The sequence below is a fragment of the Oncorhynchus mykiss genome, chromosome 3 (genome assembly GCF_013265735.2).
Source record: "Oncorhynchus mykiss isolate Arlee chromosome 3, USDA_OmykA_1.1, whole genome shotgun sequence".
In the NCBI taxonomy this organism is placed as follows: domain Eukaryota; kingdom Metazoa; phylum Chordata; class Actinopteri; order Salmoniformes; family Salmonidae; genus Oncorhynchus; species Oncorhynchus mykiss.
The window spans coordinates 77,660,673-77,732,761 of NC_048567.1; the positions used below are offsets into that span (position 1 = coordinate 77,660,673).

At 42.4% G+C, this 72,089-nt stretch overlaps 1 protein-coding gene across 1 annotated transcript; it reads left to right on the forward strand.

Annotated features, from left to right (window-relative positions):
- The first annotated feature begins 18,790 nt into the window (after positions 1–18,790).
- LOC110520623 (protocadherin-17) lies at positions 18,791–46,114 on the forward strand. Its single transcript, XM_021598026.2, has 4 exons — positions 18,791–22,459; positions 23,623–23,681; positions 23,852–24,024; positions 44,837–46,114. Exons 1-4 carry the CDS (start codon positions 19,979–19,981, stop codon positions 45,445–45,447), a joined length of 3,324 nt encoding a protein of 1,107 aa, XP_021453701.2. The 5' UTR covers positions 18,791–19,978; the 3' UTR covers positions 45,448–46,114.
- The last annotated feature ends 25,975 nt before the right edge of the window (positions 46,115–72,089 follow it).

Genomic DNA, 72,089 nt, shown 5'->3' on the forward strand with positions numbered 1-72,089 from the left:
ATACTGACCTAGCTAGTTAGTTGACTGTTGTGGCTAGCCAAAAAGGACTTGTTTTGAAAGTTGGATCATCTTATCCTTTGAGGCTTTAACAGTGATCTTACCACTATGCTTTCTTACATTCAAAGCCACTGGGAGATTTCCATGGCAGGCATTGTTGTCACCTTAGCTTGACACACAACAACTTGTGAGTGATAGGAACCCCGAGCACCATCACCAATCAGCCTACATTACACCACTGCACAACTAGCATAGCCATGTCAGCAAATGACTGCAGTCTGAATACACACAATTCCGATTTGATCGTTTGTTGCATGCTGTTTGGGACAGTCAGTATTCCAAAATGGAGTTGAAAACAAAACTGTTTTGAACATGAAGGCCTGCAGTGTGAATAAGATGTCAGTATGAAATATATTTATGACGTCTTATTCTGGTCGCAAACTGGTTGAAAACTGAAGTTTTTAAACTTATTTTTACTGACTTAGAATTACATATTTTTCTGACCACCATACAACCAGCTATATTATGCAGCCTACTGGTTATAGTTAAGACCTGGTAATGACCACCTGACTAAAGCTTATTACACACTGTAAAGTAAGTATTGCTGAGGAAAATGTTAGACATTAAATGAACAATGTCTAACATTAAAGTTTATATCTGCAATGTTGACATGATGACAATCTTTTCTATAAATTATTGTGATCACCATCATCTCTCTCTCACACAGAACAAGCAAACGCGAGCACACACACACACACACAGCTAACATGACAACTTTTACATGTTTTATAAAGTTGTGTTCATCCTCTCTCTGTCTCTCTCTCTCTCACACACTCACACAAAGAGAGACAGAGAAAGAAGACACGCATACACTCTCATCTAAACAGATATCAAAATGTCAAAAAGTTAGCTAGCTAGCTATAACAGGTAAAAATTCAAACTTGCCATGTCCATGGAGGATTAGCCAGAGCTAACGTTAGCTAGCTGAAATTAGCCAGCTAGCTAGTTAGCTAGCAAAACTTTCCCTGACGTTCTTCTCGCCAACAAACTTTACAAGAATTTAGGAGAACAGGGACTACCACATATCCGTTTTTTATGTCAGCTGTTTTCCATCTGTGTTGCTGTGTAGCTTACCGGGCACTTTGTCCCAACAGCACCTTATGGAATGTTGACACTCGAGCAATGCGCTGTGTAGCTTACCCGGCATTTTGTCCCAACAGCGCCTTATGGAATGTTGACACTCGAACAAGCAGTGCCTGCATGCATAGATCTATTGCTGCATGAGGCACTATTCCAATCCAGGTTTTAGCTGGAACTGTTATGCCTTCTTATTTAGCTACTGAAATGTAAATAAAATTATTGCACACATTATGTTAATTACTTTGAGAAAAAAAATCATATTCTCAGGGTCAAATTCAGGTGCAATAATTGTTTACTAATTATTGATGGAAATATATTGGGAGAAAAATAACGTTTTGTAAATCCTGGTGGATTGTAGGATATTGAAATAAAAATATATAGACGTACGTGTTATTTGTTAAAATCCTGAAAACAAATGGAGTTGGTTATGATAGAACATCAAAACAGCATTTAGTAGGAATGTGCAGCACAATGAACTGTTCAATTAACATTATCAAAGACAACCATTAGAAGCCAACACACACACACACACACACACACACACACACACACACACACACACACACACACACACACACACACACACACACACACACACACACAGCAAGCTACCAGATATAATTAATTAAACAACCATTATTTAATTGCACTTGATGCATTTTAACAGCAGTGCATTGTTGTAAAGGTGTCCTTGTATTATTGTGTATGTTCATCTTACATGCTGGTTGTCTAGAACAAATGTTATGGAAGTGAATGTGCACTTTTCAATTGGATGGTCTGCAACTACGGAAAACACTGCAATAGCCTGTAGTAAAAGCAAAAGCAATGATAGCATTGGAGATCCCCTAAATTAGGGACCATCTCTAATAGGACCGCAGAGACTGTCACAAATTTGAGCTATTAATGACCTATCAGTTCCGATGACTTGGAGGTGAAATATCACAATTCTTAGTGTTTTAAATGTGTATTTCATCACCTGCTGAATAAAAACCTCAAATGGCCCTACTCCAGAAAAAGTTAATCGGCCGGATAAGCTGAAGTGGACTCGGCTCGAGTACCATTAGCCGGAGCCCAGAGTAATATGATTCTGCCAGACTCGGAAAAAGCTCTGCCCGCATGAAGTCCCCCGAGTCTGAGTCCATGCCGAGTTCCCAGAGTCTCAAACGGAATAGGCCCGAGCCCAGCATGTTAACTGGGTACAGTATGCCACGAGACCCTAACCCGCTTGGTACGCTCTGCCAGCTGTTGTTTGCCAAGTGTGCTAGTTGAACCATGCCCTGCAGAAAAATATAATTTCTCCAATTGTTATAATTGTAATGGTTCTTGTGTCTTATATGCAATTGGTGCTTATATTATATTATATTATATACATATTGGCCCACAAACACTATGCACATTTTTATATAGATTGGAGTCTATTAATTGAGTAGCATTTAGATAACTGGTATGTAGTTAAATCAGATTTCAACAAAAAAACAGATATCTACCAAAATAAGACATATTTTTCATGACGTCAAAAAGATGTCATGACAAAGACGTCTTAATCTGGCTGTGATCTGGTTACAAGATGTCCAGACCAGTAACTCTTTATCATATTGTATCCCCAGTGGGTTAGTTACTCTGTCACTTCATACTAGCACACAATACTAATTTAACATTAGAAATTAACACATTGCTCTTTCAATCATTAGAAATGAATATATTGCTCTTCAACCATGAGAAATGAATATATTGCTCTTCAACCATGAGAAATGAATACTTTGATATTCTTGTGGTAAAAATTGGATACAAAAGACCCTGTGACACCACTTTTGAAAATGAAATTTCCTTGCCAACAGATCAATCAAATTCAAACAAATGTATTTATAAAGCCCTTTTACATCAGCTGATGTCAAAAAGTGCTATACAGAAACCCAGCCTAAAACCCCAAACAGCAAGCAATGCAGATGTAGAAGCATGGTGGCTAGGAAAAACTCCCTAGAAAGGCAGGAACCTAGAGAGGAACCAGTCTCTGAGGGGTGGCCAGTCCTCTTCTGGCTGTGCCGGGTTGAGATTATAACAGTACATGGCCAAGATGTTCAAACGTTCATAGATGACCAGCAGGGTCACATAATAATAATCACAGTGGTTGTATAGGGTGCAACAAGTCGGCACCTCAGGAGTAAAAGTCAGTTGGCTTTTCATAGCCGATCATTCAGAGTTAGAGACAGCAGGTGCGGTAGGGAGAGAGAGAGAGTCAAAGGTAGCACGTCCGGTGAACAGGTCAGGGTTCCATAGCCGCAGGAAGAACAGTAGAAACTGGAGCAGCAGCACGACCAGGTGGGGACAGCAAAGAGTCATCAGGCCAGGTAGTCCTGAGGCAAGGTCACAGGGCTCAGGTCCTCCGGGAGGGGAGAGAGAGAGAATTAGAGGCAGCATACATAAATTCACACAGGACATCGGATAAGAAGGAAAAATACTCTAGATATAACAGACTGACCCTAGCCCCCCGAAACATAAACTATTGCAACATAAATACTGGAGGCTGAGACAGGAGGGCTCGGGAGACACTGTGTCCCCGTCCGACGATACCCCTGGATAGGGCCAACCAGGCAGGATACAGTGCCTTGCGAAAGTATTCGGCCCCCTTGAACTTTGCGACCTTTTGCCACATTTCAGGCTTCAAACATAAAGATATAAAACTGTATTTTTTTGTGAAGAATCAACAACAAGTGGGACACAATCATGAAGTGGAACGACATTTATTGGATATTTCAACAAATCAAAAACTGAAAAATTGGGCGTGCAAAATTATTCAGCCCCTTTACTTTCAGTGCAGCAAACTCTCTCCAGAAGTTCAGTGAGGATCTCTGAATGATCCTATGTTGACCTAAATGACTAATGATGATAAATACAATCCACCTGTGTGTAATCAAGTCTCCGTATAAATGCACCTGCACTGTGATAGTCTCAGAGGTCCGTTAAAAGCGCAGAGCATCATGAAGAACAAGGAACACACCAGGCAGGTCCGAGATACTGTTGTGAAGAAGTTTAAAGCCGGATTTGGATACAAAAAGATTTCCCAAGCTTAAACATCCCAAGGAGCACTGTGCAAGCGATAATATTGAAATGGAAGGAGTATCAGACCACTGCAAATCTACCAAGACCTGGCCGTCCCTCTAAACTTTCAGCTCATACAAGGAGAAGACTGATCAGAGATGCAGCCAAGAGGCCCATGATCACTCTGGATGAACTGCAGAGATCTACAGCTGAGGTGGGAGACTCTGTCCATAGGACAACAATCAGTCGTATATTGCACAAATCTGGCCTTTATGGAAGAGTGGCAAGAAGAAAGCCTTTTCTTAAAGATATCTATAAAAAGTGTCGTTTAAAGTTTGCCACAAGCCACCTGGGAGACACACCAAACATGTGGAAGAAGGTGCTCTGGTCAGATGAAACCAAAATTGAACTTTTTGGCAACAATGCAAAACGTTATGTTTGGCGTAAAAGCAACACAGCTCATCACCCTGAGCATACCATACCCACTGTCAAACATGGTGGTGGCAGCATCATGGTTTGGGCCTGCTTTTCTTCAGCAGGGACAGGGAAGATGGTTAAAATTGATGGGAAGATGGATGGAGCCAAATACAGGACCATTCTGGAAGAAAACCTGATGGAGTCTGCAAAAGACCTGAGACTGGGACGGAGATTTGTCTTCCAACAAGACAATGATCCAAAACATAAAGCAAAATCTACAATGGAATGGTTCAAAAATAAACATATCCAGGTGTTAGAATGGCCAAGTCAAAGTCCAGACCTGAATCCAAATCGAGAATCTGTGGAAAGAACTGAAAACTGCTGTTCACAAATGCTCTCCATCCAACCTCACTGAGCTCGAGCTGTTTTGCAAGGAGGAATGGGAAAAAATGTCAGTCTCTCGATGTGCAAAACTGATAGAGACATACCCCAAGCGACTTACAGCTGTAATCGCAGCAAAAGGTGGCGCTACAAAGTATTAACTTAAGGGGGCTGAATCATTTTGCACGCCCAATTTTTCAGTTTTTGATTTGTTAAAAAAGTTTGAAATATCCAATAAATGTCGTTCCACTTCATGATTGTGTCCCACTTGTTGTTGATTCTTCACAAAAAAATACAGTTTTATATCTTTATGTTTGAAGCCTGAAATGTGGCAAAAGGTCGCAAAGTTCAAGGGGGCCGAATACTTTCGCAAGGCACTGTATAACCCCACAAACTTTGCCAAAGCACAGCCACCACACCACTAGATGGATATCTTCAACCACCAACTTACAATCCTGAGACAAGGCTGAGTATAGCCCACGAAGATCTCCCCCGCGGCACGAACCTGAGGGGGGGCGTCAACCCAGACAGGAAGATCACGTCAGTGACTCAACACATTTAAGTGACGCACCCCTCCTAGGGACGGCATGGAAGAGCACCAGTAAGCCAGTGACTCGGCCCTGTAATAGGGTTAGAGGCAGAGAATCCCGGTGGAGAGAGGGGAACCGGCCAGGCAGAGACAGCAAGGGCGGTTCGTCGCTCCAGTGCCTTTCCGTTCACCTTCACACCCCTGGGCCAGACTGTACTCAATCATAAGACCTACTGAAGAGACGAGTCTTCAATAAAGACTTAAAGGTCGAGACCAAGTCTGCATCTCTCACATGGTTCGGCAGACCATTCCATAAAAATGGAGCTCTATAGGAGAAAGCCCTGTCTCCAGCTGTTTGCATAGAAATCTAGGGACAATAAGGAGGCCTGCGTCTTGTAACCGTAGCGTACATGTATGTATGTACGGCAGGACCAAATCGGAGAGATAGGTAAGAGCAAGCCCATGTAATGGTTTGTGGGTTAGCAGTAAAACCTTGAAATCAGCCCGACCCTTAACAGGAAGCCAGTGTATAGAGGCTAGCACTGGAGTAATATGATCAAATGTTTTGGTTCTAGTCAAGATTCTAGCAGCTGTGTTTAGCACTGACTGAAGTTTATTCATCAAATCAAATTATATTGGTCACATACACATGGTTAGCAGATGTTATTGCGAGTGTAGCAAAATGTTTGTGCTTCTAATTCCGAAAGTGCAGCAATATCTAACAAGAAATATATAATATTTAGTGCTTTATCGGGGTAGCCAGAAAGTAGAGCATTGCAGTAGTCTAATCTAGAAGTGACAAAAGCATGGATGAACTTTTCTGCATCATTTTTGGACAGAAAGTTTCTGATTTTTGCAATGTTACATAGATGGAAAAAAGCTGTCTTTGAAATAGTCTGGATTTTTTCGTCAAAAGAGAGATCAGGGTTCAGAGTAAAGGGTATATTCTGTTCACCAGCGAGCCAGTTTTTTATGACAAATGTTTTTTGTTTTTAGGGGTGCGGCCTCGTCTAGGGTATTACGCAGGTTAAATTTAGTTCATCAGTTAGGTGGTTAACCGATTTTTGTACTCTGACGTCCTTGGGTAGGTGGAGGGAGTCTGGAAGGGCATCTAGGAATTGTTTCGGGTCTGTGCAGATTATTTGTTGCGATTCCAAACATAATAAGATGGTGGTCCGATAGTCCAGGATTATGAGGAAAAATATTAAGATCCACAATATTTATTCCACGGGACAAAACTAGGTCCAGACTATGACTGTGGCAGTGAGTAGGTCCAAGGACATGTTGGACAAAACCCACTGAGTCGATGATGGCTCCGAAAGCCTTTTGGAGTGGGTCTGTGGAATTTTCCATGTGAATATTAAAGTCACTTAAATGTGAATATAATCTGCCATGAGTATAAGGTCCAATAGGAATTCAGGGAACTCAGTGAGGAACGCTGTATACGGCCCAGGAGGCCTGTAAACCGTAAAAAGTGATTGAGTAGGCTGCATAGATTTCATGACTAGAAGCTCAAAGGACGTAAACGCAGAATTTATTTTTTTGTCAATTTTAATTTGCTAACGTAAAAGTTAGCAAAACCTCTTCCTTTGAGGGATGCGCGGGGGATACGGTCACTAGTGTAACCAGGAGGAGAGGCCTGATTTAACACATCAGACTTAAGCCATGTTTCAGTCAGGCCAATCACATCAAGATTATGATCAGTGTTTAGTTCATTGACTATAACTGCCTTGGAAGTGAGGGATCTAACATTAATTAGCCCTATTTTGAGGTGTGTGATATCACAACCTCTTTCAATAATAAACAGGAATTGAGGAGGTCATTATTCCAGTGAGATTGCTAAAGCAAACACCGCCATGTTTCGTTTTTCCCAACCTAGATCGAGGCACAGACACGGTCTCAATGGGGATAGCTGAGCTGACTACACTGACTGTGCTAGTGGCAGACTCTACTAAGCTGGCAGGCTGGCTAACAGCCTGCTGCCTGGCCTGCACCCTATCTCATTGTGGAGCAAGAGGAGTTAGAGCCCTGTCTATGTTCATAGATAAAATGAGAGCACCCCTCCAGCTAGGATGAGGTCCGTCACTCCTCAGCAGGCCAGGCTTGGTCCTGTTTGTGGATGAGTCCCAGAAAGAGGGCCAATTATCTACAAATTCTATCTTTTGGGAGGGGCAGAAAACAGTTTTCAACCAGCGATTGAGTTGTGAGACTCTGCTGTAGAGCTCATCACTCCCCCTAACTGGGAGGGTGCCAGGGACAATTACTCGATGCCGACACATCTTTCTAGCTGATTTACACGCTGAATCTATGTTGCGCTTGGTGACCTCTGACTGTTTCATCCTAACATCATTGGTGCCGACGTGGATAACAATATCCCTAAACACTCTACACTCGACAGTTGTAGCCTAACACGGAACCCAAACCGGCTGCGCGGGTACGTCATCGTGCATACATTTATTTTGTCCCCCTACACCAAACGCGATCACGACACGCAGGTTAAAATATCAAAACAAACTCTGAACCAATGACATTCATTTGGGGACAGGTCGAAAAGTATTAAACATTTATGGACTTGCACTTGCTAGCTAATTTGTCTTATTTAGCTAGCTTACTGTTGCTAGCTAATTTGTCCTGAGATATAAACATTGAGTTGTTATTTTACCTGAAATGCACAAGGTCCTCTACTCCGACAATTAGTCCACACATAAAATGGTCAACCGAATCATTTCTAGTCATCTCTCCTCCTTCAAAGCTTTGTCATCTTTGAACTTATACGGTGATTGGCATCTAAACTTTCATAGTATTACCATGACGACCGGCAACACAGTTCGTCTTTCAATCACCCACGTGGGTATAACCAATGAGGAGATGGGAGGGGCAGGACTTGCAGCGCGATCTGCCTCAGAAATAGAAAGGACTTCTATTTTAGCCCTTGGCAACGCAGACGCTCGTTGAAGCGCGTGAGCAGTGTGGGTGCAATATTTGAATAACATAGATTTCAATATTTATTTTAGTAGTCTGGGTATCAGCCAGCACCATCTTCAGATTAGCCTTCACGTCGGTAGCCCCGCCCCCTGGTAAACAGTGTATGATCGCTGGATGATTCTTTTTGAATACTGCGGGTAATGGAGTCGCCAATGACTAGCGTTTTCAATTTGTCTAATGGTGGGAGGCTTTGGAAGCTCAGAACCCGTAACGGGTGGAGGAGAGACCAACAAGTCTTAATGGGAGAACCGGTTGAATGTTTCTGTCGGCTAAATGAGCGAAACCGGCTGCGGGGACTGTGGAAACCGGCTGCGGGGACTGTGGAAACCGGCTGCGGGGACTGTGGAAACCGGCTGCGGGGACTGTGGAAACCGGCTGCGGGGACTGTGGAAACCGGCTGCGGGGACTGTGGAAACCGGCTGCGGGGACTGTGGAAACCGGCTGCGGGGACTGTGGAAACCGGCTGCGGGGACTGTGGAAACCGGCTGCGGGGACTGTGGAAACCGTCTGCGGGGACTGTGCGATGGGATTTATACTACTATCTGTACTTATTGGTGGCACAGACGCTGTTTCATCCTTTCCCACACTTAATTTATCCTTGCTTAACGATTGCGTCTGAAGCTGGGCGCGCAGCACGGCTATCCTCACCGTAAGGCGATCGTTCTGCTGTATATTATGAGTACAACGACTGCAATTAAATGGCATAATGTTAATGTTACTACTTAGTTTCGGCTGTAGAGCCATTTCCAGATAATGCGTCCAAGGTCAAAAAGTTGAAAAAGAGAAAACTAAAAATATTAAACAGTTATTAAAAAATAGAAAGTAAAAACCGTAAAGTCGGCAGGTGTAACAGGATAACTTTAGTCCGTCCCCTCGCCCCTACCCGGGCGTGAACCAGGGACCCTCATTATACATCAACAACTGACACCCACGAAGCATCGTTACCCATCGCTCCACAAAAGCCGCGGCCCTTGCAGAGCAAGGGGAACCATTACTTCAAGGTCTCAAAGCGAGTGACGTCACCGATTGAAATGCTATTAGCGCGCACCACCACTAACTAGCTAGCCGTTTCACATCCGTTACACTGACCCCCCTTTTGACCTCCTCCTTTTCCGCAGCAACCAGTGATCCGGGTCACGGCACCAGTGTAACGGATGTATATGTACTCTCCATGCGTTGTGTTTTGTAAAAATAAATCACTTCAGCCAGTGGTCCCAGTTGAGCATAATTTATTTCTGCTGTTGTTAAATGGGAAACAGCACGTTAGTTGTGCAGGGCTTAACGGTATTGATGGCTGTCGATGGTAAAATCTGTAGCATGAAGACAAATGTGTTAGCAGTGGGCTTATGTGACTATTACATCGGTGTATGCTAGCTAACACACTTATTTACAGCAATCCTATGCCAAAGCACATCCCAGAAAGCCTCTCAATCCCTAACAGGTACCATATACCCACACATGTATAAATCAGTAACGTACAGCAAACTTGTACACATTGTAAAATAGAAAATAGAAAACAGTATTCAGAACGTGACCAACCCCTTGCATCACATTTTCATACTGGGAAGATCTGACGTTCGCGATCTCCCCCTATCTGCAAGCGGGGCCAATCACAACATCACCTTATTGTCATCAGAGTTGAACTAACCGATAAGAATGCTTGAACATTAAATACACATTTTTTTAGAGGCAAGTGGAAACATAACCGACCCTGTTACAGGCGGGGTAGCCTAGTGGTTAGAGCGTTGGACTAGTAACCGGAAGGTTGTGAGTTCAAACCCCTGAGCTGACAAGGTACAAATCTGTCGTTCTGCCCCTGAACAGGCAGTTAACCCACTGTTCCCAGGCCGTCATTGAAAATAAGAATTTGTTCTTAACTGACTTGCCTGGTTAAATAAAGGTAAAATAAAATAAAAAATAAAACATTCTCACCTGCTGAATTACACGTGCATACTACAAAGAATCAAAACGAAGTATGCAATACCTTGCAATACATATGTCACCAAACATTCCAGTGCAAAGACTATTCTCTAAAGAGAATTAGGGGAATTCAAAGACCCCATAGGAAAACATGCCTGTTACATGTCCAGTACACTCAGTGACAATAAGAACCTTGGCCTACATGACCTCTGACCCATTACCTCCATGGGGTCACTTGAAAGTTAAAAGTTTTAAAAAATATAATAATAATTGGGCTACAGACTTGGATTCTAATCCTACACCCACACACGTACTCTAATGAATTATGTATGAAAAACCCTCTGTGTCTGCATAGTCTCAATGAGTCTCACTGGGCGTTTCCTAACCCGACCAGCCCCTGACCTGACAGGTCTAACAGAGTTATCATTATGTTTAACCTGTTCAACTACAACCAACATTGGTGGGTCACTGTCCACAGTCGGTGGATAGTCAAGGTCAAGGGGTCTGTGACTGTTGCTGGAACTTGTCCTACCAGCGGCATCTTCAGAATGCCTTTCTTCCTCAGAGGGTTCGGACATTTCTTCTCCAAAGGTTACCTCTGACATGCTTGTGCCACAAGTGGCACCCTCAGAATGTGGTGAGTTCTGAGGGTCCCTCGCCAGTGGCCCATCTTCCAACACATCTGGGGTCTCTTTTTCAGAGGGCTCCGACTGTGTTTCCTCCGTGGTCTGTTCTGATACCCACACACTAGTCTTCTCACCAACGTCCATTTCTGGTATATCGTTCATGGATGAGTCCTCCATCTCTTCACTCTGATCCTCACGGTCTCCCATATTAGGTGTCTCCAAGGCAGTGTCAGGGAGAGGCAATAAGTTTACAGGCATTATTAGATTACGGTGGACCGTTTTCTCCTGGCCAGTCGACATGGTCTGTATCTTGAAGATGTGGATGTCACTATTCTTCTCCGTAACAATATAGAGGTTGTTCTCCCTGCGATCCGCCAGCTTCCTCTTTCCACGTTCACCCTTATTCGCCAGCAGCACCCGATCACCGACCTCCACTGGAGCTACTCTGATCTTCCTGTTGTAGAGGCCTGCATGCCACTTCAGTTGTTTGGTTGCCCACACCTGTACCGTCTCCATGGCCTCCCTCAGGTCTCTCGTCAGGGACTTGGTGTACTCGTCATAGTCTACAACATCTGAGTCTTGTAGCATCGTACCAAACATCATGTCGACAGGCAGACGTGGGGTTCTCCCAAACATCAACTGGAAAGGGGCGTGGCCCATGGTTTCATGGACTGTACAGTTGTAGGCGAAGGTCAACGACTTCAGCTTCTGGGGCCACCTGTGCTTCGCTCTCGTAGGTAAAGCCCTGATCATGTTTCCCAGCGTTCTATTGAACCTTTCGACTCCCCCGTTCCCCATCGGATGGTAGGGAGTAGTGTGCGACTTCTGGACTCCTGCAGCACTCAACAACTCAGCAATCAATTTACTTTCAAAGTTGGCCCCTTGGTCAGAGTGGATACGACAAGGAAAACCATACACAGAAGATGTTGTTCCACAGCTGAAGGGCCACTGCTTTAGCTGATTGGTTCGGACACAAGAAGCCATGTGCCATCTTAGTAAAATGATCAGTGACGACCAGAACATCCAAGGACTTGTTGTTGGAGTCTTCAGCAGATCAGAAGTCCAAACACCAACTCGTGATGATGTTCTCCAGTGGAGCTCTGGCCTCTGGCTCGGGGTCCTTACTGAACACACACCTCTTGCAGGTCTTGACATACTTTCTCACATCTGACTTCAGACCCTGCCAGAAGAACCTCTGTCTTGTCAAGTACAACGTCCTCTGTTGCTCCTGATGACCGGCTTCATCGTGGACACCCTTCAAAACTGTCGCCCTCATTGAGGTGGGTACTACATACTGGTACGTCTTCCTCTTTGACAGCAAACTTTCCTGCGACCTCAGGACTGCTGACACCGCTTCCTTTGACAGAGAACCAGGAGAAGGATAGGAGGTAGTTTGGCAGTCCATGACAATTTCACAGGCATCTGCCTCAATTGACGGTGAGCAGCTTTCGAGGTTGAATGGGTGGTTTGACCAGCGGAACACATCTTGCACCTTCTCAGCACGTACTCCCGCAGCTTCTTCCAGCAAGGCCTTGTATGGAACATTTGTGATACGGTGGAGAGCGCTCGGCTGCACAAATGGCTGTCTACTGAGGGCATCAGCAATGACAGCAAAGTAACGTTAGCAACAAACCGCACAGAGGCACGTAAAACATACACATGTGAAGATAAGACATTTCTCCCCCTTACAACCCAGTAGACCTGGTCCTTTCTGTTGATTTGCTGCTACAACCCAATAGGCATGGTCTTTTCTGTTGATTTTTCTGCCTCGTCTCCAATTAGGCAGGCACTGAGTTGCCATTGACTTGCTGGAGGGGATATCCACTGTTCTCCTTTGAGGCACCCTTCGATTGACAAGGAGAGGCAGTCGACCCTATAGAATGGTTTTATTCTGAGTTAAAGTACAATCATTAACAGCCTTTTAGAAGGACTGGAGTGGGGGTACTTCCTGCCATGCTACACTCCTTATCAGACTTTAATTTGTCCTTATCCATAACAGAGGATGGCAGAGGACTGCAACATCATCCAAATATGCCCCTTTACTGTCACAGGAGAAGTTGTGCATTCTGAGCTTCTGGGAAATTGATATTATGGAGGGACAGAGCAACGTGATGAATGCACATTACTCCCCTGATTGGACTGGTAGGTGATATCAGAGGATATAACTCACTTTGACCTTGTGCTCACTCATCACACAAAACACAAGGAGCAGACAGCGCCAAATCACCCATCCATCACATAGCAAGTATTATTGCCTTCAGATTGCTGATATCACCATGGCACTGTTTCAGATAGCTGCACTTCATTTTGTCAAAGCAGAAAAATTACATCTGAACCTAGGGTCTAATTAAATATTGCATAACTAAATGTGTCTCCATTCATATTCCATCCTAGGGTGTAGTAATTGATTTCATCGTCCCCAAGTTTTTTCATGATCAGAACGGAGACATCAAAAAGCAGTGACCCTCATTATAATCCCTTTGAAATTAAAACTTTAATTCTCTGCTCAGGCTCTCCCAGTAGCTCCAACTAATTCTCTAGGGTGATTCCTTTCCTAACCTGATCCTTCAGTGCTGGTCCAAAGAGTATCCAGCCATCCATCCACCTACTGTATATCACTTCCCCATGCTGTATGTGGGCCCCTTGAGATAGGAGTTAGACTAGGCATCTGACACAACCCTCCCGAGGCTGAGGATCAGTGTGCTAGATTCTGTCTCAGTGGTACACAGGCAGGCACAGGCCCAGAAGTCAAGTAGCACATGTGTTATATTGTTGTTGATAACACACGGGTCTTGTGGACTGAATGACATCACTACGCCACTCCATTTACAAGCCAAGGGCTCTATTCCTAGTTCAACACAAACAGAACCTGTTATGCAGCATAATGCTTGTAGACCCACTGTTTTCTATTGTACTATTGTTATTTTCTACTGAAAGACACAAAAGTGGAGTTTGTGGGGTTTTTTGTTTTTTTTGGAGGGGATGGTTAGATCAGCTTTAATTAACAGTGCAGATAGACTGTGGTCTGCATCAATGTAATGGTCTGCATCATTTTCAATCCCCCATATTGTTTGTAAATATACAATATATATATATATATATATATATATATATAGAGAGAGAGAGATATTTTTTATATATTTTCCTTTATTATATTTCCCTAACCCTAAGGAACAATGTTGTTACTCTAATGTGACTACAGCGTCACTACACAGGGATAAGAGAATCTGTACCGAGCTGTTGTCTGGCTCATGGGGTGTACAGTAGGGTATATGCTCTCATACATTTTGAATTACTACATTTACACAATGTCTCAAGAGACATTATAATGTTGACGGTTCTACAACAAGTTCACTACTGTACTATCATACAGCACTAGTGGATGGGCTAACCAACACAAACACTTAGAATACCCAGGCTGAAAATGTGCAGGATTCTCCATTGGTGTTCCTTGAAAATAATTGTTTGATAAGCAGTTAATTTGCATTGTTCAGAGCATATAATTACATTAGGTAATCTTTTGAAGGTACATTTTCCATGGTAAACAGAGAGCTGATCCCCATAGGCTTACCTGACCAAAAAGCAGCTATCAGAATGGTTTAGCTAAACCTGAGCAGGGAGACTGGTGAGGGACATCTGTAGGGCATGGAGGCACGTATGTCCACCCACCTCAGGAGGGCACACAGCACACAGGGCTGAATATCACACACGGACCAACATTCTGTGTTCCTACACTGCACATTATTGTGGTTCAGGAGTGAAATGCTTTCTGTGATGTCTTGTATCACCTACTACACATTCATTAACTTGGTGTTTTGGAGGAATTTCTTGAAGGCGATGAGCTGAAATACAGGCAGGCTGTGACTCAGATATGAGGTGATAAACAGGCAGGCTGTGACTCAGATATGAGGTGATAAACAGGCAGGCTGTGACTCAGATATGAGGTGATAAACAGACAGGCTGTGACTCAGATATAAGGTGATAAACAGGCAGGCTGTGACTCAGATATGAGGTGATAAACAGACAGGCTGTGACTCAGATATGAGGTGATAAACAGACAGGCTGTGACTCAGATATGAGGTGATAAACAGACAGGCTGTGACTCAGATATGAGGTGATAAACAGGCAGGCTGTGACTCAGATATGAGGTGATAAACAGGCAGGCTGTGACTCAGATATGAGGTTATATACAGTACAGACAGGCTGTGACTCAAATATGAGGTTATATACAGTACAGACAGGCTGTGACTCAGATATGAGGTGATAAACAGGCAGGCTGTGACTCAGATATGAGGTGATAAACAGACAGGCTGTGACTCAGATATGAGACTAACATACCATATAGAAAGGCTGTGGCTCAGATATGAGGTGATAAACAGGCCGGGGATGTGACTCAGATATGAGGTGATATACTGTACAGGCAGGCTGTGACTCAGATATGAGACTAATATACAGTATAGAAAGGCTGTGACTCAGATATGAGGTGATAAACAGGCAGGCTGTGACTCAGATATGAGGTGATAAACAGGAAGTCTGTGACTCAGATATGAGGTGATAAACAGGCAAGATGTGACTCAGATATGAGGTGATAAACAGGCAGGGGATGTGACTCAGATATGAGGTGATAAACAGGCAGGCTGTGACTCAGATATGAGGTGATAAACAGGCAGGCTGTGACTCAGATATGAGGTGATAAACAGGCAGGCTGTGACTCAGATATGAGGTGATAAACAGACAGGCTGTGACTCAGATATGAGGTGATAAACAGGCAGGCTGTGACTCAGATATGAGGTGATAAACAGGCAGGCTGTGACTCAGATATGAGGTTATATACAGTACAGACAGGCTGTGACTCAAATATGAGGTTATATACAGTACAGACAGGCTGTGACTCAAATATGAGGTGATAAACAGGCAGGCTGTGACTCAGATATGAGGTGGTAAACAGGCAGGCTGTGACTCGGATATGAGGTTATATACAGTACAGACAGGCTGTGACTCAGATATGAGGTTATATACAGTACAGACAGGCTGTGACTCAAATATGAGGTGATAAACAGGCAGGCTGTGACTCAGATATGAGGTGGTAAACAGGCAGGCTGTGACTCGGATATGAGGTTATATACAGTACAGACAGGCTGTGACTCAGATATGAGGTTATATACAGTACAGACAGGCTGTGACTCAGATATGAGGTGATAAACAGTTTAATCTCACCCTTTAATCACGCCGTTACAAGGTGGAAAGTCAATTTCATAAATGAGATAGGCTAAGTATTGTATTCATGCTCGAAGCTGTGTAACTACTGTTTACTACTTGTCATTCCGGCTTCTCCAGTATTACAGCAGCTCAAAATGTGCATTGGCATTGTGATGCACATTTGACTGCGGATCAATTCACAGTGAGACAATCAACTCACCCATGTGTTCGTGCCACAAACAGATGCAGATGAAAGTTGATCACTCAAAGAAAAGCAATATGCTCGGGGGGGGGGGGGGGCTCCGTGTCACAGGCTCTTCAATCTCCACAAACAAAAAAAACTATTGGGAAATGGAGAGGCACACGTGTAGGATAGAGGCATGCATTATGGATCTGAATTTCACATTCATTCAAAGGGAGCTATGATAATAGTAAGAAAAATGGATGAGTGTGTCAATGCAAACAGTATTGTCAATGGCCGTCCTTTCCAGGGGGGGGGGGGGGGGGGGGGGGGGGGGGGGGGGTTAACAGACGGAATGATAATTACAGCTTGCCTTTGTTGCTCTTATCTCTCACCTGCAGAAATGTCCAATTTATGCAGGCTGCACCCTGGGCTGGCAAAGTTGATGCTCCCCAGAGAAAGATGGTAGCATGTTTCAGACAATATAAACTAACCTGGGGACAACTCAAGGTTGATTTAGAGCGAGGAGCAACAAGCAATTTAATGATGAACCTGCAACCACACTGATCTTGCCCTTACAACTGACATTATTCCCTCTAAGAAATAATATGTCGGTCCATACCTTTGTATTACCTAGGAGACCGGTATTGCACTGCTCTGGTCAGGTGAGAATTAAAATGCAAATGTCACCTGATTGGAAAGAAGAATGGATTAAATGTCAGTCGATCTTCCCAGGATCTGTCGGTGATAATAACTATGGCTAGTGCATAGAAAAGGTGGAACGATATGAAATAGGAAACATTCTCTGAATATAAAGCATATCCCCACGTAGACCAATAATCCCTTATAGGAACTGACGACTTTGTTATGTCACCACTGTGATAGGGCTTTTTCTTTAGTTTTGTCCTCTTGTGAGACTTCTATCTACAGCGACTCACTTACAGCCTGTATTCTTGAATCACGAACCACAGTCATTATCAGACCCTGCAGTGAAAGGAGACAAGACCAAATCAGAATGTGTCATTACAGTAATATGAAAAGTATAATTGGGTGGAATGGGAGTATTGGATACATGCTGTACAAAGTTATTTTGGGTGATCATGTCCGCAAGCATTTCCACAGTCAGAAAAAACAGGGCTGTTGTTTTGAATTTTTAAATCTTTATTTAAATAGGCAAGTCAGTTAAGAACAAATTCTTATTTACAATGACGGTCTACCGGGGAACAGTGCCTTGTTCAGGGGGAGAACGACAGATTTTTTACCTTGTCAGCTCTGGGATTCAATCTTTTGGTTACTGGCCCAACGCTCTAACCACTAGGCTACCTGCCACGCCAAGTAGCCTGGTACCAGCCCCTGGCATGACCCGCCTTTCTGGCACAACAGGACTGACCACCTTTAACAAACTCTTTCTGGTATGACCAGTGCTTGACTTGGGCAGGAGCTCTCCTGGGTACCAGTAACTCAAATGTTCTACTGCTTGAGCTCCTGTTCCTCCAGCTTGGTCTCATAGATTAGAAGTAACATATTAAAAGTAAATCCGGGACACTCAATTTAGTATGATATGTCATGTTACGTTTGGTATGGTTACAGAAGGTTTCTTGAGGCAAAAACGAAAAGATTGTGATTGGTTGGTTGGGGTGGGGGTGTATAATAACTCAAACGTCTACCAACCCAAAATTTGCGTGTTTGAATCTCATCATGGACAACTTTAGAATATTAGCTAATTAGCTCATTTTCAAATATTTACTAATTTTCAGCTACTTTGCAGCAATTACTTAGCATGTTATCTAACCCTTCCCCTAACCCCAACCTTAACCTTTTTAGCTAAACTTTCCGCTAACCCTAACCCCTAGCCTAGGTAACATTAGCAACAACAAATTGGAATTTGCAACATATCATACATTTAGCAAATTCCTAACATATCATACGAATTTTAATTCCTAACATCTCGTACGAATTGTAATTTGTAACTTATATCATACGAATTGTAATTTGTAACTTATATCATACGAAATGGATGATGGACATCCACAAATTAATGCATACCAAACGTAACATATCATATCATACTAAATGGAGTGTCCCAGATTTACATACAGTACTATACGAAATGCTCTGAGACCAGGTTGGTTCCTCTTCTAGAATATTAGTTTAAAAGTATTGTGGAGCTCCTGCATCTAAATATAACAATTTGCACCCCAAATTTCAGTCCAAGTTAAGCACTGGGTCACCACTCTACCCAAACCCTCACAGGTTTTATCAGTCTTTTTATATTTATACCTATTCCGACATTTTTCTATGATCCACACACACTATCTCTACTGCACATCCAGATGTATTCGGAACAACATCCACAAGCACGTTTTCATCTCCAGCTCCCTGCTCAGTGCGCTCACATCAGTAAGTGAGTCACGTACCAGCGGAACAGCCCTCCTTCAATGCGAACTTGCCAGACCTATTGGAGAAAACCCCCAAGGCAGGATCTGTCACTGTTTCACTCATTGGCTGGAAGACGATCAGAAACATGTTATATGCACCAAGATATAAACTGGAGTCGGTGTAGGGCGTATTGAGGAATCTTGTGGTAACCAGATCTCAATGCCAAGACGAGCTGTTTTCAACTGTTGACGTGACTGGAGAATTGAACACAGGAAGAAGAAAAACAAACACAATTTTGAGCATATCGGAAAATCTACAACGTTGTGCACCTTATTTTTTTGGATTTGTGTAACCTCTAAAGAGGCAGTGTTGATTCTCTTACCTCCGAATCAATGCAGGATGCAAGAGCACAAGGTCCAACTGGACTGGATTACCGGATTAATGGACTGATTATAGGACAATTATCGGGCAAAAGTCCTTATCGCTCTCCAGATGTTCGTGAATGAAAGGATGTAAAACGTGGTCCCGAAAAAGCATATTTATTGGTGCATCTGCTATAGGGATACTTTATGGGTTAGTTCATGTAGCCTACATGTTCATAACCAGTATGCAACAGTGTGTAGCCTAGCTCTCACAGAAAAAAAGTATACTGTGTACTGTAGATGGTAGCCGGCTACGCTGGAAAATGTGTAGTTAAATGAATGAATATCTCCGTATTTTTCTGTAAACTAGGTGTAGATGCCGCATGGGCTTTGCGCATTTGTACTGCCTAACCTTCAGCATAGAGTGTTGAACAAACGGATGTAACCTTGTAGCAACAAGGGAAATCATGAACGCTTTAAAATCACTAAATATATTTTATTCATCGCACAAGTGAATCACGTCTGCCACATGTTCAATTGTGTATTGCGTTAGGCTAATGCGTGATATGTCTTTGGGCGTTCATCTCTGTTTACAGAAATAGTTCATTATATCTGTATATGGCATGTGAAGGAGGTTAGAATAACCGAGTAAAAGAGAGGAAAGGCTGGCTCATACATCGATTAAATATCCTCTGTCGTCTTGGATACAAAACTACCTGTCTCGTGTGATTTTAGTCGTAGTGTGTGGCACCTGGACAAATCAACAGGTTGGAAGTTAAAAGGGACATTTTTTAAGCACGCGCATCCTACACAGTAAAGGGATATGCGTCTTCCTGTCATATGTTTCCTTCTCTTCTGGGCTAAAGCCCGGACACTGAAAAATCTAAATTATTCTGTTCCGGAGGAGCAGGGACCTGGAACTGTTATCGGAAACATTGCTAAGGATGCCGGATTTGGACCGGTGGAGAAAGGAACCAAATCGAACTTTCGAGTTCTGGAGAATTCTGCTCCACATCTCATTGATGTGGATTCGGAGAGTGGGCTGCTTTTTACCAAACAGCGGATTGACAGGGAGACATTGTGCAAACGCAACCCTAAGTGTCAGCTCTCTATGGAAGTGTTTGCCAACGACAAGGAAATATGCATGATCAAGATTGATGTAGTGGATATAAACGACAACTCCCCCAGTTTCCCCTCAGATCACATCAATATTGATATTTCAGAGAACGCAGCTGCTGGGACACGGTTCCCTTTAACAATTGCACACGACTCAGATTCTGGACAAAACGGAATAAAGACTTATCAGGTCACCAGAGATGATTACAATACATTTTCTTTGGACTTGAAATTGAGGGGTGATGGAACCATATATCCTGAATTGGTGGTTCAGCGCCCTCTAGATAGGGAAGATCAGTCTCATCACACCCTCCTTTTGACAGCCATTGATGGAGGGGAGTATCCAAGATCAGGGTCCATGCAAATCAATGTGAGAGTTACTGATTCAAACGATAATAGCCCAGTATTTGACAAACCCGGCTACATGCTGGAGCTTCCTGAAAACTCACCGCCTGGGAGAATGCTGATAGATGTGAATGCAACTGATCAAGATGAGGGCAGCAATGGACAGGTAGTCTATTCTTTCAGTGGATATGCATCCGATAGAGTCCAAGAGTTGTTTTCTATTGATCCCAAAACAGGAGTCATTAAGATTCAGGGAGAAATTGACTATGAGGATAATCCAACCATTGAATTTGACGTGCAGGCCATGGACCTGGGGCCTAACCCCATCCCTGGCCATTGTAAGATTTCAGTCAAAGTGCTTGACAAGAATGATAACTGGCCCGTTATAAGTTTTGTCTCCGTCCGCCAGGGAGCTATCAGTGAGGCAGCGCCTCCAGAATCTGTCATCGCCCTGGTGAGAGTCACTGATAAGGATTCTGGGAGGAATGGCCAGCTCCAGTGCAGGGTGCTTGGCAATGTACCATTCAGGCTGCAGGAAAACAATGATAATTTTTACACTCTGCTCACAGACAGACCTCTAGACAGGGAACTGAAAGACGAATATAACGTGACCATAGTGGCCAGAGACAACGGAATACCTTCGTTGAATTACACCAAATCGTTCACAGTGAAAATCTTGGATGAGAATGATAATGCACCGCGTTTCACCAAGACAGTGTACGTGCTCCAGGTGCCTGAGAACAACATCCCAGGGGAGTACTTAGGCTCAGTTCTGGCTCATGATCCAGATATAGGTCAGAATGGAACTGTGTCCTACTCCATTTCACCGTCGCACATCGGAGACGTGTCAGTTTACACCTACGTGTCTGTCAATCCTACCAACGGAGCCATATACGCCTCAAGGTCTTTCAACTACGAACAAACTAAGTTCTTTGAGTTCAAAGTTCAAGCTAAAGACGCAGGGTCTCCTCATATGGAGGGCAGTGCCACAGTCAGAGTCAGTGTGCTTGACGTCAATGACAATCTACCAGTTATTGTATTACCCCTCCTGATAAATGACACTGTGGAAATCATGGTCCCTAGAAATGTAGGTCTGGGGTACATAGTGACCACGGTGAGAGCGGTCGATCAGGACCACGGGGAGAGCGGTCGTCTGACCTACGAGATCTGGGAGGGTAACGAGGAGCACCTGTTTGAGATGGACCCTGTGGCCGGCGAGGTGAGGACTGCCCATGCTGTGTGGGAGGACGTGGCCCCAGCTGTAGAGCTGGTAGTGAAGGTAACCGATCACGGCAAGCCCCCACTGTCTGCCGTGGCTAAGCTGATCATTAAGGCCAACACAGGAGCCATGGCAGCAGGGGAGTCCAGCGCCAGCGGGGAGCAGCAGCACTGGGACATGTCCCTGCCCCTCATCATCACCCTCTGCATCATCTCCCTCATGCTCCTGGCTGTCATGACTACCATCGCCGTTAAGTCCAAGCATCAAGATAAGGAGGCTGGGAATTATAACTGCCGTATGGCCGAGTACTCCAACTCCAATCCCCCGGTTGGAAACGGCAAGAAGAAGAGGATCAACAAGAGCGACATCATGCTGGTGCAGAGCGAGGTGGAGGAGAGGGACTCTGTGAGCAGGATGAACGTGGTGAGCAGCCCGTCTCTCATCACCTCGCCTATCTGTTTCGACTACCAGGCGACTAGCCCCCTGCCTCTCACGCTGCCCAGGTCAGAGGTCATGTATCTGAAAACCACTTTCAACAGCCTGACGGTACCTCGGGCTGGCTGTCACTCGAGCTTCGCGGGGCTTACCACAGAGACTCCTACGAATAGAATGTCAGTGATACAGGTAAGAAACAGAATCATTGTCAGCCTTTTATTCTCCATTCATGGATTCTAATCTGCCACAAGAGAGGTAATTCTTCAAATCAATACTCTCAGGCACCATGCAATCACATATCCTTCTTATCATTTTTATTCCCTGCCTGGCGCCCTACAATATTGCCAATTGAAGGAGTCAAAAAATGCAGCCAATACAGGATAATACGCCATATTGAAGAAATATATTAAAATATATGTTGGCACCGGTTGTTAGCGTGCTTGAATAGACTGTTTGCAATCTACTTCTCCTCCACAGAGATCCTAACCATTTTGAAATTGGCCCATTATGATTCGCTTCTACCAGCACCTTACAGGTGGTCTGAATAATCAGAAACCCATTTCTGTTAGATATGCAAACCATGTGAGTCTTGGACTGCGCTGCTGTGCTGCCACTGCCAGATCTGTCTGTGAAAACAAAACCCTGCCCGAAATGTGGGATTGGACAACAGCTTGTCTGATCACATTAGTAAAATATTATGTGCCAGACAGCTAGATGCATACAGCATAACCTTACAATCCCATTTCTTGCCCTCCACAAACATGGACCAGTTCCACAAATCCAAATCCTATGTTGGCACGATAAGGCCTTTACCAGGGTCCAGCTCTACCTTGTACAAAATGACAGGGTTGCTTTATGCAAGCCAGCATATTCAATTGACAGGGAATGCATGTATTTGTATTTAGCACAGCAGTGTTTTTCAGTTGTTAATGATGTAAATATCTAGGACAGTCTCCGAGATGATAACACTGATGACAAGGTCTGTTGCTAGGGCACGTTGCTATGGCATGTGGGTGTGATCAACACAAACACAATAATTCTCATGATAAGTAGAAACGTGGATGCAGATGACAGTGGCTGCTACATTTACTGCTCAGCCTCGCCAAACAGGCACGTGTAGTATGGACGTGAAGGAGATTTGTTCTTTTCAGGGTGCCACTTTTGGAACATGGTGTATTACCATGTTTCATATATTCCTAAATGATTCAAATGTACAGATCAGAATGTAGGCCAAGCCACAGCTATGGGCATATCCTTTGAATATCTCATGTTGCACACATTAAAAAAATATTTTTACAAAAAATGTCTGGAGAAACAATAAACTAATAATTTCTCTCTGATTTTATTCTCAGACGGATAATTTTCCTTCGGAGCCGAATAACGTGGCCAACAGGCAACCATTTGCTCAAAGGTAAGGTCGCTGTATGACAACGACCTAACCGCCTCATTTTGCATCGTAGTCAATATCGAGGCATCAGGCTATAAAAATATGTCAAAATAGGGCGCAGAGGCGATCACAAGAGAGATAGACAGTGAGTTATTTTTTTATATTTATTTCATGTTTCTCTCCCCATCCTGCAGCAGCTCAACTTTTAAGGATGCAGAGCGAGCGAGCCTCCGAGACAGTGGCCATGGTGATAGTGACCAGGCTGATAGTGACCTGGATACTAATAAAGGCTGCGCCTGCAACACGTCTGCCAGGGGGGCCCTCAAGATGAAAGCCACAGCAGTTAATGGCCAGCCTCTTGACCAGGGTGAGTGGAAGCTCTCTCTCTCTCTGACATCGTGAAGATGCTTAACAGACCCTTGTATCAGACCCCCTGCACCAAGCCAACATGCACTACAAACACGTGTGTTGACAGTCTGTCTATCCCTATAATCCTACAGAACCGCCCTCAGTGTAAAGCTAAAGTAAATGATGATTACACAGTGTACACCTCAAAGAGATTACTGAAATCATAATACTTAAAAGAGATTGTAGCAGTATGAATTCTTTGCAGCAGTAATGAAATCTTAGCTCTGTGAGACAGCTTCGTATTGTAGCTCAGTGCTGGTGCAGAAATGTTGAACTACACTGCCAAGATGACATGAAGGCGCCATAGTGGAAAATAGACGATAGTTAAGGGGATAAAAGGGTCCATTGACAGAAGGAAATGATATTCAAACACCCTCTGCCAGCTTTGTAAAGTGTACCTCTATGGCTGTCTCATTTGAACATTTCATTATTTGATTATGAACTTTCTGCAAGCCTTTGCTTGCATCACAAGACAGGGACAAAAGAGCATGACAGACACTTTCAGTACAAACAGACATGTAGCGTTTGGTGACTGCTGACAGAATACTTTCTTTCTCAGGTGCCTTTAATGGACTGTTAGAATGGTAAAGATGTACGTACGATAGGGAATGATAAATAGGACTATTTCGTGCCAGTTATGTCAAAAGTCTTGTTGATGTTCTCAATACGTATAAGCGTTGATGAGTTTGAAACACTTTCCGCCAGTCAAGTGCTTTTCACCACTTGTCGGATTCTGATTGGTTTATGTAGCTCTTTTTCTGTGCGATACAATGAGGCACATCTCCCATATACACCTTTCAAACCAAGATGTTTTTCTGTCAACTTTAGCATCTCGTCAGCTTTAGCATCCCGCCAACTTTAGCATCTCGCTAAATTTAGCATCGTGCCAAGTTTAGCATCGTGCCAAGTTTAGCATCGTGCCAAGTTTAGCATCTCACCAACATTAGCATCCTGCCAACTTTAGCATCCCGTCAACTTTTTGCCTACTTTTTGTTATAAATGAAATGTATAACCAACCTAGTCATTATTACGACTTGATCACAACAACATTGCATTTTGGTACACCAGAAGTACATTAATTTCTCTATTTTATTTCACCCATTTTTCTCCCCAATTTCATAATGTGCAATTGGTAGTTACAGTCTTGTCCCATCAGTGCCTTAGACTGCTGTGCCACTCAGGAAGCCCAGTAGTTCAACATTCCTTCCCCATCAGAACCCAAAATATAAGCTTGTTTTACTCCAATGTTTGTAAACAAAGAAAATGTAAACACATTCCTCAATACATGTTTATAACTATACTTCTGATATTATGGATGGTCAGTTCTAGCATCCATAGCTCTGTCTTTGAATTTGAGAGTGGTTACATTTCTCCAGCCCCCCCCCCCCCCCCCCGCTTTTTTACCCAAACAGTGATGGGGAGTACACTTTGTTATTGTTTTAGCTCCTTTAACAAGTGGATTGTTTTGTTTTTCTCTTCACTTGCGGTCACTTAGTAGCCAAGGCCTACTCCAGACTAAAAGCCTGTTTCTTGTCTTAATAACCCTCTGGAGTCCAAGCTCTGGGTGGGGGGGGGGGGGGGGGGGGGGGGGTCATACCAAGGATCATTTTGCGATTTGATTTAGAATTTTAAGACCCCTTCAGGTATTACAAAAATATATGAAAATATTATTGGATGAAACATTGGCATTACTGCTATAAGCCAATAGAAGGGCATTGAATAAAATATTCCCTACATGGAGCAACAGATAGTCTCAAAATGAAGTTTGTTCTGAAGTGTGTTTGTCTTTTATCTGAGAGTTATAAGAATGATCAGTAAACTATATATATATATATACATATATTTTTTACATGTACCGTGTATTCGTTGAATATTCCGACCCCTTGATTATTTGTTGGGTTTTTTTCCCCTCATCAATCTACACACAATAAACAAAGCAAAAAAATGGTTTTTAGAAATTGTTTCAAATTGCAAATTTAACATAAAAAAACTAAAATATCATTTATATAAGTATTCAGATCCTTTGCCTTTTGGCAAACTCCAAGTGGGATGTCATGTGCTTTTTTACTGAGGAGTGGCTTCCGTCTGGCCACTCTACCATAAAGGCCTGATTGGTGGTGTGCTGCACCATTTCTGTATGGACTTCACTTTGTGCACAGGGGCATTGTCATGCTGAAACAGGAAAGGGCCTTCCCTAAAAATGTTGCCACAAGGTTGGAAGCACAGAATAGTCTAGAATGACATTGTATGCAGTACCGTTAAGATGGACCTTTTCTGGAACTAAGGGGCCCAAACCATGAAAAACAGCCCCAGACCATTATTCCTCCTCCACCAAACTTTACAGTTGGCACGATGCATTGGGCGTTCTCCTGCCAAACCCGGATTCATCCGTTGGATTGCCAGATGGCGAAGCGTGATTCATCACTCCAGAGAATGTGTTTCCACTGCTTTAGAGTCCAATGGTGGCAAGCTTTTCAGCACTCCAGCCGACGCTTGGCATTGCACATGGTGATCTTAGGTTTGTGTATGGCTGCTCGGCAATGGAAACACATTTCATGAAGCCCCCAACAAACAATTATTGTGCTGACATTGCTTCCAGAGGTAGTTTGGAACACGGTAGTCATTGTTGCAATTGAGGACAGATGATTTTTATGCGCTACGCGCTTCAGCACTCGGGGGTCCTGTTCTGTGAGTTTGTGTGGCCTACCACTTCGCGCCTGAGTCTATGTTGCTCCTTGACGTTTCCACAGCACTTACAGTTGACCGGGACAGCTCTATCAGGGCAGAAATTTGATAAACTGATTTGTCGGAAAGGTGGCATCCTATGACAGTGCCACGTTGAAAGTCACTGAGCTCTTCAGTAAGGCCATTCCAATGCTAATGCTTGTCTATGGAGATTGCATGGCTGTGTGCTCAATTTTATACACATGTCAGCAAAGGGGCTGAAATAGCCAAGTCCACTAATTTGAAGTGGTGTCCAAATACTTTAGTATACAGTTGAAGTCGTACGTTTACATACACTTAGGTTGGAGTGATTAAAATTTGTTTTTCAACCACTCCACAATTTCTTGTTAACAAACTATAGTTTTGGCATGTCAGTTAGGACATCTACTTTGTGCATGACACAAGTCATTTTTCCAACAATTGTTTACAGACAGATTATTTCACTTATAATTCACTGTATCACAATTCCAGTGGGTCAGAAGTTTACATACTCTAAGTTGACTGTGTCTTTAAACAGCTTGGAAAATTCCAGAAAATTATGTCATGGCTTTAGAAGATTCTGTTAGGCTATTTGACATCATTTGAGTCAATTGGAGGTGTACCTGTGGATGTATTTCAAGGCCTACCTTCAAACTCAGTGTCTCTTTGCTTGACATCATGGAAAAATCTGAATAAATCAGCCAAGACCTCAGAAAAACAATTGTAGATCTCCACAAGTCTGGTTCATCCTTGGGAGCAATTTCCAAACGGCTGAAGGTACCACTTTCATTTGTACAAACAATAGTACGCAAGTATGAACACCATGGGACCACGCAGCCATCATACCGCTCAGGAAGGAGACGTGTTCTGTCTCCTAGAGATGAACGTTCTTTGGTGCGAAAAGTGCAAATCAATCCCAGAACAACAGCAAAGGACCTTGTGAAGATCCTGGAGGAAACAGGTACAAAAGTATCTATATCCACAGTAAAACAAGTCCTATATATAAGGCCGCTCAGCAAGGAGAAGCCACTGCTCCAAAACCGACATAAAAAAGCCAGACTGGGGTGGCAGCATCATGTTGTCGGAGTACTTTGCTCAGGAGGGACTGGTGCACTTCACAAAATAGATGGAATCATGAGGGAGGAAAATGATGTGGATATATTGAAGCAACATCTCAAGACATTAGTCAGGAAGTTAAAGCTTGGTCGCAAATGGGTCTTCCAAATGGACAATGAACCCAAGCATACAGTACTTCCAAAGTTGTGGAAAAATGTCTTAAGGACAACAAAGTCAAGTTATTGGAGTGGCCATCACAAAGACCTGACCTCAATCATATAGAACATTTGTGGGCAGAACTGAAAAAGCTTGTGTGAGCAAGGAGGCCTTCAAACCTGACTCAGTTACCACAGCTCTATCAGGAGGAACGGGCCAAAATTCACCCAACTTATTGTGGGAAGCTTGTGGAAGGCTACACAAAACGTTTGACCCAAGTTAAACAATTTAAAGGCAATGCTACCAAATACTAATTGAGTGCATGGAAACTTCTGACCCACTGGGAATGTGATGAAAGAAATGAAAGCTGAAATAAATTATTCTCTCCACTATTATTCTGACAGTTCACATTTTTAAAATGATGTGTTGATCCTTACTGACCTAAAACAGGATTAATTTACTACGATTAAATGTCGGGAATTGTGAAAAACAGAGTTTAAATGTACTTGGCTAAGGTGTATGTAAACTTCTGACTTCAACTGCACATTGGGGCGGCAGAGTAGCCTAGTGGTTAGAGTGTTGAACTAGAAACCGAAAGGTTCCAAGTTCAAATCCCCGAGCTGACAATGTACAAATGTGTCATTCTGCTCTTGAACAGGCAGTCATTGAAAATAAGAATTTGTTCCTAACTGACTTGCCTGGTTAAATAAAGGTAAAAAAAATTGTTTATCTCCATATATACTGTACTTTACTTCCAGGAGCTGCCTAAAACAAAGGTGTAAATTCGATGGATGTATTAAAATAGACCATCCATATCTACTCCCACTCTTGAACCAGCCGCCATGTGCACGGGAGATATAATAGGTCCTGGCAAAAATGGGACTGTATTAATTAGGCTCTAAAGACTTTTGCCAGAATTGTTTTACAAGCACTGTCTGTGAAGGAGGTAATAGTCACAGTTTGTCTGCAGTTGGAAACATAGACTTGACTGAAGTGGGGCCGGCTCTCATTTCCCTTAGTCAGAGACAGAAGTGTCTAGGAATGGAATGACTGTTGTCATCAGGGGGACGCACTGTACCACTTTCATCAGTTCCCTGGACAGTACTGTTGTCATCATTTCCCTGGACAGTACTGTGGTCATCAGGTCCCTGGACAGTACTGTTGTCATCAAGTGGACAGTACTGTTGTCATCAGGTCCCTGGACAGTACTGTGGTCATAATTTCCCTGGACAGTACTGTGGTCATCAGTTCCCTGGACAGTACTGTGGTCATCAGTTCCCTGGACAGTACTGTGGTCATTAGGTACCAGGACAGTTATTTTGTCATCAGGTGCACAGTACTGTGGTCATCAGGTGGACAGTACTGTTGTCATCAGGTGGACAGTACTGTGTTCATCAGGTCCCTGGACAGTACTGTGGTCATCAGGTGGACAGTACTGTTGTCATCAGGTGGACAGTACTGTGTTCATCAGGTCCCTGGACAGTACTGATGTCATCAGGTGGACAGTACTGTGTTCATCAGGTCCCTGGACAGTACTGATGTCATCAGGTTGACAGTACTGATGTCATCAGGTGGACAGTACTGTGATCATCATTTCCCTGGACAGTACTGTTGTCATCAGGTGGACAGTACTGTGTTCATCAGGTCCCTGGACAGTACTGATGTCATCAGGTGGACAGTACTGTGTTCATCAGGTCCCTGGACAGTACTGATGTCATCAGGTGGACAGTACTGTTGTCATCAGGTGGACAGTACTGTTGCCATAAGGTGGACAGTATTGAGGTCATCAAGTCCCTGGAGAGTACTGTGTTCATCAGGTCCCTGGACAGTACTGATGTCATCAGGTGGACAGTACTGTTGCCATAAGGTGGACAGTATTGAGGTCATCAGGTCCCTGGACAGTACTGTGGTCATCAGATCCCTGGACAGTACTGTTGTCATCAGGTGGACAGTACTGTGGTCATCAGATCCCTGGACAGTACTGTGGTCATCAGGTCCCTGGACAGTACTGTGGTCATCAGGTGGACAGTACTGTTGTGATAAGTTCCCTTGACAGTACTGTTGTCTTCAGTTGCCTGGACAGTACTGAGGTCATTAGGTGGACAGTCCTGTGGTCATCAGGTGGACAGTACTGTTGTCATCATGTGGACAGTACTGTGGTCATCAGGTGGACACTACTGTGGTCATCAGGTCCCTGGACAGTACTGTGGTCATCAGGTCCCTGGACAGTACTGTGGTCATCAGGTGGACAGTACTGTGGTCATCATGTGGACAGTACTGAGGTCATCAGGTAGACAGTACTGTGGTCATCAGGTCCCTGGACAGTACTGTGGTCATCAGGTGGACAGTACTGTGGTCATCATGTGGACAGTACTGTTGTCATCAGGTGGACAGTACTGAGGTCATCAGGTGGACAGTACTGACGTCATAAGGTGGACAGTACTGAGGTCATCAGGTGGACATTACTGAGGTCATCAGGTGGACAGTACTGAGGTCATCAGGTTGACAGTACTGAGGTCATCAGGTGGACAGTACTGAGGTCATCAGGTGGACAGTACTGTGGTCATCGTGTGGACATTACTGTTGTCATCAGGTGGACAGTACTGTTGTCATCATGTGGACATTACTGTTGTCATCAGGTGGACAGTACTGTGGTCATCATGTGGACAGTACTGTTGTCATCAGGTGGACAGTACTGTTGTCATCAGGTGGACTGTACTGTGGTCATCGTGTGGACATTACTGTTGTCATCAGGTGGACAGTACTGTTGTCATCATGTGGACATTACTGTTGTCATCAGGTGGACAGTACTGTGGTCATCGTGTGGACATTACTGTTGTCATCAGGTGGACAGTACTGTGGTCATCATGTGGACAGTACTGTGGTCATCATGTGGACAGTACTGAGGTCATCAGGTGGACAGTACTGTGGTCATCATGTGGACAGTACTGTTGTCATCAGGTGGACAGTACTGTGGTCATCATGTGGACAGTACTGTTGTCATCAGGTGGACAGTACTGAGGTCATCAGGTGGACTGTACTGTTGTCATCAGGTGGACAGTACTGAGGTCATCAGGTGGACAGTACTGTGGTCATCATGTGGACAGTACTGTGGTCATCATGTGGACAGTACTGTTGTCATCAGGTGGACAGTACTGAGGTCATCAGGTGGACAATACTGTTATCATCATGTGGACAGTACTGTGGTCATCATGTGGACAGTACTGTTGTCATCATGTGGACAGTACTGTGGTCATCATGTGGACAGTACTGTGGTCATCAGGTCACTGGACAGTACTGTTGTCATCAGGTGGACAGTATTGAGGTCATCAGGTCCCTGGACAGTACTGTGGTCATCGTGTGGACATTACTGTTGTCATCAGGTGGACAGTATTGAGGTCATCAGGTCCCTGGACAGTACTGTTGTCATCAGGTGGACAGTATTGAGGTCATCAGGTCCCTGGACAGTACTGTGGTCATCGTGTGGACATTACTGTTGTCATCAGGTGGACAGTACTGTGGTCATCATGTGGACAGTACTGTTGTCATCATGTGGACAGTACTGTTGTCATCAGGTCACTGGACAGTACTGTTGTCATCAGGTGGACAGTACTGTTGTCATCAGGTCCCTGGACAGTACTGTGGTCATCAGGTGGACAGTACTGTTGTCATCAGGTCCCTGGACAGTACTGTAGTCATCAGGGCCCTGGACAGTACTGTTGTCATCAGGGCCCTGGACAGTCCTGTGGTCATCGTGTGGACAGTACTGTTGTCATCAGTTCCCTGGATAGTACTGTTGTCATCAGGTCCCTGGACAGTACTGTGGTCATCAGGTCCCTGGACAGTACTGTGGTCATCAGGTCCCTGGACAGTACTGATGTCATCAGGTGGACAGTACTGTTGTCATCAGGTGGACATCACTGTGGTCATCAGGTGGACAGTACTGTTGTCATCAGGTCCCTGGACAGTACTGTAGTCATCAGGTCCCTGGACAGTACTGTGGTCATCAGGTGAACAGTACTGTTGTTATCAGGTGGACAGTACTGTGGTCATCAGGTCACTGGACAGTACTGGGGTCATCATGTGGACAGTACTGTTGTTATCAGGTGGACAGTACTGTGGTCATCAGGTCCCTGGACAGTACTGTGGTCATCAGGTCCCTGGACAATACTGATGTCATCAGGTCCCTGGACAGTACTGTGGTCATCAGGTGGACAGTACTGAGGTCATTAGGTGGACAGTACTGTTGTCATCAGGTCCCTGGACAGTCCTGTGGTCATCAGGTGGACAGTATTGAGGTCATCAGGTCCCTGGACAGTCCTGTGGTCATCAGGTGGACAGTATTGAGGTCATCAGGTCCCTGGACAGTCCTGTGGTCATCACGTCCCTGGACAGTACTGTGGTCATCTGGTCCCTGGACTGTACTGTTGTCATCAGGTGGACAGTACTGTTGTCATCATGTGGACAGTACTGTTGTCATCAGGTGGACAGTCCTGTTGTCATCAGGTCCCTGGACAGTACTGTGGTCATCAGGTCCCTGGAAAGTACTGTGGTCATCAGGTGGACAGTACTGAGGTCATCAGGTGGACAGTACTGTGGTCATCAGGTGGACAGTACTGAGGTCATCAGGTCCCTGGACAGTACTGTGGTCATCAGGTGGACAGTACTGTGGTCATCAGGTCCCTGGACAGTACTGTGGTCATCAGGTGGACAGTACTGTGGTCATCAGGTGGACAGTACTGAGGTCATCATGTGGACAGTATTGAGGTCATCAGGTCCCTGGACAGTACTGTGGTCATCAGGTCCCTGGACAGTACTGTTGTCATCAGGTGGACAGTACTGTTGTCATCAGGTCCCTGGACAGTACTGTGGTCATCAGGTCCCTGGACAATACTGATGTCATCAGGTCCCTGGACAGTACTGTGGTCATCAGGTGGACAGTACTGAGGTCATTAGGTGGACAGTACTGTTGTCATCAGGTCCCTGGACAGTCCTGTGGTCATCAGGTGGACAGTATTGAGGTCATCAGGTCCCTGGACAGTCCTGTGGTCATCACGTCCCTGGACAGTACTGTGGTCATCAGGTCCCTGGACTGTACTGTTGTCATCAGGTGGACAGTACTGTCGTCATCATGTGGACAGTACTGTGGTCATCAGGTGGACAGTACTGTTGTCATCAGGTGGACTGTACTGTTGTCATCAGGTGGACTGTACTGTTGTCATCAGGTGGACAGTACTGTTGTCATCATGTGGACAGTACTGTTGTCATCATGTGGACAGTACTGTTGTCATCATGTGGACTGTACTGTTGTCATCAGGTGGACAGTACTGTTGTCATCATGTGGACAGTACTGTGGTCATCAGGTGGACACTACTGTGGTCATCAGGTGGACAGTACTGAGGTCATCAGGTCCCTGGACAGTACTGTTGTCATCAGGTCCCTGGACAGTACTGTTGTCATCAGGTCCCTGGACAGTACTGTGGTCATTAGGTGAACAGTACTGTTGTCATCAGGTGGACAGTATTGTTGTCATCATGTGGACAGTACTGTTGTCATCAGGGCCCTGGACAGTACTGTTGTCATCAGATGGACAGTACTGTTGTCATCAGGTTGACAGTACTGATATCATCAGGTTGACAGTACTGATATCATCAGGTTGACAGTACTGTGGTCATCAGGTGGACAGTACTGTTGTCAACAGGTTGACAGTACTGTTGTCATCAGGGCCCTGGAAAGTACTGTTGTCATCAGGTTGACAGTACTGATATCATTAGGTGGACAGTACTGTTGTCATCAGGTCCCTGGACAGTCCTGTGGTCATCAGGTGGACAGTATTGAGGTCATCAGGTCCCTGGACAGTCCTGTGGTCATCACGTCCCTGGACAGTACTGTGGTCATCAGGTCCCTGGACTGTACTGTTGTCATCAGGTGGACAGTACTGTTGTCATCATGTGGACAGTACTGTGGTCATCAGGTGGACAGTACTGTTGTCATCAGGTGGACTGTACTGTTGTCATCAGGTGGACTGTACTGTTGTCATCAGGTGGACAGTACTGTTGTCATCATGTGGACAGTACTGTTGTCATCATGTGGACTGTACTGTTGTCATCAGGTGGACTGTACTGTTGTCATCAGGTGGACAGTACTGTTGTCATCATGTGGACAGTACTGTTGTCATCAGGTGGACTGTACTGTTGTCATCAGGTGGACTGTACTGTTGTCATCAGGTGGACTGTACTGTTGTCATCAGGTGGACAGTACTGTTGTCATCATGTGGACAGTACTGTGGTCATCAGGTGGACACTACTGTGGTCATCAGGTGGACAGTACTGAGGTCATCAGGTCCCTGGACAGTACTGTTGTCATCAGGTCCCTGGACAGTACTGTTGTCATCATGTGGACAGTACTGTGGTCATCAGGTGGACAGTCCTGTGGTCATCAGGTGGACAGTACTGAGGTCATCAGGTCCCTGGACAGTACTGTTGTCATCAGGTCCCTGGACAGTACTGTTGTCATCAGGTCCCTGGACAGTACTGTGCTCATTAGGTGAACAGTACTGTTGTCATCAGGTGGACAGTATTGTTGTCATCATGTGGACAGTACTGTTGTCATCAGGGCCCTGGACAGTACTGTTGTCATCAGATGGACAGTACTGTTGTCATCAGGTTGACAGTACTGATATCATCAGGTTGACAGTACTGTGGTCATCAGGTTGACAGTACTGTTGTCATCAGGGCCCTGGAAAGTACTGTTGTCATCAGGTTGACAGTACTGATATCATCAGGTTGACAGTACTGATGTCATCAGGTTGACAGTACTGTGGTCATCAGGTGGACAGTACTGTTGTCAACAGGTTGACAGTACTGTGGTCATCAGGTGGACAGTACTGTTGTCAACAGGTCGACAGTACTGTGGTCATCAGGTGGACAGTACTGTGGTCATCAGGTGGACAATACTGTTGTCATCAGGTAGACAGTACTGTAGTCATCATGTCCCTGGACAGTACTGTGGTCATCAGGTGGACAATACTGTTGTCATCAGGTGGACAGTACTGTAGTCATCATGTCCCTGGACAGTACTGTGGTTATCAGGTCCCTGGACAGTACTGTGGTCATCAGGTGGACAGTACTGTTATCATCAGGTGGACAGTACTGTTGTCATCATGTGGACAGTACTGTTGTCATTAATTGAACAGTACTGTTGTCATCAGGTGGACAGTACTGTTGTCATCATGTGGACAGTACTGTGGTCATCAGGGCCCTGGACAGTACTGTTGTCATCAGGTTGACAGTGCTGTTGTCATCAGTTCCCTGGACATTGCTGTTGTCATCACTTCCCTGGACAGTACTGTGGTCATCAGGGCCCTGGACAGTACTGTTGTCATCAGGTTGACAGTCCTGTTGTCATCATGTGGACAGTACTGTTGTCATCATGTGGACAGTACAGTGGTCATCAGGGCCCTGGACATTACTGTTGTCATCAGGTTGACAGTGCTGTTGTCATCATGTGGACAGTACTGTGGTCATTAGGGCCCTGGACAGTACTGTTGTCATCAGGTTGACAGTGCTGTTGTCATCAGTTCCCTGGACATTGCTGTTGTCATCACTTCCCTGGACAGTACTGTGGTCATCAGGGCCCTGGACAGTACTGTTGTCATCATGTTGACAGTACTGTGGTCATCAGTTCCCTGGACAGTACTGTGGTCATCAGGTGGACAGTACTGTTGTCATCAGGTTGACAGTACTGTTGTCATCATGTGGACAGTACAGTGGTCATCAGGTTGACAGTACTGTTGTCATCAGGTTGACAGTACTGTTGTCATCAGGTTGACAGTACTGTTGTCATCATGTGGACAGTACAGTGGTCATCAGGTTGACAGTACTGTTGTCATCAGGTTGACAGTACTGTTGTCATCAGGTGGACAGTACATTGGTCATCAGGTTGACAGTACTGTTGTCATCAGGTTGACAGTCCTGTTGTCATCAGGTGGACAGTACAGTGGTCATCAGGTTGACAGTACTGTTGTCATCAGGTTGACAGTACTGTTGTCATCAGGTCCCTGAAAAGTACTGTTGTCATCATGTGGACAGTACTGTTGTTATCATGTGGACAGTACTGTTGTCATCAGGTCCCTGGACAGTACTGTTGTCATCATGTGGACAGTACTGTTGTCATCATGTGGACAGTACTGTTGTGATCAGGGCCCTGGACAGTACTGTTGTCATCAGGTGGACAGTACTGTTGTCATCATGTGGACAGTACTGTTGTCATCATGTGGACAGTACTGAGGTCATCAGGTGAACAGTACTGTTGTCATCTGGTCCCTGGACAGTACTGTGGTCATCATGTGGACAGTACTGTTGTCATCAGGTGGACAGTACTGTTGTGATCATGTGAACAGTACTGTGGTCATCAGGTTGACAGTACTGTTGTCATCATGTGAACAGTACTGTGGTCATCAGGTCCCTGGACAGTACTGTGGTCATTAGGTTGACAGTACTATTGTCATCATGTTGACAGTACTGTTGTCATCAGGTGGACAGTACTGTGGTCATCAGGGCCCTGGACAGTACTGATGTCATCAGGTTGACAGTGCTGTTGTCATCATGTGGACAGTACTGTTGTCATCATGTGGACAGTACTGTTGTCATAAGGTTGACAGTACTGATGTCATCAGGTTGACAATACTGTGGTCATTAGGTGAACAGTACTGTTGTCATCAGGTGGACAATACTGTGGTCATCAGGTTGACAGTACTGTGGTCATCAGGTTGACAGTACTGATGTCATCATGTTGACAGTACTGTTGTCGTCATGTGGACAGTACTGTGGTCATCAGGGTCCAGGACAGTACTGTGGTCATCAGTTCGTGAGACAGTACTGTTGTCATCAGGTCACTGGACAGTACTGTTGTCATCAGGTCACTGGACAGTACTGTGGTCATCAGGTCCCTGGACAGTACTGGGGTCATCAGGTCCCTGGACAGTACTATGGTCATCATGTGGACAGTACTGTGGTCATCATGTCCCAGGACAGTACTGGGCTCATCAGGTCCCTGGACACTATTGTTGTCATCAGGTGGACAGTACTGTTGTCATCAGGTCCCTGGAGAGTACTGTGGTCATCAGGTAGACAGTACTGTGTTCATCAGGTAGACAGTGCTGTCGTCATCAGGTAGACAGTACTGTGTTCATCAGGTAGACAGTACTGTGTTCATCAGGTAGACAGTACTGTGTTCATCAGGTAGACAGTACTGTGGTCATCAGGTAGACAGTACTGTGGTCATCAGGTAGACAGTACTGTTTTCATCAGGTAGACAGTGCTGTCGTCATAAGCTAGACAGTACTGTGTTCATCAGGTAGACAGTACTGTGTTCATCAGGTAGACAGTACTGTGGTCATCAGGTAGACAGTACTGTGGTCATCAGGTAGACAGTACTGTGGTCATCAGGTAGACAGTACTGTGGTCATCAGGTAGACAGTACTGTGGTCATCAGGTTGACAGTACTGTGTTCATCAGGTAGACAGTACTGTGGTCATCAGGTTGACAGTACTGTGGTCATCAGGTAGACAGTACTGTGTTCATCAGGTAGACAGTACTGTGTTCATCAGGTTGACGGTACTGTGGTCATCAGGTAGACAGTACTGTGGTCATCAGGTAGACAGTACTGTGTTCATCAGGTTGACAGTACTGTGGTCATCAGGTAGACAGTACTGTGGTCATCAGGTAGACAGTACTGTGGTCATCAGGTAGACAGTACTGTGGTCATCAGGTAGACAGTACTGTGGTCATCAGGTTGACAGTACTGTGGTCATCAGGTAGACAGTACTGTGGTCATCAGGTTGACAGTACTGTGTTCATCAGGTAGACAGTACTGTGGTCATCAGGTTGACAGTACTGTGGTCATCAGGTAGACAGTACTGTGGTCATCAGGTAGACAGTACTGTGTTCATCAGGTGGACAGTACTGTGTTCATCAGGTGGACAGTACTGTGTTCATCATGTTGACAGTACTGATGTCATCAGGTAGACAGTACTGTGGTCATCAGGTTGACAGTACTGATGTCATCAGGTAGACCGTACTGTGGTCATCAGGTTGACAGTACTGTGTTCATCAGGTAGACAGTACTGTGGTCATCATGTGGACAGTACTGTGTTCATCAGGTAGACAGTACTGTGGTCATCAGGTAGACAGTACTGTGGTCATCAGGTAGACAGTACTGTGGTCATCAGGTTGACAGTACTGTGGTCATCAGGTCGCTGGACAGTATCAAATCAAATCAAATGTGTATAGCCCTTCTTATTGCTGGACAGACACCCAGCCTAAAACCCCAATCAGCAAGCAATGCAGGTGTAGAAGCACGGTGGCTTGGAAAAACTCCCTAGAATGACCAGTACCTAGGAAGAAACCTAGAGAGGAACCAGGCTATGAGGGATGTCCAGTCCTCTTCTGGCTGTGCCGGGTGGAGATTATAACCGAACATGGCCAAGATGTCCAAATGTTCATAACTGACCTGCATGGTCAAATAATAATAATCACAGTAGTTGTCGAGGCTGCAGCAAGTCAGCACCTCAGGAGTATATTTCAGTTGGCTTTTCATTGCCGGTCATTGAGAGTGTCTCTACCGCTCCTGCTGTCTCTAGAGAGTTGAAAACAGCAGGTCTGGGACAGGTAGCACGTCCGGTGAACAGGTCAGGGTTCCATAGCCGCAGGCAGAACAGTTGAAACTGGAGCAGCATCACGGCTAGGTGGACTGGGGACAGCGAGCAGTCATCATGTCAGGTAGTCCTTAGGCATGGTCCTAGGGCTCAGGTCCTCCGAGAGAGAGAAAGAAAGTAAGAGAGAATTAAAGAGCGCATACTTAAATTCACACAGGACACCGGATAAGACAGGAGAAGTACTCCAGATATAACAGACTGACCCTAGCCCCCCGACACATAAACTACTGCAGCATAAATACTGGAGGCTGAGACAGGAGGGGTCAGGAGACACTGTGGCCCCATCCGATGATACCCCCGGACAGGGCCAAACAGGAAGGATATAACTCCACCCACTTTGCCAAAGCACAGCCCCCACACCACTAGAGGGATATCTTCAACCACCAACTTACCATCCTGAGACAAGTCTGAGTATAGCCCACAAAATACTGTTGTCATCGGTTCCCTGAACAGTACTGTGGTCATCAGGTCCCTGGATAGTACTGTTGTCATCAGGTAGACAGTACTGTTGTCATCAGGTCCCTGGACAGTACTGTGGTCATCAGTTGGACAGTACATTGGTCATCAGGTACCTGGACAGTACTGTGGTCATCAGGTCCCTGGACAGTACTAAGGTCATCAGGTGGACTACTTTCCACTCCATTGCTATGAGCTGTGTGTTTGTGGTATGCCCAGGAGGACAGAAATGGTTGCCAGGGGGATGTGTGTGTGTGTGTGTGTGTGTGTGTGTGTGTGTGTGTGTGTGTGTGTGTGTGTGTGTGTGTGTGTGTGTGTGTGTGTGTGTGTGTGTGTGTGTGTGTGTGTGTGTGTGTGTGTGTGTGTGTGTGTGTTGTCAGGGGAAACGGCAGGGCCAGTCTCTCTGTGGGATGTGTAAATTCAATCCTACCTTTCTGGAGCACATATTTCTGAATGTAATTCTCCAGACCCTGTCCAAAGACCAATCAAATGGAACGATACTGAAAGAGATGTTTCATATGTTCAGAAACGGAATTGACACGCAGCACAGACGCTTACTTGACTGTAATGTCAATTAATTTATAGACCTGCATTTAGTGAGATAAGATCATTGCAAAGAACAGGTACTAAAATGAATAGCTTGTGTTATGGATTTTTTTCTGTTGTACTCAGAGTTGTGTCTTTGGTTGTACAATATGTTGTTTAAAGCTAAACTGATTGTTACACTGAATGGTTACTGTTGGTCCGTTTTATATTGAATTGACAGGCAGTTTGCAGACAGTTTTCTCCTCTGGGGCAATCGGTTTCTGGTATGATGTATTTGCTCTATAGGCCCAAATTGCCCTCGTAGTGAGGTGTAGGTTGATGTGTCCTTTACCTGGACAGGAGGATCATATGGCCTGGAATAATAGTTTCAACTTAGCACAAAGTCACCACAAGCCCTAACAACAGGGTGGATTGAATATTGCTTTTTTTTTTTGTGTATTTTCACCTTTATCGTAGACTCCTCTCGGATTTGATACAGGCGATGAATGCACCAATAGCTGTCCTCCCTTCGAAGTATGTCCTGTCACCAGGAGCCTCTAGCTGCGTGTGTACCGGGCGTCTCTGTTGCTAGGCTTTTTCTATTTACCACGACCAGGCAGGTTCTTTGTCTTTGAAAACATTTCCCACCCCCCCCCCCCCCCCCCCCCTTTCAGCTTAGACGTAATACCACCACCCTTGTGATCTCTTTAAATGGCTTCTCTGTGTCTCTGGCTTTTAACAAGCATCCACAAGGCACACGCCTGCAATTGTAGACCCATTAAAGATGATTAGTCTTGGAACTCTATGGTGCTTTCAGAGATTTTAATTTTACTGACTCGGGCACGTACATGGCAAAACACAGCCAGATGTCTACTCTGGCTATGTTTTGTAAGATCCCCCACATTGTCTTTAGGAATAGTTACAGGACAGCTGTTCTCTCTTAATTTGACCACTCTGTTGTCGCTAAAACAAATCCTGCGTCACAGGAAATGCTAACGTGTATTTGAGTTATAAATATGCTTCTAAAGTTTCGAATTTCCACAATTTCAGACTTAATTTGCACTAACGAAAAATGGATCAACCCATCAAAAAAATGTCCATTAACTATAATCCACATAATAATGAACATTTCCTGTTACTGCAGGATTATTTTCCTGCTGTGAGAAACTGGTCAAATTAAGATCCTACATCTGTATGTAAGAAGGGAAGTTCCTAACGTGTGATTGGTCTGTGTTGTGTGAGACATGGCAAATCCGCATACCATCCACCACTGAAAGGTGTATCTTGGCAAAGGGTGTGCAACTCGTTTGACACAAACACACTAACTTTGATAACAAATAGCTATTGTTTCGGGCAAAGTGAGAGTCTTCGCCTGTAAGCTGTGAAAATAAACTATCCCTGTGAGTCAAGGTATGATAGTTTCCTATATTTAACCACTTTCCATATGCATTGCAAAATAAACATAAAATGCCTTGTTGGCACCTCTCTCAACAGGTGCTCAACCCATATATCAATTCTTAATTGTCTGAACTCATTTGAATTCAACGCACATAGTGAGAAGGCAATGTAACACTGGATTTTTAGTCACCACAGTCATAAAAACTGTAGTCCAAAATATCAACTGTGCAAATGCTTCCATGAACCTTTTCAATACACAGACCTCTCTCTCTACATCATTGTCAAAGGCTAGTTTCTTTACAGTGGGGATAGCTACCTTTAAAACTACATTTAAATGAGTCTCTTTCCTGGTCGTACTGCCTATGTTGTGGTTGTTATACAGTGCCTTCGGAAGGTATTCAGACCCCTTTACTTTTTCCACATTTTGTTACGTTACAGCCTTATTAAAAAATGTATTAAATAATTGTTTTCCCTCATCAATCTTCACACAATACCCCCATAATGACAAAGCAAAAACAGTTTTTTAGAATGTTTTGCTAATTTGTATATATATATTTTTTTACATAAGTATTCAGACCCTTTACTCAGGACTTTGTTGAAGCTTTACAGCCTCGAGTCTTTATGGGTATGACACTACAAGCTTGGCACTTGTATTTGGGCAGTTTCTCCCATTCTTCTCTGCAGATTCTCTCAAGCTCTGACAGGTTTTTTTTTCAGGTCTCTCCAGCGATGTTCGATTGGGTTCAAGTCCGGGCTCTGGCTGGGCCACTCAAGGACATTCAGAGACTTGTCCTGAAGCCATTCCTGCGTTGTCTTGGATGTGTGCTTAGGGTCATTGTCCTGTTGGAAGGTGAACCTTCGCCCAAGTCTGAGGTCCTGAGCGCTCTGGAGCAGGTTTTCATCAAGGATCTCTCTGTACTTTGCTCTATTCATCTTTTCCTCAATCCTGACTAGTCTCCCAGTCCCTGCCGCTGGCTTCCGTCTGGTCACTCTACCATAAAGGCCTGATTGGTGGAGTGCTGCAGAGATGGATGTCCTTCTGGAAGGTTCTCCCATCTCCACAGAGGAACTCTTGAGCTCTGTCAGAGTGACCATCGGGTTCTTGGTCACCTGACCCTTCTTCCCCATTTGCTCAGTTTGGCCGGGCGGCCAGCAAAACTTCTTCCAACAAACTTCTTCCATTTAAGAATGATGGAGGCCACTGTGTTCTTGGGGACCTTCAATGCTGCAGAAACATGCACTGTCAACTGGGGGACCTCATATAACAGGTGTGTGCCTTTCCAAATCACGTCCAATCAGTTCAATTGACCACAGGTGGACTCCAATCAAGTTGTAGAAACATTTCAAGGATGATTTCACGGAAACAGGATGCACCTGAGCTCAATTTCGAGTCTCATAGCAAAGGTTCTGAATACTTATATAAATAGGGTATTTCTGTTTTTTTTTATTTTATAAATTTGCCAACATTTCTAAAAACCTGTTTTTTCTTTGTCATTATGGGGTATTGTGTGTAGATTGATGAGGATTTTTATTTATTTCATTCATTTTAGAATAAGGCTATAGCGTTACAAAAATGTGAAAAAAGTCCAGGGGTCTGAATACTTTCCGAATGCACTGTATGCATATATATGTAAAACTGGTGTGGTTCTCCCTCTGACTGGAGATGAAAAGCAGACAAAAACAATTGCACTTCCCAGGCAGCATATTTGGTACCTTAGAAGTTTGTAGTTTCCTATTGGTTCTGGTAACAAAGCCATACATTTCCTGACCAGTAAAACTGTACATTGTTTTTTAAACACCCTGCGAACGGAAGTGAAAACATGGCCTCTTCTGGGAACGTTTATTTTAGTTTGCAGGGAGGTTCTGAGAATGTTTTACTCCGTTGAAAGTTTTATTAAAACTCTTGAGATCAGAAATATTGGTTGTTTGAGGTTTTACCCCCCCCCCCCCTTTTTTTGGTGGTTGTGATCTTGTCTCATCACTGCAACTCCCCAATGGACTTGAGAGAAGCGAAGGTTGAGAGTCATGCGTCCCCCGAAACATGACATGCCAAGCCGCACTGTTTCTTAACACACTGCTCGCTGTACTCAGAAGCCAGCCGCACTAATGTGTTGGAGGAAACACCATCCAACTGACAACCGAAGTCAGCTTGCTGCCTCCGGCCTGCCACAAGGAGTCACTAGAGCACAATGAGCCAAGGAAATCCCCCCCAGCCAAACCCTCCCCTAACCCGGACAATGCTGGGCCAATTGTGCGTCGCCCCATGGGCGTCCTGGTCACGGCCAGCTGTGACACAGCCTGGGATCAATCCCAAGGCTGTAGACCGCTGCACCACTCAGGAGGCCATTTTGAAGATTATTTGTTGTAACTTTCTTAAGACATTCACAGAATGAAGAATTTTAATAACAATGCTAGATTATTTTTTTGAGCTCCAAGCGCAGATGGAAATTAATTTCCTTAGGCATAAATCATCCGAAAACATGTATGAGATTCAAACCTATAATCTTGTGTTCTCTGTCCATGGAATTAGTCCACTGCACCACCAGGATGGAGTTAGGATGACATGTTTTTTAAGCTTACAAAGCTGTTCATTTTAGTCTATTCAAACAGACCTCATTTCAAAGAAAAAAACACTCCTTAAGATCCGGTGTGGCCAATTAGTGGGCGAGGCCAATAAACCTGAACACACAAGATAGGGAGAGTTAGAGAGAGTTTTGTTGATGCTGAGAATGGAATGTATTTGTTTTTAAATAACCATGATAACCATGAATAGAACCATGAGGAAACCTGAAGGAAACGTTATGTTGAAGTACTGAAATTCCTGTAGAAGAAAGTTGCTTCTTAACGTTCTCTGAACTATTTGAGAACATTCCCAATGTCAAACCAGTTGGAGAGCCTTCCTAGAACATTTCCACCATTTACATTAAATCTAACCATGTTGGAAGTTTTAGGAAATGTTCTGTTAAAGAAATGAAATGTGCTGAGATTATTCCAAAGCCAAGCAACTATCCTGCAACATTCCCAGAAAGTTGTGGGAAGGTTGTTTGCTAAATAACCACAGGACAACCACGCTCTCACCAAGCTCTAAGAAACATATGGTTCTCAGAACGTGATGCGCTAGCTGGGATGGTTCTCAGAACGTGATGCGTTAGCTGGGATGGTTCTCAGAACGTGATGCGCTAGCTGGGATGGTTCTCAGAACGTGATGCGCTAGCTGGGATGGTTCTCAGAACGTGATGCGCTAGCTGGGATGGTTCTCAGAACGTGATGCATTAGCTGGGATGGTTCTCAGAACGTGATGCGCTAGCTGGGATGGTTCTCAGAACGTAATGCGCTAGCTGGGATGGTTCTCAGAATTGTATGTGCTAGCTAGATTGACTGTAATCTGTTGTTAGTCTGCCTTGCTGGATATGCCTTCAAAAGCACAGGGATTGTAATGTGTGGGATCCATGTTGCAGTTTTGCCAAATCGAACAGTCTCTTTTGATTTAATATGCATTTTGAATTCACATTTTCTCTTGATCGTAGTCCTGACAGACTGGAAATTTGAGTGGTTGTACTAATTCCCTAGAAATGATTTATTCATTCTTCTATAGTTTTTATTTGAGTAGGTTTGGGAGGACATATGGGTCTCTAGTGCTGAAATTGAGCTCTGAATTACATTTTATTATTTATCTTCAATATTTGATAATACCTCAAATGCACCCATCCCTTTGTAAAGTGGTTGTCATTTAATAGCAACTTTTTAACTCTTTCCATAGGACAAGGCAGATCTGTTCACTGCACAGATGAATGTCGTGCGCTGGGCCATTCTGACAGATGCTGGATGCCAAAGCTACGTGTAGGAAGCCAAGCAGACAGTGGCGATAATCGCACCGACCTTTTCATCCCAGTGGGAATGGAGGCCACGGCTGAGACAGAGATTTATGGCAGCCTCAACCGCAGCGCAGCCAGAAAAACCCTCAGCACGTTCGGCAAGGAGCAGCGGGACAGCACCATCCTAGTGGCCAACATCAAACCCTACTTCAAGTCTCAGCGTGCCCGCAGTCCCCTGCTGCAGGAGTGCTCTTCCGGGTCCAGCAGCCCCACCAAAGGGAACACACCCCTGGACTCCCACACCAAAGGGCCTAGGGAGGAGGTGGGGAGGGACGGGGAGGGGGGCTCAGACAGCAGTGCCTATGGACCCCCAGACGGCCAATGTTCACCGCCCCATACGGAATTGGAGGAGCCGTCATACATGGCTTGCGGCCTCACGCCCAAGTCCCTGTCAAACAGCCTTATCCACAGCTCTGAGATCAGATCTGGGATCATCAGCCAGGAGTGTGTGGGGATGGAGTGTGTCAGTCCAAACCAGCGGGACTCTGGGGACTGAAAGGTCAGGGTCTGGGCCTCATCTGGGTGCCGTGTGATGCGGTCACAGATGAATGACGGAAGGGTAATTTATGTTCACCCAGGAAGGTTCCAGACATTGTACTGTATAACCAAAAACCATCAGACATTAGCTCTGTCTTTTTTTTTATTCTGTGGTTTGTTGTTAAACGTAAAGGAAAACATGTATGTCCATGGTTCTGACTGCTGTGAGCAAGAAGGGGAAGAAAATCATTGCTTTCATGCTATTATGTGTTTTCATGCTATACTGTTCAATTTAGATGTCCATGTTTTACACAATTCAAGCTCCAATTTTGTGAGGCTGTTGAACGAATTGCTGCTGTTAAGGTATTAAGTCCTGTCTGCTTTTGTTAAGTGATATGCTTTTGTCTTCACTTACTGTAGTGTATGAAAAACATCCGCTTGGATTTATAATTTAAGTGAAATACAACGTGAAGTGTCTTATAAACGTTTAAATTCGACTCTGCTCTGGTAAACCAGGGAATGTCCCTTTTCATAAAACCATTTGAGGTTGCTGAAAAATCAAGCCGTTTTTTACAAATGTATTTGTAATTTTATCGTCGGTTTATGTGCAAAAAAAAGCTGAGCTTTCAAGTGAATATGAGCTACTGTACTTGTGTATTGTATTAAATTTGTATACACACGTGCTACAGCGGAACACAGAATGTAATTATTTTTTGACAAATGGTGCCTCTAAAGCTATCAAGCTTTATTCTGCCTGAGGATCATAATTATCTCTCCAAGGTGTGGTTCAAGGACCGACATGATTTATCTTGCTTAATCAACTGTCAGAAAAGGCTGCAACCCCACAAACACACCAAAACGAGCCGTGACTATTTACAATAGCGGTCGAGACCCCACTCTAGTTAACTTGATATTATCATACTCATTATGCAATCATGACTCTTACCACAGTCACCTTTCTTTTTAACACCAACTAATTATCTTTAACAGCAACTAATTATCTTTAACACCAACTAATTATCTTTAACACCAACTAATTATCTTTAATTAAATCAGACCATATGAAGTGGTTTAGTTTATTCAAGGTGTCGACCTCAGCTAGTGTACCTCATTACACAGCAAATCAGCCAAGCCTATGCTGCTTCTATGCTGCTCAAGCATTAAAGTAACTGCCAAATGAAAATCTCACTTTAAAAAGTTCATATTCTGTTAACTCCAAATAATGTTGTTGACTCCTCCTATACTCATATTTGTGGCAAAAGCATCAATTTGGAGATAAAACACTTAAATCCCCCCCCCCCCCCCCCAGCTTAAAGTTGTATTTCAAACAGACCGTTTAAAAAATGCTTGCTATTTTCTCATAGAACACGATGTCATCTCCCTGAGGAGGATAAGCAGGCCAATCAGCAGTCTACTTGCGTGAATATTTTTAATGAGTATACACCCACACCTTTCCAACACAGAAAAGCTGCATTTTAGCATACCTAATTACCTTGTTTTTTTTAAGGAAAACTATTTCACTCATATTGTACTGTAAGTAATTATAGGTCATATTCCATAGAAATCTTGAAACAGTGGTCAGTTACTTTAAACAAGTCTCCAATGTATGTATGGTACAAGGACATTTGTTGATGTAGTAGCACTAGCATACCTGAATTTAAGGCCAGCTGAATCAATGTTCCTCTACCTCTGCACCACCCTGAGGAGAACCACCCTGAGAATAACCCACCCCGAGGAGAATCACCCTGAGGAGAAACCCTTCTGAGGAGAATCACCCTGAGAAGAACCACCCTGAGGAGAAATCACCCTGAGGAGAAATCACCCTGAGGAGAACCACCCTGAGGAGAATCACCCCGAGGAGAACCACCCTGAGATGAACCACCCTGAGGAGAATCACCCTGAGGAGAAACCACCCTGAGAAAAAAAACCCCAGAGAAGAAATCACCCTGATGAGAATCACCCTGAGAAGAAACCCTTCTGAGGAGAATCACCCTGAGAAGAACCACCCTGAGGAGAAATCACCCTGAGGAGAACCACCCTGAGGAGAATCCACCCTGAGAAGAACCACCGCGAGGAGAATCACCCCGAGGAGAACCACCCTGAGATGAACCACCCTGAGGAGAATCACCCTGAGGAGAAACCACCCTGAGAAAAAAAAACCCAGAGAAGAAATCACCCTGAGGAAAATCACCCTGAGAAGAAACCCTTCTGAGGAGAATCACCCTGAGAAGAACCACCCTGAGGAGAAATCACCCTGAGGAGAAATCACCCTGAGGAGAAATCACCCTGAGGAGAACCACCCTGAGGTGAACCACCCTGAGGAGAACCACCCTGAGGAGAATCACCCTGAGGAGAATCACCCTGAGGAGAACCACCCTGAGGTGAACCACCCTGAGAGGTATAGAAATAGTTTGTCAAGAGAATCTCAAGAGGCGTAAGAAAAAACCCTCAGTGTACTAAAATCTGCAGCAGAGGTAAGTACTTCAGGTAAAATTGATGGACAACAGCAATGATATGACAGCCCAAAACATTTGGAACGTCTTCCTAATATTGAGTTGCACTCCCCACTTTTGCCCTCAGAACAGCCTCAATTTGCCTGCACTAACCATGGAACTGCATGATGACACGGCCAAGTATTGCGCCATGCATTGGGTTCAAACTGTTATGACTTGGTATGCGCTCCGCTCCATAATGATTTAATTAGCCTATGTGTCTTTTTTATATATATATATATATATATATATTATCAACTGTAAATAATGATCCTCAGCAACAACCACACGGCCGTGACAGCGTTTTACAGAGGAAGCAAATGAGGTTCACTGGACCTTATTCATGGTTTCTTCTCATGTAAAGGTGGTGGAATTATTAGGGAATTAAGTCAAAGTCAGAATACTGCGCATCTGTAGACACACCTCTGCTACACCTTAATTTATTCGATCCGTAGACACACCTCCTCCACCTTAATTTTTTCGATCTGTAGACACACCCCCTCCACCTTAATTTATTAGATCTGTAGACACACTTCCTCCACCTTAATTTATTCAATCTGTAGACACACCTCCGCTACACCTTAATTTATTCGATCCGTAGACACACCTCCTCCACCTTAATTTATTCGATCCGTAGACACACCCCCTCCTCCTTAATTTATTCAATCTGTAGACACACCTCCTCCACCTTAATTTATTCAATCTGTAGACACACCTCCGCTACACCTTAATTTATTCGATCCGTAGACACACCTCCTCCACCTTAATTTTTTCGATCTGTAGACACACCCCCTCCACCTTAATTTATTAGATCTGTAGACACACTTCCTCCACCTTAATTTATTCAATCTGTAGACACACCTCCGCTTACACCTTAATTTATTCGATCTGTAGACACACCTCCTCCACCTTAATTTCTTCGATCTCAAACAAATAGCGAGTGAATAGCAAGCTATTTTCATGCTGAAGTTCAAGGTCAGAATACTCATAGAAAAACTTGAATCACTTGCAGCTCATCTGGCTCTATACGGTAGGCTACTCTACTGCTCCTCTACTGGCTATTCACTCAATGATTTTTTTTATTATGACGCATTGATTTCTAGTTAGACCACCGCACGCGTCAGCAGCCTCTAAAAAAGGCTGTGTTTCGCAAATAGCCAAATGATCCCCACGAATTGGTGTTTCTATTTTCCGCTGTCTCTTATCTGCAGACGTGTGACTTCTGTGTGTCATCTCACCGGGAACGCCACAGTGCTGGTTTCCTGGTTAACGGGATCCTGTCATGTTACCTCCTCCAGGGGAAAACATATTCATTTATATTTCTATTGGTATTTGTTTCCGTTGCAATTCCAGACCGAGATGTTGAGCTCATCTGCATAAATTGAAATATTCTTTGAGGGGGGTAAATTGCGTGGGTCACCGCAACAAATTCCCATTGAAATGCCAGGAACTAACATCACATCTCTCACCCTCTACTTTATTCCCCAGAATTTTAAACCACTTGAAAGCAAAAACAGGGGACAACAGAATGTCAATCTGAAAGTACTCAGGCAATTTCATCACATTTACCCCTGAGATCCTTTAAGATATCCCTTCAAGAAATGGCCACAGGTTAAACTCCCAAGTCAGCGGCAAATTATGCAAAATATGTTCTTTGAAGAAAACACTCCTTTAATTAACACGGTGTGACAATGACTTGACATATTTAAAAAAAAATAAGTGGTGTTGAGGACAGCTGAATGCAGATTATGGACAGGCATAGCACACACTGTGGGACGGATGAACATGACTTGTCTCTCACACAATGATTACAGTCAGAATTAATAGGAATTACAGACAATGACAGCGATCAATGTACTACCACCCCCCCCCCCCCCATTCTTCACCATTTTACACCAATTATTTATTCCAATGAAATAGGACCATTCAGTTGACATGCCCACCCTGAGCACATACGCTTTATATTCAATAACACATAGGCAATAAGAGTTTGTCTTTACCTCCACCAAATACTGTGGGAAATGCTTCCACTTGGTTGAAAGCTGTTGGTGGGGATAAACCCTGAGAGCATGTCATAAACAATATTGAGAGAGTACCTTCCCTTCAAGTTAAAAACACCAGTCAACATTAGTCACCCTAAAGAGCCTTTATTTTTCAAGTTAAAAACACCAGTCAACATTAGTCACCCCAAAGAGCCTTTCTTTTTCAAGTTAAAAACACCAGTCAACATCAGTCACCCCAAAGAGCCTTTCTTTTTCAAGTTAAAAACACCAGTCAACATCAGTCACCCCAAAGAGCATTTATTTTTCAAGTTAAAAACACCAGTCAACATCAGTCACCCCAAAGAGCATTTATTTTTCAAGTTAAAAACACCAGTCCCCATTAGTCAGCCCCAAGAGGATTTATGTTTCTCGTTAAAAACACCAGTCAACATCAGTCACCCCAAAGAGCCTTTATTTTTCAAGTTAAAAACACCAGTCCCCATTAGTCAGCCCCAAGAGGATTTATGTTTCTCGTTAAAAACACCAGTCAACATCAGTCACCCCAAGAGGATTTATTTTTCTCATTAAAAACACCAGTCCCCATTAGTCAGCCCAAAGGGCTTTTTATTTCTACTTCTTTTGCTGACGAAGAAATGAGGTGCGTAAATGGAAGAACTTTGTAATAAGAATGATCAAAGTGTTGAAGTAAGAACACTTTCAGCTGATTTGACAGGACAAGAAAAACTACATTATTGTAAAGACTCAGTGTCTTCTTTCAACTATTTTTTTACAGTGTTTCCAAGACTTTTTGCAAACCCTCAGAATTTCACTAGTATTTATTCACGCTGTGTTTAATGCACTGAAAGTCAAGAGAAAAAGACCTAGCAGTGCTGCAGTCTTTTTTTCTCTTAGAAGATCATGACACTGTTGACTGCATGTAGTTTTCAGTCTCACCCCTGGGAATTCACACCCATTTTATAGACCTTGTCGAACGCAAGAGAGAGATGGAGAGAAAAAAAACACTGGAGTCCACAGTCATCCTTTCTTAAGCGCTCGTTAGAATTGTGTTACTGATGGCTTTTCTCTCTGGGAAGAGTTGTCATAGAGCTCCAAACTGTCAATCAACAGTGAAGAGTTGTAATGCAGCTCCAACCTGTCAATCAACAGTGAAGCTTTGTAATGCAGCTCCAGCCTGTCAATCAACAGTGAAGCTTTGTAATGCAGCTCCAACCTGTCAATCAACAGTGAAGCTTTGTAATGCAGCTCCAACCTGTCAATAACAGTGAAGCTTTGTAATGCAGCTCCAGCCTGTCAATCAACAGTGAAGAGTTGTAATGCAGCTCCAGCCTGTCAATAACAGTGAAGCTTTGTAATGCAGCTCCAGCCTGTCAATCAACAGTGAAGCTTTGTAATGCAGCTCCAGCCTGTCAATCAACAGTGAGTGTTACAGATCAAGACAGGATAGAGAATAAGAAGGAAGTTTCAGCGGAACTTCTGATGGGCTCCTTTATTGGTCAAAACATCAATGTCTCTCTTACTACTGTCCTCTGTAGAGAATTGTAGTGTAGAGTAGTAGGGACACTCAAAGTCAATATTAAATGAATAATTGTTTATTGTCAGCAAGCTGGAGAGGTCACAGTCAAACTTAGATGTATAAAGTACCGGTCTGAAGGGAGCTCTGACGGGGCAGTCCCGTTAGTTCTCTTATATACTGGTTACAGAAACGTCAGATGGGTATAGTTCATAGGGTTGGTTCTGGCATGCATCTGGCAACGTCTCCTCTGCCAAACAGTCTAAGGAGGTCATGACCCCTCATATCTTCACCAGGCACAGGCATGAACCAAGGATTGTCTATGACACCAAAGTCAAGTAACTACAATGAAGTAAACATGTCCTTCCCATTCCATCCTTTTATAATAATAATTACATTTTAAGGTAAGCATTGTTTAACTTCTATATCAATCTGTCTATTGAAGTAAGGGAAATCGACACAAACCAGACACTTCATCATTTCAAGCCCTTCCTTCTGAGTTGTACAATCCAATTGGTATGGTGTACTATCATCTTAATTACGGTTGTACTTCTATTAATGAGAGCGTACTTATCAAAAATACACACACACACACACAGCATATTAAATAACACACGCTGCATCCCATTTGGCAACTTGGGATCTTCCAAACAGGGATTCCAACCAAGTTGCAGGCGTCCACTCTGATTGTGGGGAATTATTCTTAGCAACGGTGCTAATGTATTCGGCGAGATCAGTCATATTAGAAGAGCGATCTGGGACAAAAGTACAACATTCATTGCCAATGATCGCACCCTTGACCTGCCAAAAGATAGTCAAGAGCCTCTCTGTTTTGCAGAGCCAATTTACACAATAATTTTACCATTGCCAATTTTCTCTACGTCTCTAGAGATCTCCCGAATTTGATCTAGGGCACATGCATATTGACTTTCACAGGGAAGAGCGAGAACACATGATGTAAAAGTTTCACACAAACCTTGATAAGAGTGAGATTGGGGAAAATAAAAGAAAAAGACCCCACACAATAAAACAACCGCTAACAACAATTCATTAAAAGTTCGGTTGTGTGTGGGTGCTGGCATGTACAGTGCCTTGCGAAAGTATTCGGCCCCCTTGAACTTTGCGACCTTTTGCCACATTTCAGGCTTCAAACATAAAGATATAAAACTGTATTTTTTTGTGAAGAATCAACAACAAGTGGGACACAATCATGAAGTGGAACAACATTTATTGGATATTTCAAACTTTTTTAACAAATCAAAAACTGAAAAATTGGGCGTGCAAAATGATTCAGCCCCCTTAAGTTAATACTTTGTAGCGCCACCTTTTGCTGCGATTACAGCTGTAAGTCGCTTGGGGTATGTCTCTATCAGTTTTGCACATCGAGAGACTGAAATTTTTTCCCATTCCTCCTTGCAAAACAGCTCGAGCTCAGTGAGGTTGGATGGAGAGCATTTGTGAACAGCAGTTTTCAGTTCTTTCCACAGATTCTCGATTGGATTCAGGTCTGGACTTTGACTTGGCCATTCTAACACCTGGATATGTTTATTTTTGAACCATTCCATTGTAGATTTTGCTTTATGTTTTGGATCATTGTCTTGTTGGAAGACAAATCTCCGTCCCAGTCTCAGGTTTTTTGCAGACTCCATCAGGTTTTCTTCCAGAATGGTCCTGTATTTGGCTCCATCCATCTTCCCATCAATTTTAACAATCTTCCCTGTCCCTGCTGAAGAAAAGCAGGCCCAAACCATGATGCTGCCGCCACCATGTTTGACAGTGGGGATGGTGTGTTCAGCTGTGTTGCTTTTACGCCAAACATAACGTTTTGCATTGTTGCCAAAAAGTTCAATTTTGGTTTCATCTGACCAGAGCACCTTCTTCCACATGTTTGGTGTGTCTCCCAGGTGGCTTGTGGCAAACTTTAAACAACACTTTTTATGGATATCTTTAAGAAATGGCTTTCTTCTTGCCACTCTTCCATAAAGGCCAGATTTGTGCAATATACAACTGATTGTTGTCCTATGGACAGAGTCTCCCACCTCAGCTGTAGATCTCTGCAGTTCATCCAGAGTGATCATGGGCCTCTTGGCTGCATCTCTGATCAGTCTTCTCCTTGTATGAGCTGAAAGTTTAGAGGGACGGCCAGGTCTTGGTAGATTTGCAGTGGTCTGATACTCCTTCCATTTCAATATTATCGCTTGCACAGTGCTCCTTGGGATGTTTAAAGCTTGGGAAATATTTTTGTATCCAAATCCGGCTTTAAACTTCTTCACAACAGTATCTCGGACCTGCCTGGTGTGTTCCTTGTCCTTCATGATGCTCTCTGCGCTTTTAACGGACCTCTGAGACTATCACAGTGCAAGTGCATTTATACAGAGACTTGATTACACACAGGTGGATTGTATTTATCATCATTAGTCATTTAGGTCAACATTGGATCATTCAGAGATCCTCACTGAACTTCTGGAGAAAGTTTGCTGCATTGAAAGTAAAGGGGCTGAATAATTTTGCACGCCCAATTTTTCAGTTTTTGATTTGTTAAAAAAGTTTGAAATATCCAATAAATGTCGTTCCACTTCATGATTGTGTCCCACTTGTTGTTGATTCTTCACACAAAAACACAGTTTTATATCTTTATGTTTGAAGCCTTAAATGTGGCAAAAGGTCGCAAAGTTCAAGGGGGCCGAATACTTTCGCAAGGCACTGTATATAGTAAAATCGTAAGGTAAAAACAAACTAAATGGCCAGGTCTTACTAAATTTGGGAGTTCCCTTAACAGCTGGATCCGGGTACCTTTAAGATGATACAGTGTCCCGTAAAGCTGAATTTAGGCACTTTCTAAATCTAGCCACTTTCTACAATCTCAGAGCCCCTCTCTTGACATACAGTTCTGTACAACCTGTCCCTGGGACATGAGCTTAGTTGAAATATAAAACCTGTTATTTAACAACTTTTCTAGGACCTTCAAAAAGTTGGTGATGTGTTATCAGCTCAATATTCTGTACTAAAAAACGTTTACCTGTGATCTACTTCAATTCTGGACACAGTTCCACATCATGGAAAGAGATTTTTGTTTTAGATGACATTTACCTTCTTATTTAAATCTCTGGTGCTACCCAAACTATAGAATTTTGTAATACATTGTCAAAAACGTGTCTTACTCAATTATTCATACCTCTGTCACAAATTTCCCCACTGTGTCTCTTGCAGCCTTTTTGAGTTCAGTGTGTACTGAAGGCTATCTATTGTTCCACAGGAAGCTTATCTATCACAAACAGCAGATGACTTAAACACAAGAGTAGTGGACCAGGCCTTGAAGAGTGAGTGGCTTCTAATTTAATATCAGTCCCAATGCTCAGTCTTCAAATTACTAAAATATTGCATTATGAGCATCACTCTCAAACAACATTTTGCTCCCCCCCCCCTATTGCAAGGTTTAAAAAAATAATTAAAAAAACATGATACATTTCTCCACATTGGAATGCATTGTTTTCATTTCAGTATACCTTCAAAAAGTTACTCTATATTTTTTATTACCAATCTCTGTTGGATATTCAATTTCTGCTTCAATATTTATTAAATGTCTGTATATTAAGATTCATGTGTAATGCTTTGTAGGGATTATGTATTCACTGTGATGGCACTGTCTATCAGTCCCCTGTAGGTGGTATGCTCTGTCCATGAAAAGTCTCTACCTAGCAAGTTAAACGGTTGAGTAGGTGAATATAGAAAACCATTGGTTCTATTTAGCAGGGTATGGGGTTTATTTCAAAATCTATTACCAGGGTGGAAGGCGTCTCATGAGTGTTTACAGTTTTATTGGTTAGGGGTAAGTCAAGTCCCATACAATGCCTTAACCTTCTCAAATGATCTATAAAGGAACCACTCTGAACATTCCTCTGAATAGTTTTTACACATCTTTCGTACATCTACGTGTGTGTGTGCAAGTTTGATATTATTATAGTTTTCTATTGTTACCTTATCAGATCATCATAAGAACCCATTATACTCAATATTATGTTTATACAAAATTCCTCCTTTAGACTAGTGTTCCATTCGTACAAGGATTTACACTATTTCTATTTAACAGCATATTTGGGAATAATACTCTGTCCTTTCATATCTCCATACAGGACCCCTATATAACGTTATAAATAGTTATTCATGTCCACATGGCAGCGACGACCACAGTGCAGAGAGAGGTACACATATCGGGTTCTCAAGGAAATCTCAGTGTCCGGGGGCATCGATAAACTATTGATACATTGATACAGCCGTTACCCATCTCAACTGGTACCCTCTGAAACTTTTCAATGGCTTCTCCTGTCCGTTGGGCGGTGGTTAGAGCGTTGGACTAGTAACCAAAAGCTTGCAAGTTCAAATCCCTGAGCTGACAAGGTAAAAAATCTGTAGTTCTGCCCCTGAACAGGCAGTTAACCCACTGTTCCTAGGCTGTCATTGAAAATAAGAATTTGTTCTTAACTGAGCCTAGTTAAATAAAGGTAAAATAAAAAGTGCTCACTACCTGTAGATTGATGGGCGGTGGTGGACAGAACCTCCTAGATAATGTTATAGATCTGAAAACTCAGCTCACAGAACTGGTTGTACACTGGAGCTAGTCCCCTGACATCTCTCATTCACTCAGTAATTCAGCTACAGTTGAAGTCGGTAGTTTACATACACTTATGTTGGAGTCATTAAAACTTGTTTTTAAAACGCTCCACAAATTTCTTGTTAAGATTGAAATTTGTTTTTTAAATTGAAATTTAAAGTTGAAGTCGGAAGTTTACATACATTTAAATTCAGTTTTTCACAATTCCTGATATTTAATCCAAATAAAAAGTCATTGTCTAAGGTCAGTTAGGATCCTAACTTTATTTTATGAATGTGAAATGTCAGAATAATAGTGGAGAGAATGATTTATTTCAGCTTTCATTTCTTTCATCATATTCCCAGTTGGTCAGAGGTTTACATACACTCAATTAGTATTTGGTAGCATTGCCTTTAAATTGTTTAACTTGGGTCAAATGTTTGGGTAGCCTTCCACAAGTTTCCCACAATAGGTTGGGTGAATTTTGGCACATTCCCCCTGACAGAGCTGGTGTAAATGAGTCAGGTTTGTAGGCCTCCTTGCTCTCACATGCTTTTTCAGTTCTGCCCACATATTTTATATATGATTGAGGTCAGGGCTTGTGATGGCCACTCCAATATCTTGACTTTGTTGTCCTTAAGCCATTTTTCCACAACTTTGGAAGTTTGCTTGGGGTCATTGTCCATTTGGAAGACCCATTTGCGACCAAGCTTTAACTTCCTGACTCATGCCTTGAGATGTTGCTTCGATATATCCACATCATTTCCCTCCCTCATGATGCCATCTATTTTGTGAAGTGCACAGTCCCTCATGTAGCAAAGCACCCCCACAACATGATGCTGCCACCTCCGTGCTTCGCGGTTGGGATGGTGTTCTTCGGCTTGCAAGCCCCCCCTTTATCCTCCAAACATAACGATGGTCATTATGGCCAAACAGTTCTATTTTTGTTTCATCAAACCAGAGGACATTTCTCCAAAAAGTATGATCTTGGTCCCCATGTGCAGTTGCAAACTGTAGTCTGGCTTTTTTTTATGGCGGTTTTGGAGCAGTGGCTTCTCCTTGCTGAGCGGCCTTTCAGGCTTTGTCGATATAGGACTCGTTTTACTGTGGATATAGATACTTTTGTACCTGTTTCCTCCGGCATCTTCACAAGGTCCTTTGCTGTTGTTCTGGGATTGATTTGCACTTTTCGCACCAACTCAGTTCATCTCTAGGTGACAGAACGCATCTCCTTCCTGAGCAGTATGATGGCTGCGTGGTCCCATGGTGTTTATACTTGCATACTATTGTTTGTACAGATGAACGTGGTACCTTCAGGCATTTGGAAATTGCTCCCAAGGTAGGCCTTGAAATACATTCACAGGTACACCTTCAATTAACTCAAATTATGTCAATTAGCCTATCAGAAGCTTCTAAAGCCATGACATCATTTTCTGGAATTTTCCAAACTGTTTAAAGGCACGATCAACTTAGTGTATGTAAACTTCTGACCCACTGGAATTGTGATACAGTGAATTATAAGTGAAATAATCTGTCTGTAAACAATTGTTGGAAAAATTACAAAGTAGATGTCCTAACCGACTTGTCAAAACTATAGTTTGTTAACAAGAAATTGTGGAGTGGTTGAAAAACAAATTTTAATCACTCCAACCTATGTGTATGTAAACGTCCGACTTCAACTGTATACTGAAGTATTTGGACACCACTTCAAATTAGTGGATTTGGCTATTTGAAGTGAAATAATCTGTAAGTGAACAATTATTGGTAAAATGACTTGTGTCATGCACAAAGTAGATGTTCTAACCAACTTGCCAAAATTATAGTTTGTTAATAGTACTATTTTCAATCCATTTATTATCAAAATTCCTTGTGTTACAGCTTAATATGTCATATCTTAAAATCACACAACTTTCACATCCTCATTCACTTAGTACTATTCCCAAACACAGTCAGTAATCTCCCCCATTAACCCATGTGCATCTTCAATGATTATTGTCATTACTTGGTATGCACCATGGGTATACTGCTATACATATAAATAACACCCTGTATTTAAAAACACATTGTGTTATTTGCAGTGGCTGCAGACCACGTACACAGTTTTTCTAAATGCCTACAGACAGCTGTCAGTCAAGCTTTCCATGGTACCATTACACCTTCGCTCTAGTCTTATCATAAAACTACTGTCACGAGAATTTTCAATCCCATTGATGATAACAATCACTATAGCTTTGACCAATTCCCCCTTGTAAAGCTAGGGTTAATAAGAATTTGGCAAAGTCCCAGATTCCTGCAAAAGGTTGGTTCTTTAGTCACAAGTACGTTCTAAAGTCAACCAACATTTGAACAGTCTTCATAACACACACACACACACACACACACACGCACACACACACGCACGCACGCACGCACGCACGCACGCACACACACACACACACACACACACACACACACACAGTTTTATCACTTTTCTACCAGCCTTGGCAGTTTCTTGCCGTTCTCTCCTCTCCTCCCTAGGTTAGAGAGGCCTTGGAAGGGCCCTCCTGTTGTCAGCTTTTTCAGAGTTATCATGTGTAATCTACCAGCCTCTGTTTTCTCGAACAAACATTTCTCCCTCTTAACTTGTCCCACACATGTATTATTGGAATATAGTCTCATAATTCTAATACATTTCATATAGTCTTATACGTTTCAGGTTGGAATTCTTTAATCATTACTTTAAACATATACATTCCCTTATCAATCCACCCTTTGACTAAATATTACACACTGATACGTCAACCTTAATTTGGAATTATAAATGTCACACAATACATGTATTTACATCATATACTCATCAACGACTGTTCTAGGCCTATATCCAATTATAACTCTTCTTTTTAGGATTTTCATTATGAACTTTATTAAATAAACAGTCTGTCTAAACATTGAAGATAGTCTCATCCAACATGGGCTCTTCGTGATTGAAGTGATCAGAGCCATCTACTAGGTTTGGAGGCCTGTATTTGTCATACCACTGGTAGGAGCTCAGAATCGGTCCGTACCTCATCATTTGTTGCGTCATTGATCTCTCTTCTTGACACTACCCATCCCTTAAGCGGGATAATTGTCATCAGCAACCGCTGAATAGCATAGCGCCTCAGTCAAATAATATTACTAAAAATATTAATATTCATGAAATCCCAAGTGCAATATTGCAAAACACAGCTTAGCCTTTTGTAAACATCTCTAGGGTAGGGGGCAGCATTCCGAATTTTGGATGAAAAGCATGCCCAAATTAAACGACCTGCTACTCGGGCCCAAAAGATATGATATGCATATGACTGGTAGATGTGGTTAGAAAACACTCGAAAGTTTCCAAAACTGTTCAAATAGTGTCTGTGAGTATAACAGAACTGATTTAGCAGGTGAAAACCTGAGAAAAATCCATTCAAGAAGTAGTTTTGTTTTTGTTTTGTAGTTTTCTATTCAATGCCATTACAGTATCCATTGACTTAGGACTCCATTTGCAGTTCCAATGCCTTCCACTAGATGTCAACAGTCTTTAGAAATCGTTTCAGGCTTGTATTCTTTTATGATGATTTTGGATATAAAGAGACTTCCTCGAACAAAAGGAACATGTCTTCTGATTGCCAACATATGAAGATCATCAAAGGTAAGGGATTCATTTTATCTCTATTTCTGAGTTTTGTAACGCTTCTGCTTGGCTGGTTACTGTTTGTAATAATTTGTCAACTGGGCTATGTTCTGGGCAAGGTATGTTCTGGGCTAGGTATGCTTTCGCGAAAAGCATTCTATAAATATGACACTGTGGTTGGTTTAACAAGAAGTTAATCTTTAAACCTATGTAAAATATGTTTTGTTTTCTGAATTTTTATAATGAGCATTTCTGTAATTGAATTTGGCGCTCTGCAACCTCACTGGATGTTGGCCAGATGACCACATACCCTAGAGAGGTTAATCCACCTGTCGTCTCAGATTTTTAAATTATGCTTACAGCGAAAGCAATCCAAGCGTTTGTGTAAGTTTATCGATCGCATGACAAAACATTAAGTACACTTTGTATCAGGTAGCTTGGTCAGGAAAATCAGAAAAGCAATCAAATTAATCGTTTACCTTTGATGATCTTCGGATGTTTTCACTCACGAGACTCCCAGTTACACAACAAATGTTCCCTTTGTTCCATAAAGATTATTTTTACATCCAAAATACCTCCGTTTGTTTGGCGCATTATGTTCAAAAATCCACAGGAAAGAGCGGTCACGACAACGCAGACAAATTCCAAATAATATCCGTAATGTCCACAGAAACATGTCAAACGTTTTTTAGAATCAATCCTCAGGTTGTTTTTAAAATATATAATCGATAATATATCAACCGCAAATGTCTTTCACAGTAGGAGAGGGAAAAGCGATACCTATCCAAACTTGTTGCGCGAGCAAAACTCATGTGACCACTTGACGCGATGTTATCGTTCTGGCTCATTTTTCTAAATAAAAGCCTGAAACTATGTCTGAAGACTGTTGACACCTTGAGGAAGCGATAGGAAATCTGGTTGATATCCCTTTAAATGGAGCAATTGGAGGCTATGGAACATGGAGTTTTCAAAATAGTAGCCACTTCCTGGTTTGATTTTTCTCAGTGTTTCGCCTGCAATATCAGTTCTGTTATACTCACAGACAATATTCTGACAGTTTTGGAAACTTTAGAGTGTTTTCTATTCTAATCTGTCTAATCAATTATATGCATATTCTAGCATCTGGTCCTGAGAAATAGGCTGTTTACTTTGGGAACGTTATTTTTCCAAACATGAAAATAGTGCCCCCTAGCTTCAAGAGGTTAAACCTTTCACACACGGGATCAAACAGCAACCACACAACATCAACACACTCATACAGGTGAAAGCAGCCCACAACACAGTGATTATAAAATTTTCCGAACATATTATCGAACCACCCAGTCAGTGAGGTTTCCACCCCAGAGTTCTCTGCTAACTCGCTAGCCAATGTGGTTAAACCGGCCAGGGCCTTGGTCACTGATCCATCTGGAGCTGTGTTATTTGGGATGTAAGTACAGCACTCTGATCCAAATATCACACACACACCACCCTTCTCGGCCAGTAACATATCCAATGCTATTCTATTCTGCCATACCATCAAACTAGTTGCCTCTGTCTCTTCTGCTAACCCTTTTATCGCATCTCTAGTACAGTTGATGAAACGCTGTGTATTATAATAGATATAATTTATCCAATCTACATCCTTACTGAGAGTAAGTAACCCAGACGGAGAGCTTCTTCTTGCCCGCTTTACTGGCATTAGGATGAGGGTGAAAGGCATTCCTAACTGTTCAAGAGCACATCTGCCAGTCCAATTCGTAGGTAGAGTTGGCCATAATTCCACTCCCCAACACAACCACCAGACATCAGCTCTCGGTCTCTTGATCTCACTGAAGTCCTCTTAGCTCAACCACCCTGTCAGATCCCTCATAGTCTCATCAGTTGTGACATTTTCAGTCCTGTTACATTTTGCCACCTCCCCTACGTCTCTCCCATGAGTATTGTACTGGGCCAAACAGTAATAGTCTCCTCCTGCCACTATGAAAGGGGGAAGCCTAGATCTAATAGGCTCATGGGGGTACAAATAATGTAGATCAGTATAGCTATCATTGTCAGGCTTTCCTGTTTTCATGAAAAGCTTTATCATACACGCTACTCCTCCAGGTGCATTGGTTCCATCAAGTGGGAACAGGGTAGTCGTTAATCAGGGTTTAGCTGTTGCACGGGCATAGCCCTCTTCCTTAGATATAGACCTTGCTTTATATTGGATCCACTCCATCCACAATAAACCCTGTTTCTACCTCTATAACTTCTTTGAGATCTTTAGTTTGAACTATCCACACCCGTCCTTGACTCTGGATCACTCCACGGGTGACGTTCGTTTTATCAGAGGTATTGCTTGTATTCTGGCTGGCTGTAGAACTATCACCAGCCCTAACCTCTACTACCCGGAATGGTACCTTAGTGTCGACAATGGTCTGGTCAAAGCCAACATACCATAAGCCGAGATCCTCTTTCTTCACGCTTTTAATGGTAATTCGTACTTTTATGCAATACTTCCCTCGCTCCGGATTGCAGTCAAAAACCCTGACCTTTACTATAATCCATCTGTGTTTATGTTGGGAGTGTGGATTTACATAGCCTTCTCTCTATGTGTGAGCTATGACCTGATTCCATGAGTTACACAGGGATCTACACAGATACCTTCCCCATGAAGTCAGAGTCCTAGACTGCCAGGAGGTTAGGGACCCTATTTGGTCTGCATAGAACTCAATTGAGACATCCTTCCCCAACTCTACTCTCACTTCCTTTTTATCCAGATTCAGTGACCTCTGGTATCTTGGTAATGCTAAATCCTCTTCTTTCACATTATGGGTCAAGTTACTACCTTCTGCATTTGCGAGTGGTTCATGATGTATTAGGAATATGGCTGCCACAATTAGACAGCTCAGACCGATCAGTACTCCTGTAAAGACCCACCCCTTTCCGGAGAACATATGGCTAGAGGCCAACCTATACTTTCACTTCTATGAACGCACACAGTGATGATAGGTCGGGTTAGGGAATCTTCGTTAGATTGGTGACCCTCGAACCTTATTGGTATTCGGTTCTTCTCCTAACTCTGTGATTGTTCGACAGTGTCATTGTGTCTCACCCTCTTGCAGTGTGTAATATGGACCCAGGTGGCTCTTTCCGCTATTCTTACTGCAAAGTCTGTCACCAGTAGCACCTGGTATGGTCCTTCCCACCGTGGCTGTTTCCAGTCTTTTTTCTTCAGGGATTGGACCCAGACCCAATCTCCTGGTCGGATCTTGTGTGTCACCTTACTCTGCAACTCTCCTGTTGGCCATAGAATCTTTGACATACGGGTGTGGTTACTAACAGTCTTCTCATGTGTTCCGCTAGTATATCTTCAACTTCTATGTCTGTCCGTTTTGGTCTCCCTAACTCTGGCATTCTATATGGTCTACAAGATTAGCTAAAATGTACTCCATTATTTAAAGAAATAGATCCTAGTAAACCAACTCTAGGGATAATATCTTGACCCAATATTTTCCCTCACTTTGGGATAGTTCAGTGAAGTCCATTTCCAATTGTTGGAATGGATATTATATTCTACCTGAGTGGTGCTCTTACTCTACCCTGATGATTATTCTGTGCACAGATAAAAACATCTGGAACAAAATCTTATTTTTTAAAATTTGTAATCCCGTGTGCTACGAAGTGCTTTCCTAACCTGCTCTACCACCTGCTCTACCATCCCCCCTATTGACACATGGCTCTGCTCTAAGTATTACCCTCTGATTCCCTCTTTGTAAGTCTAATACCATTCTCCAATCATTACTGGGGGCTGCTTTCTTTACGGGAGAATTGCACTGTGCATCTCCTTCTCTAATTACATCCCCCTCTACCAATTCCTCAAAGGTGGGAGTAATCTCTTTTATGGCCTCGGGCTTTCTGTGGGGGTGACGACCACATTCAACAGAGTCATTGTATCTCTTCCCAACAGATTAACTAGACATAACCTGGAGATAAGGACTGGAATACATGCCTGCCCCGCCCTGCCGACTTCTCCTGTTTTTAGAACCTATGGAGCAGACAGTCTTTCCACTACCTGATGTCCAGAAGCTGAACCAACCAAAATCTTTTCCCCATTTATTCTTACTCCTTCGAGCTTAAAATATGTCTTAAATACTTAACCTAATTCTATCATAATTAAAACTAATTCTTGCTAACTTTATAACCTTATTCAACAACAAAATATAATAATACTATTATATCAATTTCACAGCCTTGTTGTGTTACTCTTCTCACAAAAATATAATCTGCATACAACAACAGCTAACTACCTAAGGGAAAATAAAACTTAGCCAGGTTACTAAAGATTACCTAAGCCAAAATAGTTGGAGTTTCAAAATAACCTTGTGACAATTTTTTATAAACCCACCTTCGACCCATTTTGTACATATAATTCTCCATGAGAGTAATGTATAAAAAACTACTACTGGTCAAAAGATAAGACAAAATTTCAAATACCATAATCAAATTAAAATCACTACTACACTAATCACTAAAAAACTCCACCAAGAAAAATTATTGTGCCCTTACGGTCATATGGAAAATAGACTTAAGGAAGCCTACCCTTTGTCAAAGGCTATGCCCTTTCTTTCTTCTCATTGGTTCAAATTACAAATATGTCTAATAACTTTAAACTCCATCATAATTATCAATTACACAAATTACCTTAAAATCAGTATTACAAATGACCTTAAATTCATTATCCCAATGGCTTTCCAATGAGGCTGATCAAACCACAATGGAAAGTCATGATAGAGGTCATAGGTCATACAAACCCTTCAAATAAGTGTTTCTTACTATATTAGACAAATTAAAGAAAAACAGTCAAACTTTTTCTACATGCTGTATCCCAGGTTCCTAGAACATTCCCTTGTCAAAAGAATTCACGTGTTTAATTAAAAATAAAAATAAATAAAAATACAATTTCATGTGTGTGCGTGCCCCTTTAAGATACCTTGGCACTAAGACCAATTGAAATCTCACCAAACCCAAAGGAAATAGTGCACACGAATCAAACAGTATTCTTTTTTAATTTTTTAGAAATACCAACAAATACACTATGTATTGTGTGTGGGTATTTATAAACCCTAAGGTAAAAACAAACAAAAACAGTAGTAGTAGATGGTTTACGGCCTCTATCTCACTCACTCTCCCCAAGATTATAGCCCCAGGAAACATTCCAAAGAGAGACAATGAAACACTAATTTTCCCAGAAAAAAAACACAAACACTTGGTCAGCATTCATTATACTACACCAATACAGAAACCCAAAAGTTAACTACAAACAAAAACTGATAATAATGATAATTCCACTGTACTCCCTCAAATCATTTGTTTTAATCTACATCAGTGTATATGTATGCTTAATTAAACATGCGCTACCCTTAGATATTATTATCCTGCTATTAGATCAATGTCCAACAAATATGTGATAGCTTTTTCTCCTTAGATTGTTCCTGTTACCCCACTAAACGTAACCTTTTTTCTTTCTGTCGCAAATGTAGTACATTTCTCAGCGTAAGGAATCCGTGATATTTAATCAAAAGTTGGTGCTGTCTCATATCCATATCTCTCTGCTCTTGCTCTCGTTGTCTCTGTCTCTGTCTCTCTTTCTCTCTCTATTGTCGCGCCTGTCCTTCCCCTTATGTTTGCAGTTTCGGTGGTTGTGTCCTACTCAGTCACAGTGTTTACAGGGAGCCTAACACTCCCGGGCGAAATGTTCTGTCTCATCTCAATTGAAACACTTTCTATCATCTGATCCTGTATATTTTTTCCCTTCTCTCTTAGGTCTCTTCCCCATATTAAAGCCTCCTTTATGCTTATCTACAATTACCCCGATAGTTAGTGTTAAATACTCTGCTCCAGTCTGTTCTTTCTTTCCTTTTCCTCCTCTGATTCTGGTTGTGGGCGCCTGACGTTTTTCATCTCCGTTCCTGCCTTTGACCCTCTCTCCTGTCTTTCCTGTCCTTGTTCTTTCTACAGTCTCTGTGATTATGGCCTACTTTATTGCAGTGTTTACAAGGCGCCTCACAATCTCTAGCAAAATGACCTGATTTGTTACAGTTGAAGCATCTATCTCCCCCTTTCTCTTGACTGTCTCTCTCCGGACTCTGGTTATGGGAATCGAGTCTACTGAGGGCTCTAGGTGGTGCAGCCCCATAAACACACTCTCTTCTCTTTTTTCCTTCTCTCCCTTTTCTCGACTTTCTCCCTTTCTCTACCTCTATCCACTATCCTGTCCTCCGTGTCTCTTCCTCCCTTCCTCCCTCCCTCCCTCGGCTCCCTGAGGACCAGCATATTGGGGAGGTGGTAGCGGTACAGGCGGCACCTAGGTCTGGCTGCCTCAGTCTCACCACCACCTCGTCGTCTGGATTTTCCCTCCACGCCTGGTCTACCAGGGAGAGGTATAATTTGGGTTTAGGTGGTGTCTCTGTGGGAGCCGTGGGAGTCCTCTCTGTCTGCTCCTGGCTACCTACTTCTTCCTACTTAGTAGCTTCCTTTTTCTTTGCCCCTTCGGCTCTCTTTCTAGCTTCAGCCAGCCACACCCTAGCGGTATCAAGCCCTTCTGCCTGTTGCTTCTCTGTACTGTCCACACCCTAGCGGTATCAAGCCCTTCTGCCTGTTGCTTCTCTGTACTGTCCACACTCTAGCGGTATCAAGCCCTTCTGCCTGTTGCTTCTCTGTACTGTCCCCACATTCCTTATGTATCTGTTTGATCATAAATTCTAGTTTTTCTATATTTAAACGTTCATCAAATTCGTACTTTTTTCTTAATTTGGGGCCGAAATAAATGTTCCTTTTATCCTTAGATTCCATATATCTCTCATCCCCAGTTAATCGGCCATCCATGGTATCCTCTATTGGTTTTTAGAAAATTATCCTATACGGTAGAGGGTTATATGGTTGTTATTTACCTACGCGTGTTCTTAGAATGATCCTAAACCCTTTTTAATTGGATTTCTATCTGTTAATTATTTTAATGTATCGCTACACCAATACTCACAAGTTCAATTCTAGTGGGATTTCTATCTGTTAATTATTTAGATGTATCTCTACACCAATACTCAACAAGTTCAACCCTAGTGGGATTTCTATCTGTTAATTATTTTAATGTATCTCTACACCAATACTCAACAAGTTCAATTCTAGCGGGATTTCTGTCTGTTAATTATTTTAACCTCTCTGGGATCGTTTGGGACGCTAGCGTCCCACCTCGCCAACAGCCAGTGAAATTGCAGGGCACCAAATTCAAAACAACAGAAATCTCATAGTTAAAATTCCTCAACCATACAAGTATTTTACACCATTTTAAAGATAAACTTCTCGTTAATCCAACCACAGTGTCCGATTTCAAAAACGCTTTTCGGGGAAAGCAGAACATATCATTATGTTAGGTCAGCAACTAGTCACAGAAAGCATTCAGCCATTTTCCAACCAAAGAGAGGTGTCACAAAAAGCAGAAATATAGATCAAATGAATCACTAACCTTTGACGATCTTCATCAGATGACACTCCCAGGACTCAATGTTACACAATACATGTATGTTTTGATGATAGCAATCACTATAGCTTTGACAGATTCCCCCTAGGTTGTAAAGCTAGGGTAATAGAGTAGTAGAAAATTAGGCAAAGTCCCAGATTCCTGCAAAGTACTTTCTAAAGTCAACCAACATGTGAACAGTCTTCATAACCCCCTCTACACACACACACACACACACACACACACACACACACACACACACGCACGTACGCACGCACGCACGCACGCACGCACGCACACACACACACACACAGTTTTATCACTTTTCTACCAGCCTTGGCAGTTTCTCGCCCTTCTCTCCTCTCCTCCCTAGGTTAGAGAGGCCTTGGAAGGGCCCTCCTGTTGTCAGTTTTTTCAGAGTTATCATGTGTAGTCTGCCAGCCTCTGTTTTCTCAACCATACTTTTCTCCCTCTTAACTTGTCCCACACATGCATTATTGGAATATAATTATAATTACAATACATTTCACATAGTCTTACACGTTTCAGGGTGGAATTCTTTAGTCATTACTTTAAACATATAAATTCCCTTATCAACTACTGAATAGCCTTCTCTCTATAAGACTATGGGTACCATTTTATGTTGCTCACCTTGATTACATTTTTTTATCATTTATTTTACATTTTTACACAGATTCATTTAAATTGACTTACTGAAATCAGTTACCGTCCCTCAATTGTTCGCGGATGTCATGTGGAGTAATAGAGTAATAGAGTCATAGAGTAATACAGTAGTAGAGTAGTAGAGTAATATAGTAGTAGAGTAATATAGTAGTAGAGTAATATAGTAGTAGAGTAATATAGTAGTAGAGTAATATAGTAGTAGAGTAATATAGTAGTAGAGTAATATAGTAGTAGAGTAATATAGTAGTAGAGTAATATAGTAGTAGAGTAATATAGTAGTAGAGTAATATAGTAGTAGAGTAATATAGTAGTAGAGTAATATAGTAGTAGAGTAATAGAGTAATAGAGTAGTAGAGTAATAGAGTAATAGAGTAATAGAGTAGTAGAGTAATATAGTAGTAGAGTAGTAGAGTAATATAGTAATAGAGTAATATAGTAGTAGAGTAGTAGAGTAGTAGAGTAATAGAGTAGTAGAGTAGTAGAGTAGTAGAGTAATAGAGTAGTAGAGTAGTAGAGTAATATAGTAGTAGAGTAATAGAGTAGTAGAGTAGTAGAGTAATAGAGTAATAGAGTAGTAGAGTAATAGAGTAGTAGAGTAATATAGTAGTAGAGTAATAGAGTAATAGAGGAATAGAGTAATAGAGTAATAGAGTAATAGAGTAGTAGAGTAATACAGTAGTAGAGTAGTAGAGTAATATAGTAGTAGAGTAGTAGAGTAGTAGAGTAATAGAGTAGTAGAGTAATATAGTAGTAGAGTAATAGAGTAATAGAGGAATAGAGTAATAGAGTAGTAGAGTAATATAGTAGTAGAGTAGTAGAGTAATAGAGTAGTAGAGTAGTAGAGTAATATAGTAGTAGAGTAATATAGTAATAGAGTAGTAGAGTAATATAGTAGTAGAGTAATAGAGTAATAGAGGAATAGAGTAATAGAGTAGTAGAGTAATATAGTAGTAGAGTAGTAGAGTAATAGAGTAGTAGAGTAATATAGTAGTAGAGTAATATAGTAGTAGAGTAGTAGAGTAATAGAGTAGTAGAGTAATAGAGTAGTAGAGTAATAGAGTAATAGAGGAATAGAGTAATAGAGTAGTAGAGTAATATAGTAGTAGAGTAGTAGAGTAATATAGTAGTAGAGTAATAGAGTAATAGAGGAATAGAGTAATAGAGTAATAGAGTAGTAGAGTAATATAGTAGTAGAGTAATAGAGTAATAGAGGAATAGAGTAATAGAGTAGTAGAGTAATATAGTAGTAGAGTAGTAGAGTAATAGAGTAGTAGAGTAATATAGTAGTAGAGTAGTAGAGTAATAGAGTAGTAGAGTAGTAGAGTAATATAGTAGTAGAGTAGTAGAGTAATAGAGTAATAGAGTAATAGAGGAATAGAGTAATAGAGTAGTAGAGTAATATAGTAGTAGAGTAGTAGAGTAATATAGTAGTAGAGTAGTAGAGTAATAGAGTAGTAGAGTAATACAGTAGTAGAGTAGTAGAGTAATATAGTAGTAGAGTAGTAGAGTAGTAGAGTAATAGAGTAGTAGAGTAATATAGTAGTAGAGTAATAGAGTAATAGAGTAGTAGAGTAATATAGTAGTAGAGTAATAGAGTAATAGAGGAATAGAGTAATAGAGTAGTAGAGTAATATAGTAGTAGAGTAGTAGAGTAATAGAGTAGTAGAGTAATATAGTAGTAGAGTAGTAGAGTAATAGAGTAGTAGAGTAGTAGAGTAATATAGTAGTAGAGTAGTAGAGTAATAGAGTAATAGAGTAATAGAGGAATAGAGTAATAGAGTAGTAGAGTAATAGAGGAATAGAGTAGTAGAGTAATATAGTAGTAGAGTAGTAGAGTAATATAGTAGTAGAGTAATAGAGTACTATAGTAGTAGAGTAATATAGTAGTAGAGTAGTAGAGTAGTAGAGTAGTAGAGTAATATAGTAGTAGAGTAATATAGTAGTAGAGTAATATAGTAGTAGAGTAATATAGTAGTAGAGTAATATAGTAGTAGAGTAATATAGTAGTAGAGTAATATAGTAGTAGAGGAATAGAGGAATATAGTAATAGAGTAGTAGAGTAGTAGAGTAATAGAGGAATATAGTAGTAGAGTAGTAGAGTAGTAGAGTAATAGAGGAATATAGTAATATAGTAGTAGAGGAATAGAGGAATATAGTAATAGAGTAGTAGAGTAGTAGAGTAATAGAGGAATATAGTAGTAGAGTAGTAGAGTAATAGAGGAATATAGTAGTAGAGTAGTAGAGTAATATAGTAGTAGAGTAATAGAGTAGTAGAGTAGTAGAGTAATATAGTAGTAGAGTAATAGAGTAGTAGAGTAGTAGAGTAATAGAGTAGTAGAGTAATATAGTAGTAGAGTAGTAGAGTAGTATAGTAGTAGAGTAATATAGTAGTAGAGTAATAGAGTAGTAGAGTAGTAGAGTAGTAGAGTAGTAGAGTAATATAGTAGTAGAGTAATAGAGTAGTAGAGTAATATAGTAGTAGAGTAGTAGAGTAATATAGTAGTAGAGTAGTAGAGTAGTAGAGTAATATAGTAGTAGAGTAGAATAGTAGTAGAGTAGTAGAGTAATATAGTAGTAGAGTAATAGAGTAGTAGAGTAGTAGAGTAGTAGAGTAATAGAGTAGTAGAGTAATAGAGTACTAGAGTTATATAGTAGTAGAGTAATATAGTAGTAGAGTAGTAGAGTAATATAGTAGTAGAGTAGTAGAGTAGTAGAGTAATATAGTAGTAGAGTAGAATAGTAGTAGAGTAGTAGAGTAATATAGTAGTAGAGTAGTAGAGTAATATAGTAGTAGAGTAGTAGAGTAGTATAGTAGTAGAGTAGTAGAGTAGTAGAGTAAAATAGTAGTAGAGTAGAATAGTAGTAGAGTAGTAGAGTAATATAGTAGTAGAGTAATAGAGTAGTAGAGTAGTAGAGTAGTAGAGTAGTAGAGTAATATAGTAGTAGAGTAATAGAGTAGTAGAGTAATATAGTAGTAGAGTAGTAGAGTAATATAGTAGTAGAGTAGTAGAGTAGTAGAGTAATATAGTAGTAGAGTAGTAGAGTAATAGAGTAGTAGAGTAATAGAGTACTAGAGTTATATAGTAGTAGGGTAGTAGAGTAATAGTTGTAGAGTAGTAGAGTAATATAGTAGTAGAGTAATAGAGTAGTAGAGTAGAGTACAGTAGCAGGGGAGGAGAGGAGTAGAGGAGAGGAGTAGAATAGAGTAGAGTAGTAGAGTAGAGTAGAGGAGTTGAATATAGTAGAGTAGAGTAGATGAGTTTAGAATAAGAGGGTAGGTTGGTAGATTAGTAGAATAGAGTAGTGGAGTAGAGTAGAGTATAGTAGAGAGGTAGAGTATAATATAATATATCAGTTTAGAGTACAGTAGTAGAGTAGTAGAGTAATAGAGTAGTATATTAGTAGAACAGAGTGGAGTAGTAGATTAGTAGTAGTAGTAGTAGAGCAGTAGTAGTAGAGTCATAGATTAGTAGAGTACAGTACAATACTACAGTAGTAGAATAGAGTAGTAGAGTTGTATAGTAGTAGAGTAGAGTACAGTAGTACAGTAGTAGAATAGAGTAGTATAGTTGTAGAGTATATTAGTAGAGCAGAGTTGTATAGTAGTAGAGACATAGAGTAGTAGGGTTGAGCACAGTAGTAGAGTAGTAAAGTAATATAGTAGAGCAGAAGAATAGAATAGAGTAAGGTACTAGAGTAGTAGAGTAATGTGGAGTAGAGTGGTAGAGTAGCAGGGTATAGGTACTAGAGTAGTAGAGTAGTGTGGAGTAGAGTGGTAGAGTAGCAGGGTATAGTTGTAGAGTGGAGTAGAATAGTATAGTAGACTAAAGTAATGTTGTATAGTAATAGAGTAGTGGAGTCGAGTAATATTGAATGGTAGTTTAGTAAAGTAGAGTAGCAGAATAGAGTAAAGTAGTGGAGTAGAGTAGAGTAGAGTAGTAGAGTAGTGTGGAGTAGAGTGGTAGAGTAGCAGGGTATAGGTACTAGAGTAGTAGAGTAGTGTGGAGTAGAGTGGTAGAGTAGCAGGGTATAGTTGTAGAGTGGAGTAGAATAGTATAGTAAACTAAAGTAATGTTGTATAGTAATAGAGTAGTGGAGTCGAGTAATATTGAATGGTAGTTTAGTAAAGTAGAGAAGCAGAATAGAGTAAAGTAGTGGAGTAGAGTAGAGTAGTAGAGTAGAGTAGGGTAGTAGCCTAGAGTAGTAGAGTAGAGTAGAGTAGAGTAGAGTAGAGTAGAGTAGAGTAGAGTAGAGTAGTAGAACA

Coding starts and splice junctions, on each gene's coding strand:
- LOC110520623 (XM_021598026.2), top strand. CDS start 19,979: ATGCGTCTTCCTGTCATATGTTTCCTTCTCTTCTGGGCTAAAGCCCGG. Junction 23,682..23,851: donor AGGCAACCATTTGCTCAAAG/GTAAGGTCGCTG, acceptor CCCATCCTGCAG/CAGCTCAACTTTTAAGGATG. Junction 24,025..44,836: donor TGGCCAGCCTCTTGACCAGG/GTGAGTGGAAGC, acceptor CTCTTTCCATAG/GACAAGGCAGATCTGTTCAC.